The following is a 63,037-nucleotide window of genomic DNA, read 5'->3' on the forward strand; positions in this document are numbered from 1 at the left end:
GTTTTCTGTGAGTTGACTTCCTTGGTCAGGAGCAATGCGGCATGGAATGCCCTCATGGTGAATAAAGCATTCTGTGAGTCCAGAGATGGTAGTTCTGGCAGCAGCACTTCAGGCAAGGAAGTCAAATCCCTATCTAGAGTGAGTGTCCATTCCAGGAAAAACAGCACTGTCCCTTCCATGTTGAAAGTGGTCCAGTGCAGTCGATGTGCTCTGGAGTGGCTGGCTGCTGACCCCAGGGAATGGTGCCATGTTGGGAACTCAGGGTTGGTCTTTGCTGTTGGCAGTTGTGTATTCAACTGTGGCTTCAGGCAGATTGGCCTTGGTGTGTGTAAGTCTATTGTGCTGAATCCAGGAATAATCTTTACCTCTGCCGCCTTGGCTGCTGTGCTCATGGATCTATTGGGCAGATGCCAGGACTGAGTGAGGAAATGGGGCCCGATACCCAAAGAATGTGCTAGCACTTTTTGGATAAGATGATCTAACTGTGTGTCATAGTACTGAGTATTTCTTTCTTGTTTCCGTACGAATATTCTTCATAAATATTAAGCAGATAATTTTGAAGTTCCAGAATACAAAAGGGCATGCATGTATCAGAAGAATGAATGTCTCCCCTAGGCAAAATTAAGAACTTTGGATTTTCTCCTGTAGAAAGGGATAGCATGTGTTTGGCTCCATGCTGGATGTATTATATTGTATTAGGCAGGTAACTTATTGCATTTGGATATTAGCCTGAATGAAGGAGATGTGTATGTGTGCCAAAGCAGCAGAAGATGGACTCTGGTGACTTTGAGATGTGTGGAATTGGCTTGCTTGAACTATATTTCCCCCAATTCCCTCTAACTCATCGTGTTTAAGGCGGGTCTCAGAGGAGATTCCTGGGAGATGTAGAGGACAGAAGGGAAGCAGTTATTCTGTAGAATTAATATGTTGTTGCTGGTCTGCTGGCTTACCTCACTGGTGTGGAGCAGTGGCTGGGCCTGTAGTAGATCTACCTTCCCCATTATTCTCCTTTAGGCTCTTTGTATTCTGGGCTAGGCATTCATTAGAACTCTGACCTCACCACAGTGGATCTCATTTTTAGGCACATCCACAAGTAACTCATATAAAACTATAAATAAATAGGAGATCAGTAGAGTAGAGGGAAGGGAACAGAGGAAGATAGGAAGAGATGGAAAGGGGAAGTACTGGGAACTGACTTAAAGAAAATTATATTCTTTGCTTTTTAATTATGTCAAAACAAATCTGAATATTTTGTATAACTAAAAAGAGTCAATAAAAAAGGAGAATCCCAACCCCTAATTCCATAGGCAACCAGACCTGACTTTTTTTTTGCAGGGTACTGAGGATTGAACTCAGGGATACTCAGTGACTGAGCCGCATCCCCATCTCTATTTTGTATTTTATTTAGAGACAGGGTCTCACTGAGTTGCTTAGCATCTGGTCATTGCTGAGGCTGGCTTTGAGCTTGCAATCCTCCTGCCTCAAACTCCGAAGCCACTGAGATTATAGGCATGCACTACTGTGCCCAACTGACTTTTTTTTTTTTTTGGTCTTTCTTTGTGGGGTTACAGCTCATGCTTTTGGATTTAGTTTGCCTCTTGTCTGCCCTGCTTTATACTACCTTCCCTTTCTAAATGCTTGATCTTTGGACTTTAAGTCCAACATCAGCTGCTTAACCAGCTTCCACAATGTTGGTGGAAGCTTCCATGATGGCATAAGGCCAAATTCTGTAACACAATCCATAACACTTATACATACAAATAGAAATATCTTAGTGGTTCAACTTTCTTGTTAGAACCTGCCTGATAAAATAAGAAACAGAATCCAACATCCATACACGCACACACTCACCATACATATGCATACACACATATGCATGTACATATATTTAGTGAGAAGAGACATAAATTTTGGCCTTTAATAGAGTCTGGACATTTTGGAATTTCAGAGTGATCTTGATCATGAAGACAGAATTTTCATTTCTCTGGTTTTGAAAAAAGTGTATTTCAATAATTTCAGCTGCTGGATAATTACAAATAGAAAAGAAAATCTCTTTACAAATGTTTTCTCGGATCAAAGGTGCTTATTGTCACATATGCAGGATCCCATATTTCCAGCATCACACTTAGTCTCCACTCCTGTTCCCCAGGGACTGAGAAAGGGAACATGTGGCTGGGAAATCAGACATATCTGGCAGACTTCATCCTCGAAGGGCTCTTCGATGATTCCCCAGCTCACCTTTTCCTCTTTGGCTTGACCATGGTGGTCTTCCTTGTTGCAGTGAGTGGCAACACCCTCACCATCCTCCTCATCTGTGTGGATCATGGGCTTCACACACCCATGTACTTCCTGCTCAGTCAACTGTCCCTCATGGACCTGATGCATGTCTCCACAACCATCCCCAAGATGGCAACCAACTACCTATCTGGCAAGAAGTCCATCTCCTTTGTGGGCTGTGCCACCCAGCACTTTCTCTATTTGTCTCTGGGTGGTGCTGAGTGTCTTCTGCTAGCTCTCATGTCCTATGACCGGTATGTGGCCATCTGTCATCCTCTGCGTTACACTGTGCTCATGAGCAGGAAGGTGGGTCTGATGATGGCTGTCACATCATGGTTGGGGGCATCTCTGAACTCCCTAATCCACACAGTCATCTTGATGCACTTCCCCTTCTGTGGGACTCGGAAAATACACCACTTCTACTGTGAGTATCCAGCTGTGGTGAAGTTGGTATGTGGTGACGTCACCCTCTATGAGACCACAGTGTACATCTGCAGCATCGTGCTTCTCCTCCTCCCTATCATCCTGGTTTCTACATCCTATGGCTTCATCTTGCACAGTGTCATTGAGATGCGTTCAGCTGGGAGTAAGAGAAACGCCTTTGCCACTTGTAGCTCCCACCTCATTGTGGTCTCACTCTGGTTTGGGGCCTGCATCTTCTCATATATGAGGCCCAGGTCCCAGCGCACTCCACTGCAAGACAAAGTTGGTTCTGTGTTCTACAGCATCATTACCCCCACCCTGAATCCACTCATTTATACTCTCCGGAATAAGGATGTAGCTAAGGCTCTCAGGAGAGTGATGAGGAGAGAGGTCACCTAGCGATTGCAGTTGCCCCAAATATTGAATGGAATAGAATAAGCTCCTTATGTTGATCTGGACAAACCTTTCAAGAATCCAGATCTCTGATGCTCTTTGAATACTGCAAGAAAGAAACAACTTACATATAACTTCACTGTTTTAACTTGGTCTCAGACATCCAAGCATCATGGGGCACATTTCATACACCCTTAGAGAATTAGGGGAAAATATTTTAAATCCCTTTAAAGAAGACTGCAAAATCTACTGACACTCCAGAAATATTAAGATAAAGATATAAGGACCTTTCATATTATTATTTGCATCCACAAAACACATGTAAATGATGCCACCAGAGAGTATTTACGTAGTATAAAATCAGAAGATCTTGCTTAATATCACAATCATGGGAAGTGAAGTGAAGGGTATTTTGAAAGAAAGGGTGAATGATAAGGCACCTTCTTAGACCTGTAGAGTTTCCTTAATCAGTAAGTTTTCAGAAGGGAAGTAATAATACACATATAACAATACCTATACATACTTTTTGTAACGTGTATATTTCACACATATATATCAAGTGCATATTTACTGCTGTGATCTAAGTACTGAATTTGGTATTTGGAATTTACTTGTATAAAACTTAACATTCTTTAAGCATATACTTATGACTTATTTTGTTCACATTGTCCTGCAATGTCAAGTAGGGATATTAATTTTTATTATTTCAAAGGTTGAAAATACTGTTCCATTTTCTGAGAGTTTCTAGCCTAGTTGTTTGATATCAGAACTATGCAGATTAGAGTCTGGCACATGCTAACACTGTGATATATGGTAAATCAGTCTCTCTAGGTGCAGTAATCTCAGATGTTCACCTGGAATACTACTTCTTTTTGAGATTATTTGTTAATCGAGGATATTAGTTCTGAGCAGAAAGATGGATTCTGAATGATATAAGTAGGAAATAGCTGTATTGAAGGGATACTGGAATGATGAGAAAATCAGTGAGAACCCCAAAGAACCATCTTGGAGACTATGTCTTCAAATCCACCTACTACCAAATTATCCCACAATACAAGGCAAAGCAGAGGTCAGTTTAGAATTTCTCCAGTGTGGATGAGATCATTTGGGTTAATAGAAAGGCTAACATGGTAATCAAAACCATCTGATCTGAAGGAATCTCCTACCTACGACTGTGCTCTCTACTTGTGCACAAGATCTTAAGGGTCTTGCTCTTGATGTTCTTCTCTCCCCTGCATTACCTTTCCCACTCTACTTGATCAATCTTATTAGCTCATAATCAAACTTTTATAGTGTTCATCTTAAAAAGAAAATTCCCCTTCATTCTACGAAGTTTGTACTACTTTATAGGAAAATTCCTTGAAACAGTTTTCTTTACTTGATATTTCCACATTTCTTGCTTCCATTTTCTCCAGAGCTGATTTCAATTGGCTTTCATTATCATCACTGTATGGAAACTGTTACTATGAATGCTACAAGGGCCTTCCTCTTACTACACCAATGACGAGTGTTCAGTTCACTACACAGTTATTGATAGAGCCAATCATGCTTTCCTTTTTGAAAATAATTCTTTTTCACTATTTTTAATTGGCATATCACAGTTATAGATGAAAGTGAAACTCATTATATGTTCGTGCATGCACATCACTTAATTTGGTTAATTTCATTCTGTTCTTCCTCCCCTTTCTCATCCTTCTTCCTCCCCCAATTCCTCTCCCTCTACTCCACTGTTCTCCCCTCTGTTTTCATGAGCCCCCCTTTAAGAAATTCCTTATTTCTCCATAGCTTCCACATAAAAGAGAAAACATTCAACCCTTGACTTTCTGTGTCTAGCTTATTTCACTCAACATATTCTCCATCCATTTACCAGAAAATGACATAATTTCATTCTTCTTTATGGATGAGTAAAACTCCATGGTGTATATATATCACATTTTCTTAATCTAATTGTATATTGAGGAACTCCTGGGATGGTTCCATAACTTGGTTATTTTGAGTTGTACTGCTATAAACATTAGTATGTGTATAGCACTGCAGTATGCTGACTTAAGTTCTTTTGGATAAATACCATAGAATGGGATAGCTGGGCCATCCTGTGTGTTGTTTCCTAATCTTTTGAGGAACTTGCGTACTGATCCCTTCATTGGACATCACACTCAATTTAAGTCCAAATTTGTTGGCCCTTCATTTTTTTAATTTCCTTTGCTTGCATCTTCTCATCGTTTTAACTTCTTTAATGTTGGTTAGCTCCAAGTTTAGGCCTCAAACCCCTTCCCTATTTCCACTCATTTTTGGTTTCATTACTTTGAATATGTATTTCTGTTCTTATGTTTCCTCTGAAGTCCTGACTCAGGTACCAAATTCGCAACTCCACATTTCTAGTCATCTGTCTAATGAGCATATCAACCTGACAGGCACAAAAGCAAACTCACACCCCAACATACTTGTCCTTGTTGGTGTCTCCTCATCTCAGTAATGGCACCCAAATCACCCGTTGTTAGGTCAGAAACCATGGTGTCATTGGCACCTTTTTTCTCTCACACTTCACAGTGGTCTGTGTTTTCAAAATATAGTCCTGAAACAACTGTCATGGACAGAATGTTGGAGTTCCCCCTCCCAATTCATGTTGAAATCTTAATACTCAGTGAGATTATATTAGGAGGTGAGGCCTTTGGGAGTGATCTGGCCATGAGCATGGAGAACTTCTATGGGATTAGTACCCTTACAAGGGAAGCTCCAGAGAGCTCTCTTGCCTCTTCCTCTGTGAACCAGGAAGTGGGCTGTCATCTGACATGAATCTGCAGGTGCCTTGATCTGGACTTCATAGCATCTGAAGTGTGAAAAATGTTTTTGTTGTTTAAGCCGCTAATCTGTGATATTATAGCAGTCTTAAATGACTAAGACTGTGACTGAACATGACATTTTCAGTATCATGTCTTTACTATTCTACTACAATAGTCTCCTAACTGGCGCCCCTGTTCCTGCTTCTATCCTCCATATGGTAACTACAAAGGTCCTTTCAAACCATATCATTTCATTATACCACTTAGAATGCTTTCAGATATCTTTTTATCACACTTAGATAAAATCCTGTGCTTGAAGGGATTATAGAACCTGGCCTTCTAGTTCTTCCACCCTTTGCTTACTATGTGCCCGTCACATTAGCCTCCCTGTCTGTTTGGGCTTTCTTTCTTTTCTTCTCCCTCCCTCCCTCCCTTCCTTCCTTCCTTCCTTCCTTCCTTCCTTCCTTCCTTCCTTCCTTCCTTCCTTCCTTCCTTCCTTCCTTCCTTCCTTCCTTCTGTCTTTCTTCCTTTCTTCATCTTTCCTTCTATCTTCTGTGGTACTGGAAATCAAACCCAAGTGTGGGACTCTCCCATTGAATTATACCCTTATCCACTTTCTAAAAAATTTTTAAATTTTGAGGTAGGGTCTCACTAAGTTGCTGAGACTGGCCTCTACCCTGTGGTCCTCCTGCCCCAGTCTCTGGAGAGTCACTAGGATTAGAGGTATATGCCACCACACCGGGCTCACCTGTCATTTTTTTAATATGCCAGCTTACGCTTGATCTTTTTACTTATTATTCTCTGAGGCTTGGAAATACTGGATACTCTGTCATTACATTTTGATCTCTTCTAGAATTTAACCTTGAAAAATGTGATCCCCCAATAACCCCATCCATAGCAGCACTTTTCCTTCTCTCTGTCTCTCTCTCTGTCCCCCCCCCCCCTTCTTGGACTTTGTTTTTAAACATTTCTTGGCATGTTATTGCATAATATCATGTTATTTATATTACATTTTTTGTCTGCTTTACTAGAATGTAAACTTCACAAGGGTGAGGACTTTGCTTTGTTTACTGTTGACTCACCAGTACCAAGAGCCTAGCACAGAATCAGTATTCAGTAACTATTTGTCATATGTGAATTAATAAATTAAGGAAGTTAGGTTGTTTTACTATGCTATCTGGTATTAATTACATTTAATTTAGAAGGGGAAAATATAGAAGAATAATGCCTTGGTAAGACTGACACATCCCAGAGAGCCAGAGATTACTGCCCCCAAATACAGAGGCCTGACTTGTCAGAACTTTTCTGGAGGTTGGAGGACTGAAGAATGCCAAAGTCAAGGACAGATTTCTATATCTTGCTTCCCCTACTAGTTAAAAAAAAAGTCAGGGGGCAACTTGAAGAGAAAATACTTACGGTTTGAAAGTAGTTATTTCCACTCTGATAGCTACTTTCTTTATTTTCCCTCCTGGTGCTGGCGACCCAGCCCAGGACCATGTATTTGCATGTACTGTACTACTGAACTACACCCCCAGCTCTTGTTTATTTATTTATTTTTAAAATTTGTTCTAATTAGTTATATACCCCCAGCTCTTTACAGGTGTTTTCATTCTGAGAAATGGGAGATCATTTTTTGGCATTTTATATGAGATGGGCCACCCATCATTAATCTGGGTGTGTCACCTACCCTTCTAAAACCCCATCATCAGGCAGAGTTAATTTTCGCAGAAACTCTGAGTTGTTTCTGAAGGCACAGGGGCATTACATAAACATCCAGCTCACAGTCCCAGCTTGAGAGAGGCAGTGTTTCATCTGCTACCAATTCTCTTTCTCCAAAACAATTATGGTCCGCCAGGAACACTGTTAGGATTGTTTGAGAATTAACCAATCTAAGCCAAGTTTATAGTAATGCTTAATGCTTACATCTTCCAAAGGTAAATAATGTAGTATCTTTTTGCTTCCTAAGGGGTGCCCTCAGGCACAGTGGAGAAAGACTCTCATTCTGCTTCCAAAAGTTCTGAGAGGGTAACTCATTATCCATTTTGCTTGAAGGAGAAATGGCCTTAGGTAAAGATTTGCAACAATTCATTTACCCACATGGTTGGACACATAGGATAAGTTTGGGATACTTGTACTAAGAAACTTTCAGGAAGTATGGGAACTCTCACAAGGAACCAGTTTTGGACACATTATACATGACACTTCAGATCCACTGTCTCATCTGTTTCTTGAGCCTTTCTCAGTCCATCAAGCCGTGTTAGTGACAATAAGTTTTATGTGAATTTTCACAAGTTTACGTAAGTGACATCGTCCCAAGCCTCCAATCAAAGTTTCTTCTTGACCTTGGCTTCCCTGTTGGTGCAGATCCATGAGATGCCATGGTACTTCTTCATCCTGTGTGTGCAATATTTAGAGAATGAGGAAGTTAATTTCCCATAAGATGAAGCTTTGACTAATGTTTGATGGGTGTTAGCAGATGAAACCTTCCTCCCTCTTCTGCCTGGGAAAGGACATAATCCTTTTACTGCTCCTCCAAGGATAATCCTGATAGATTATGTATCTTCCTCTTTCTGTACATGTTTTTGTCCTGAATGTCACATCTTAATATATTACCATCTAAGCATTTTCTTCACTATACTACAGCTATTAATGCCCCTTAAAACTTACCATGGTTAGTTGAACCAGCTATATTTCAGAACACCTAGGGTCACTCTCTAATTCTGTATTCTGTTCTACCAGAGCATGGCAGGCCAGAAGTGAAATGTAATCAGTGGCCTCCAGAAGCATCTCTTAATGGATGACTGATAGGAGTTGGTGGTAAATTCCCCAGTTCCCTTTCAGAGTGTTAGCATCTTGAGGAACATGTTCTTCCTTAACTTCTAAATTCTCCAGTGGAATTAATCTTCACTTACCAACAGTGATAAGAAGCTTAGCAATACATATATGGAAACTGTCTTCACTTTCTCATTTTCTCACTCCCCTGCTGGTGTGTTTTTCTGGAATGACCTCCCAATTTTGCTTCCTGGTACTTGAATCCTTGTCTCAGAATCAGCTTCTGGGAAGAATACAAACTAAGATAGTGTTATTGGAAATATATTGTGGATGTGATTGTAGAATTGAATCCCTCATGACCTGGTGGCAAGAAGGTTCCATTACTAATGGCACAAGGGGTGATGATAACCCCAAGGTGCTGTAGCACAACAATTACTAAGACTTATTTGTGGTGAAATAGGGTGGGATATTAATGGAAGAGCATACACTGGTTTATGCAGTATTTCTTTCATTTGAGAACTATGAGGTCAATAGGAATTAAAGGGACTGTGAAATTAGTTGATTGTTGTTAATTGTCACCAATGTACTGAAGGAAGAAAATCACAGGACCAAGTCATCCAACTGTCAAATTAAGGCATGGTGCAAAAGCTAATAGTACTCCTTGGTAGTGTATAAAGAGATCCTAACCTGCAACTGGATTCCTATAATTGGTACCCAGACCCGATTTAGAAAGTAATCCTGGACTTACAACTCTGGCAATCTCTTAAAGACACAGCCCTAATATGAAGAAATGGAATGCTGAGACCTGGGAGGAGCACATGTAGGTGGAAATGCCTGAGAACCCTGAATGTCAAGATTACCTTAAATGCAAACAAGCATAAGGACAGAAATGATAAATAGCAGAGAGAAATAAAACAGAATAGTGAAGCATTAGAGAAAAGCAAATGAAGTCAAGAGTTGGTTGTTCAAAAAGATCAAGCAAATTGAAAAACCTTTAACTAGATAGACTAAGAAAAATTACTGAAATCAGAAATGAAAGTGAAGACATTACAACCAATTTTATAAAGAAGATTATAAAAGAGTTCTGTGAATAACTGTACCTCAACCAATTGGACATCCTAGATGAAATGTGAACAAATTTATAAAAACACACAACCTACTAAGGCCAAATCATTAAGAGAGGAACTATGAATAGACCTATAATTAGTAAGGAGGTTGAATCAGTAAACAAAAACCTCCCAATAAAGAAAAGCCCTGGATTGGATAGCTTTACAGTGAATATTACCAAACAATTAAGGAGAATTAACACTAATACTCCTAAAATTCTTCTAAAGTTTGAGGATGAAGGTATTAAGTATTCTTCCTAACTTAATTTTTGAGAACAGAATTATGAATGCAAAATATGAAAATCAATCAGTGTAATATATCAAATAACAGAAAAAGGAAAAAAATCCCCCATGATCATTTGAATTGATAAATTTCATAATATCCAACATTCTTTTATGGTAAAAATATTAAACAAGCTAGGAACAGAAGAAAACTACCTTAACATAATAAAGACCATATGTGGAAACCCACAACTAACATATTCAACAATAAAAGACTGAAAAATTTCTCCCATGATCAGAAATAAAAATCAGTAATGGTTAAAATGGTTAATTTTATGTGTATTTTTCACAATAAAAATTTAATATAAAAGCTATTTTAAGTTGAATGCAAGTAATAGCATTACTAATCACATATTCATTTGAATTTTTAAAAAGGTATGATCCACAAACCTACTGCAAACATAAATCTTAATGGAAAAATCCATTTGGAATATTCCTACTAAAGTCAAAAACAATACAAAGCTCACAATTACTACTACTTTGAAACATTGCACCAGAGAATTTTGCCAATGTAATAAGACCATAGACAAAGGTAAGGATAATGTGTAAGCAAAAAGAGACATTTTGTTATATTATTTTTCATACCTCTAAACTCCTCTTCCTCAAATACAAATGACTGGAACCAAGTCAGTTCAAGAAATGTACAAGAATCACTATAAATTCATGGGATGACTCATTTGTGAGGATTCTTTCTGAGTTCTTGTTCTTCTTTTAACCCCTACCTTACTATGAAATGTGAAGAAGTGAGTTTTCCTATAAACACACTTTTCTGTATTTTATTTATGGATGAAAGTCATGCCTAGACACCTGCCCCATCCTCCTGAATGATCCCATTTCATCCTACTGTTGCCATTTAATGGATGCATTGGTGGGCTCTCTCTTAAACCTTCTTTTTGTTTTCTGTATTCTATGGACATATGTCTCTATCTCTGACAGAAGAAGGGCGATGATGGAATGTCTGAGGTCTCAATGTCTTGCAGTTGATGGAGTTCAGGACATGCTACCCCAAAGCGTGGCACTTTGTCATTTGAGAAAACAGCAGAAGCAGGAAGGTCATTTGTTTAAATTTTGACTCGTGCAAATCTGGTTTTGGGTTACACATTAGTTCTTTTCTCTCCCAGGGAGGGCTGCTTCTTTCCTGTTTGTCTTGCTTTGTGTCCTGACAACTTGGCATGCATGCACTTTGTTGATTTTGTGGCCAGTCAGCTAAGTTCAGTTTGTCTCCCAAGAATATAGCAAAATAGAAATACAGGTTGCACCTCATGTACTACTGACTGCTGCCAGCTCTTGAAGGGGAGGGGAGGGGTATAATGTTTTTACTGAACCCAGGTCCAATCATTTGTCACATGAACATCAATACTTGGGAGACCAGAACCGGTGACATGGCTCCTCAACCACCTAGCTGCACAGTCAGCACACTAATCCCCCTGAGAAGTGGTGACCCAAGTGGTCAACACTGATTCCCACCACCCCATGGAGCCTGCCATGCCAGAGTGGGCTCAAGGCATAGGGAGCCAGGGCAGAGGCAAGCCAAGGCTCTCTGACCTGTCCAGCTGGCCTGGACCGGTGTGGATGCCCACTCCACACAACACCACAACCTGGAACCTTCAAGCATCCACTACCTCAGCTTCCTGAGGAAATGAAAATGGAAAATGGAAGTGGAATAGACCTGAACGGGATTACAGGGATAGCCAATGACTCTTCTAAACCCTGATTAGCATAAATTTTGACCAATAGCAAGTGCTATATGAACCCCTAGACTAGCACACTCAAGAAACAACCCCTCTCGAGTCCCCCTCACTCTGTGGGAGTTCGGCTTCTATTTACACTTGAACAATTCCTACTCTTACACTCACTCATCCTCATCTATGGATTTTAAATGTCCAAGTCCTTTAAATTCTTAAGACAAGAATGCAGAAAGAAGACATTGGTGGTGAACTGCTGGTCAACTGCAACTCTGGAGGGCATAGCACACCGTTAAGAGCTGCAACACGTTCCTTTCCTGCAGAGCCCTGTAGCTTACACAGACTCCATCCACCTGCAGAAGTGAAGAAACTCTGGTTTTACTGGCTGATAGGGAAAATGTCAGACCATCATCCTAATGACTATTTCAAGGAATTCAGGTATTTGTAAAGGTTATTTATGAGTGGAAAGGAGGGTAGTGAGGTAACAGACAGAAATGCTGCATGCTGCTCAGCATCTAACCATGCAGTAACCACCTTTGTGGTCCAGGGGGATGCTTTCCTTAAGTTCATACCTGTGATTACAAGCATCCTCTCCTGGGCCAGTTCTGTAATCTTTTAGATTACAAGTTTAGGTGCAAGTTAAACATTATTCTGCTTTTAATTAGAGACCAAAATTAGCAAGTCCTTTGCCCACCCTTTGATGTTATTGGAAGACCACCAGGTGTTCCACATTCTGACAAACTGAAGAAAGATTACTGATTAAGAGTAATGTTTTCCCCTCATTGTTCCCTATCTATGGAATGGTTAATCCGAGTAGTTAATATCCCAGCCACTTAAATAATTTTCTTAGAAGTTATGATACTGGGCAAAGAGAAAAATAGAACATTATCATGGGAAATTTTGCAAGATAAAGTTTATCTTGATTCGGGGGGTGTAAGACAAAATGGTATGGCCATTACTACTGTAACATTATTTATTTTGGCTATTTTTGGAAGTGGTTATGGATCATGGACTGTATCTGTTTTGTTGCTTCTTTTGGGATTAAGACACAAAGTTTTTATTGGTTTTGGTTCTATGTTACCATATAAGTATTTTTGGTTTAGAAGAAAAAGAGGGAAAATGTTTGACACTACAGGAAACAATATTATTCTTTGTCCTGACTGAATTTGGACAATAGATATTTGAAGGGATAACTTTCAAAACTGCCTAATGGGTACTGGATTTTGTTTTGGAGTTAGGGAATGGGTGAATGTGTTACATCTAGATCAAGGATTTTTTTTGTGGAACACTGTGAGTGTACTACATCCCACTGACTTATTCACTTTAAAATGGTTAATTTTATATTATGTGAATTGTATCTTTATTCATACTTTTTAAAACTCTCTGCCCAAGAATGATGATGAATGGTTAACCAGGATCATTCTCATAGCCTGAAATTCCCTCTATCCTTTCCTTTTGTCCAAACACTCTTCTGTCCATGGTAGTGCAAGAAAGACATCACTCCACTGGGATACACCTCACTACATCCAGGTAGCTGTAGGTTGCTTACCTCTGCCTCCTCTAAACTTCAAGTGCCTTTGAAGACATCTCCTTGCAGTGGATTTTCCACCAAAGGTATTTGGGCATGGCTTACTTTGTAACGGTCTCATTAACAACTGTGTCTTACAAATCTGTTCCTCCAGTTGCCTCATAGGACCATTCAGACTAATAGACAGGGCCCTGTGGCCCTGGGGGTAACAATGTATCCAATCAGAATAAGCCATCTTGTGCAGGAAATTGGGAGTGGTCTGATCTTGCTTTTCACAGAGCTCCTGGAAAAAGTCAAGGGGATTGGTGGACACTGTGGTGACGTATCTCCCTGAGGACTGTTTTCAAATGTGTGCAAAAGTGTAGTGATGCACAGAAGCTAATTCCAACTAAGGGGACTGGATAAAAAATTTTAAAAAAGAGAAATACTAAGAAAAAAAAGGGAGAGGGACTTGGATCAAAAAAGAGAACAGTTTGCCAGTAAATGGATGGAACTGGAGACTACCATGCTAGGTGAAATAAGCCAATCCCAAAACACCAAAGGCTAAATGTTGGATCCGGGAGTGAAAAATAGAAGTTCATTGGATTAGACAAAGGGGAATGAAGGGAAGGGAGAAGGAATGGGATTAAGAAAGACAATAGAATGAATGGGACATCACTTTTCTATGCTCATATATGCATACACAACCAGTGAAACTCTACACCATGTACAACCACAAGAATGGGATCCTAATTAGAATAAAGTGTACTCCATGTATGTATAATATGTCAAAATACACTCTACTGCCATGTGTATCTAAAAAGAACAAATAAAAAAAGAAGAAATATCAGTGACATATGTGAAGAGGATCAAGGAGGAGGAAGAAGGATCAGGAAAAGGGAAGAACAGTGGAATGACTCTGACCAAACTTTCCAGCGTGCTGGCATGGATGTGGCATGGTGGGTTCCGGCATCAGGTGTATCCACAGGACACCGATTTGCTTTTCAAAATTTTTAATCATATATGAGTAAATAGACTGAAGAGGATCACTGGAGTGGAGGGAAGGGAGCGGGAGTGTGGGAACTGAAGTGGAGTGGGTTGCGTTCCCTGCTTTTGTGATAATGCCAGGGTGTATCCTGGTATTGTATATAACTAAAAATAATAAATTTAAAACAAAACAAAACAAAAACTCAAAAAAGCAATGGGTGCTTATTTATTTTGGGGGAAGATGGTTCAGAACCTTCATCTGATAGTCAAAAACATCCTTGTCCCAAGTAAAGGTCAAAATCTCCAGGCGTGTCCTGAGGTGATCTGGAGTGTATATAGCAATGGGCCCCCTTCTTCCTCCTGCACTTCACTTACCTTGAGGTCAGGTCAGTTCAAGAAGCGTCACAAAACTATATATTTTTTTGTCAATAAATTTCCTTGTTAGTTGACTTTTTAATCACTGTGACAAAATATGCAAGTTAAACAACTAAAAGGAGGAAGGATTTACTTGGGCTCACAGTTTCAGAGATTTCAGTCCATGCTGGTTGGCTCCAAGGCTTTGAGTATATAGCAAGAAGAACATCAGGGTAGGGAGTGGGTGACAGAGGAAAGCTGCTTATCCCCTGTTGATCAGGGTGCAGAGAGACAAGGAAATGGACCAGACTTATAATATCCTCCTCAAAGGCATTCCACTGATGACTCAACTTTGTCCAACTGTGCTCCACTCCTAAATGTTGGGTACCTCCCAAAAGTGTCACATGCTGGTGATCAAGCCATCAACCTATGAACCTTTAGGGGGACATTTTAGAGCCAAACCTAATACAAACTCTTTCCCCTTTTGCTTTGAGATCTACATAGTGTTCCTGAAAGAAAAACAAAAACAACAGAAACCGAGTAATGACATCTTTCCCATTTACAGAAAATTAAGTTGTTTGAAAGTATTTTCTTTATTTTAATCTATGTTCCTACTTTAGGAAAGGGTATATGTGCAGGTAAAATGCTGAAATGATATAAGAGGGTAAGAGGATAATGCTTTAATTCCATTAAGAAGAATGTTTCCTTTAAGTGTTTTTAAAATTTTATTTGTTCTTTTTAGTTATACATGACAATAGGGTATAGTTTGACAATTTTTAAAATGTTTTTTAGTTGTCAATGATCTTTTATTTTATTTATTTATATGTGATGCTGAGTGTTGAACCCAGGGTCTCACACATGCCAGGCAAGCACTCTACCACTGAACCTCAACTCCATCCCTATTTTGACATATTTATACAACATGAAGTGTGTCTTTTTCTAATTAGGACCCCAGTCTTGAGTGTGTACATGATGTGGAGATTCACTGTGCCATATTCATCTATGTACGTAGGAAAGTCATGTTAGATTCATTCCACTGTCTTTCCTATTCCTATCCACCCTCATTTCCTTCCCTTCATTCCCTTCTGTCTAATCCACTGAACTTCTCTTGTTTTTCTCTCCCCACTGTTGTATGTTGTGTTATCAGATTAAGAAAGTCCCTGTTATTTGTAGTTTAACACATTTTTATATCATAAATGGGAGTTGAATATTTTCAAGTGATTTTTCTGAAACAATTGAGAAGATATAACTTTTACCCTTTGACTTGTTAATGTGACAACTGGCATTTCTATTTTTTCTGTTAACCACCCTGTGTTCCAGGGTTTAATCCAAGTTGCCATGGCATGTCATCTTTTGATCAGTGCTGGATTTGGTTTGCTACTATTTTGTACTGATGCTCATGAGGGAGGCATGTAATTTTCCCTTGTTGTCACATTTTTTTCATCTGATTTGGATCAAGATGATGTTCCCTTATAGAATGAATTGATAGGGTGCCCTCTTTTCAAGTCTCTGGGTTGATTGGAATTTTGGACTCTTTTAGCTTCACCTCTAGCAGTAATCTGTAGGTGGTTATCAAAGGTCCCTGCCTCTAGGGTTATGCCTTTGTATAATCCCTTCTCTTTTCTGATATTTTGGTGGACCCAGCACCTGTATTTCTCAAAAGCTACCTATGCCTGTGGATTGTAATGTGCATTCTGGGTTGACTTAGGAACTGCAAGCATACAGAAGTGGGACCCTCCCCACCACATGTCTGCTGAGGCAGTGAAAGACATTCCTTAGGGATATGACATTCTTATTGATTTCTGAGGGATGATTTGGGATTTCTCAGGTGGAAAATGGATTGGATCCTCTCCAGGCTGAAAAACAGCCGGTGTAGGCTGGCAAGGAGACTTGAATATGTCATGTTTTAGGAGCATGAAAAGTGGCAAAACATATTGGTTATTGGGAACATCGTGTGCATATGGTGAATGAACTGAGGCAAGACTGAGGAATCCAGGCAATGCCAGATGGAGAAGGGTCTTGGGTTGCTCCTTGGAGGCATTTGCATTTTATTCTGTAGGTGATAACAGTGGTTGGAGCAATTTAAGCAAAAGAGGAATGCCACAAGATCCACGTTTTATGGGACTTGGTTTGTGCCTTAGCAGAGGATTCTCTAGGTGAGGCCAGACTGAGGTCATGGAAAAGAAATTAGGAGCTCACTGCAATAATTAGGAGGGTAGATGATGCAGGCTTGCTGCTTTTTTGCAACATACCCTTCATTAATTTCCTGGTTGATTAATTTCCTTACCAGCAGTTATCTGAAATTTGCCAACATTCTCTAATTTCTTTTTGACTCTGTGATTTCATTGTCTTTTGTTTTCCTGATTTCCTGGAAACCCAAATGGTTCTGACAGCACCATATCAGAACTATTTGCATATCTTCCTTTTGGCTTGTTCCAGAGTTCAGTGAATACAAAGTTTAGGGATGGGTAGTTCTGTTTTTATGGTCACAACCCATTCTGTAGCACTTTGTCCCAGCATTGGGAGTATTCTGGGCGGTGTGGAAGGCAACATTTATCCCACTTGAGGCCAGTATGAGCCATCAGGTTATTCAGAAGCTCCTTGGAGTCCAAGTAATCATGGCACAAGCACAATTTGGAATCATAGCATCTGGTTCCCTTCTCTGGCCTTTTGATTTTAATTGCTTTGCAGGTCTCTTCCCCTGTGGGGTCTCTCAGTCTAGCTGGGACCCACCGAACAACTGAGGAGGGTGTGGTAACGGAGTCAAAGAAAGACCTCTGGAGACCAGTTTCAGAGAACTTGATCTACTTTATTGTTACATAGGCAGGCTTATATTGTCAAGCAGTCGCTGATTGTATGACAATCAGTGGGTTCACAACATGAGCAGGGATCATAACCAATGGGCTAAAAGGTCATTGGCAGAAAAACAAGAGGAAAGGAACATGCTGAGGATGAAGGGGGGGCTAGGTTACCATAGTGATGGCTACGTGTGGTCAGTGTGCCCACAACAATATCTGGTTCAGTGTGCTGAGCCCTGAGACCCTCTCATGTAGGCAATGAAAGCCTCTCTCCATTTCATGTTCCCAACATTCCCCAACCATCTGTTCTCATATCTGTGAGGTGGGAATTTAAATAATCCCAGCAGTACTTATGTTATGGAGTCACTCTGAGGCCTATTAAGAGAGATGTGGAAAAACTTTATGAACTGTGATGTGGTTATTTTACCAGGGAAGAGTGACTTTGGGATGGAGTACAAAGTGAGCAGCCATGAAGTTCTCTTCCCTTTCTTTTGCCATAAGATTGACAGAAGCACTTGTCCTCCAGAGAAAGAGGGGAAGATAAAGTATGCCCCACCATATCATATCCCGCATTGGAGGGATTCTCATCTTGTCCCTGTGTAGGGAGTAGAGCTCTGGTCACTCCCCATTCAGAAGTCCTAGGATAAGGTTCTAGGCCATGCACATATGCTGTGTGGCCATGAAGGCTGAGCCTGTGTTCAAATGTTAAGTAGGACCTTGAGCAGACCCAAGATGACCTAATTAGAATCCTGGCTCTGCTAATCATTAGTGGTATAATATTGGATGGGCCAGTGAATACTGCTTGGTCTTAGTGTACTCATCTCTAAAATAAGGTTTCTACTGATGCTTTTCAGTAAGTTATAGGATAGAGTGAATCTGGTTATAGGAGTAAACTTTTATTGGCTGTTGATGCTTGAGGTGAGTGTGCATGTGTGTACCTGTGTGTTTCTGTGTGCGCGTGTGCATGTGGTGTCCCTTTCTTGGCATTCTCAGTTTAGAAACCACTCTAGAAATTAGATGTCAGAGACTTTATGGCAGGTGTCTTTTTCTATGCCCATCCTATTCATATCTCCCTTAGGATCTTTTGGTTCCTCAATGGCTGGGCTGGAGGACCTGGGGACCCTAAGTGATACAGAGGAGCCCAGAGATGGAGAGGGGCAGGCATTCCTGAAGGGTCTTGTGATTGCAATAAGGAAGACCTTGGTCTTCTTAGGTAAATTATGTTCAATTTTCCTTACAACAAATAATTTGTCCAAGGCCTCACACTTCCCATTCTTCAAGTTCTGTTGATTCTGTTGTCTTCCTATTTTTCAAGGAGAGAATTGAAGGAAAGAGGGAATGGTCTACTGTGTCAAATACTTATGGGAGCTTCTGTATGGCATTCTTTCCCTTCATAATCTTTTCCCTAATTTAGTATTTGGTGTTTATTTGTCAGTGTCTTGTCCCCCATGAAAGGCTGAGCTTCATGAGGGCAAGGATTCTGACTCTTTTGTATTTAGTGATTGGCATGTGTTGTGAACACATCAGGTAGATAGCTGAACAAGCATATGAGCCATTGAGGCAAGGTGCCCACCTCCTTCAGTGCCAAGGAAGGAGGCTCTCATAGCTGCCACCCCCATTACCACCCCCAGTCATGAGGTCCAGAAGAGTCAGTACTCATCTCCTCTCCTGCCCTCCAATCTTTGATACCACCTGGTTCCTCAAACTGGCAAGATCTGTTTTGACCTAAGTAGAATGAAAAGTTGCAAGCTGAGATATACAACTTTATTTCACGGTCTTTACTTTTTGCAGAGTTGAGATTGTGAAATTTGTACCTAATACACAAATCATTCCAGAGCAGTGCTGCCTCCCCTCACCAAAGCAATGCAATGGCCAGTGGCAGTCAGGGCAGGCTCCCAGAGGAGTTACATGTGGCTAACATGAAAGCAGGACATATCAGACAGTGGTGTTCCTTGCATCACAGGGTCCCTGGACAACCTGTCCTGTTCTACTGATATTTGACCTTAATGCTTCTCTGACTGTTACCTGAGATTTAACTTTGGCTCATTTGTGAGGAGACCAAGGTAGAGGCTTAGGCACTGAATTTTGACAAGGATGCCATGCTTTTCATTTCTGTGTTTACTTTACTTGACTGTTCTCTAGTTATTTGTTTATTTGTGTCTATCTTGAACCAGAATAATATTTGGGTTTTTAATCATCTTTGTGCCCTAAACACTTAGAGCAGAGCTTTGAAAGTACCTGTTGTGTGTCAGTACAGGAATGAGTAGATGAGAGACCTGCAACTAGCTGTTGGGTGTTCTTCTGACACATGATGTTTTCCTTCACGTGTTCAGCACAAGTGCAGTAGGTGAGTCTTTTCATGTAAGAAGGTGTTAACTTCTGTGTTGTTTGGCATGAAGAACATGCTGTGCATTACTTCCTTTTGAAGAGCTATCATATTTGCATTGACTAGGACCCGCTGCTGGCTACTTTACGATGACTAGGCATTTATTTATTGGTATAGATTCCATCTGGTCAGACCAGATCCTCAGGTGACTTTCATATTAGGCCTAGTAATAAAGTCATCCTAGCCAAATAGGAATTTTTTGAGGTAGATGAAAGAGTATTAGTTTCCACAAGGATTTTTTTTCCCAGAAGAATAAACTTTACACAAATATGTGAAAGAAATATTTTTCTGTTTCCATTGAGTGGAGCATTCTGTACTTGTCCACCAAGTCAAACTAGTTAACAGTTCTTTCATTTCTTCATGTTTTTTATGTCCCTCCTGTCTCTGCTCCTTCAAGACTCCGGTATAGGTGTGTTAGGCTGTTCGAGGTTGTCCCAAAGCTCACTGATGTCCTCTTCCCATCTGATTTTGTACTTCCCATTGCTTTTAACCTGGGTAGCTCTGACCTCAATCTAAAGATTTTAGCATAAGTGTCACCGCAAAGAGATTTTCCTTTCGAATACAGCAACCACACCCAGAATTGGTTCAAGGAGACTCCATCGGGATAAACCTTTGTTTAACAGACATCTTAGTTGGAGTTTTCTAACTTGGACATGGAGAGGTAGATTTCAAATATTAGTTTCCAGATACCATGTGCACCTTTCATATAGAAATGCCTGAGAGAATGAGAACAACACAAGAGACCTGCATTCAAGTTCCTGGATCTAGATGATTCAGAGACAAGTATGCCAGTTCCTTCTTTGATTTCTGTTTATGAAATTTCCTGACATGTTATATTTATATAGTAATATTCATAGAGTACCACCAAGAGTCACTGTGGGAATTACCTTCCTTCCTTTCTTGAATTCTGTCCTGTGAAAAGATAGCCAGGAAAACCCTTAAAAAGATATACTAGGCAAGAGAGACTACATCTTTCTCAGTCTATCTTCTCAAAGTGGTAGCATGGAAAGGGGCTAGAAAGGCCCGGATTCTGTAGTGAATAAAACAAGTCAGCGACTTTAGGAATAGTTTCGCTTCATTGCAAATTGGCCTCCAGAGAGAATATTCCCATGTTTTCTTCAGAGCGAGCCTCCCCAGGTTATCAGGTTCCTCTACCCCTGCAAACAAACTTCAAGTACAGAGTCCTGGGATGCTCACCTCAGTGCACACAGCACAGATTAATTGGTATCTTGGGTAACAGTGCCCAGAAGAGATCCAGGGTGTGTCTTCTGGGTGGGAATCCTTGACACCATTAGGGATTCAGGTCTCTGTTCACCTCTGCTGACATCATAGGTGCTCGGGCCAGGCGATGTTTCATTTCTCATGGAGCGTGCTCCTCTTCCCTCATGGCTGGCTCACGTCAGGCCAAGTCGGGTCTCTCCTAACCCCTTTGATCACCTTGAGGAAACATCTGTGCAGTCTGGAAGGAGCTTAGTAGCTGCAAAACATATATGTATATTTATGTTGCTAAGTAGGGAATGAGGGTAAAGCTACAAAGAGGTGCCTTAGTGATCCCAAACCACAGAGACTCCAGAGCAGATTTTTGTTGGACTCTGGGAGTATTGAGGATTAAGCTGGTATTTTGTTTAGCATCTGACTCAGGTAACATGAATGGCCATTGCTATTGCCCAGGCTCTCAATCTGGTAATGAAAGGCAGTTCAAATATATGTTTAGGGCCAGAGGAAACTTGCAAGCTACCAAGGCCCAGCTAGGAGGGGCTAAATATGTTCAGTTACTTAATCTGTTGTGCTGTGGGCTGATGGGGTCAAATATGAGTGTGGATTTTGAGAGTGTCACAGAACCCCATGTCCTATGATTTCTGTGACACTCCATCACTAGAGTAACTAGTGCAAACCATGATGACTGTTCTTGACAAATATCCTCTCTGGCATTTTGCTAGGAGATGGCAACGTCCAGGGTCAGAGGAGGTGTCTAAGGAATGCTTCAGAAAATGCTTGTGTGGCTGGTCAGTAACCAGTGTGTGGCTGGGAGGACTATTTCTCCTTCTCTGTTTCACTTCTGTGCTTGTTCTGCCCAAAAATCTCTGCAGAGGAAATTTCAGGTAAGATAGTGTTGGACTTGAGGTGTTCATGAAACCTTGATTAGAAACCAGGGAATTGTGAGGTTATCCTTTCAATCAATGGTGACATTTGTTCAGCCCCGAAGGATGCTTCCCAAGAAGGCAGAGAAAAAAGTAATTTGAAGGCCACAAGTAAGAATGGGAAATCATTGGGAGTGTTGCCTAAGGGAGGAAGAGAGAATAGAGTGAGATGATGAAGAACTTACACTGTGGAGGTTTACGGAGATGGTTAGAAACTAAGTAGGAAAGAGAGAAAGGGGTGTTTGGGTAATTAGGTAGGAAGGATGTGTGCAGATCACCCCGACTGGGTTGGAGTAATCAGGGGGAGCAGGGTTGAAATTGTTCTCCTAGCTCCTAGAAGCTGAGCATGAAGTGACAGTGTGCTGTGGCTGCCATAAAAATACAACCCTAGCCTGCATTCATGGGCAGAGAGAAAATAAATGTGAGCTCCTTTTTACTGATCAAACTGGTGTTTGAAGAATGCATTCACTTCTGTGTTCTTTGCTTTTAAACCTAGGCAAATAATCTGGAATAGGTGTAGGACTGGGGAGGTTTCTGGAGGTAAAACACAAGGAGGGGTTGGGTGGATATCTGGAGGCTCAACTTAGACTATTATTGTTTTTTTAGTCCGTTTCACCATGGAAATCAGGCTCTCATCTTATTACCATTCATGTGAGAACTGGGTACAGAGAAGATTGGCAAGTTTGACTGATTAATGTTAAAAACCAGTTTGTCAGCTTTATTCATAATCTGTTGACTCACAGGTCCACCCATTACATAGGTATGGTTACTTTGTTTTGTGTCAACATAGCAGTCATGCTCATTTGTTTAAATTCTACTTATTATTCAAACGAAACTATAGAAGTGTCCTTCTACCTAATCTGTATCCTATGTATAACCAAAAATATGTATAACCAAGAAGAGGCTGTAAAACACACCACTCATTTCCCCATCAAAGGGTAAAGAAATCTTTTGTTTTCTATGGAATTCATTGTCTTTCTATCTGCATCCTATTTATCCTAGTTAAATATTGAGATGTGAAGTTAATTATTATTCATACTTGTTTTATTTGATGAATGAATGATGTAATGAGAGAAACATTTGTTTTATATGATGTTAATAGATAATGTTCATATCAACATTAGGAAGAAATGTCCAAACTATGGCAGTTTGTGTTCATGCGGGTGTCCACATGGTCATGTTGGTGGTGTTTATAACTACCCTCTTTCACTTCCCAATCCGCATTCCTTTGTCCACAACTGGTCATTGTTCCTGGTCTGGTGGAGTGACCCAAGTCTTCATTTCTGAAGGCTCTGAGCTCTGATCAAGGTGGTCTGATTTGAGCTTTAGTTTCCCATTGCCCTGCATCACAGGACCTGGGAGTATGAAGAGGCACCTTAGAAAATGACCCGATTCCACACATGCTCTTCCTCATCCCTACTGTGCAGTAGCAACTCCATTTCCCCTTGGTAGTCAGAATCAACCACTCCATCCCGTGGAGTAACCTTCTTCTTCACCTGTTGATCATCCTCAGTTATAATGAGGATGAGGATTCAGGATGATGGCGGACCTATGCTAAGAACCATGAATCCCAGGAACAGAGGCCAATTTCCACACTTGGTTTTCTGTGAGTTGACTTCCTTGGTCAGGAGCAATGCGGCATGGAATGCCCTCATGGTGAATAAAGCATTCTGTGAGTCCAGAGATGGTAGTTCTGGCAGCAGCACTTCAGGCAAGGAAGTCAAATTCCTATCTAGAGTGAGTGTCCATTCCAGGAAAAACAGCACTGTCCCTTCCATGTTGAAAGTGGTCCAGTGCAGTCAATGTGCTCTGGAGTGGCTGGCTGCTGACCCCAGGGAATGGTGCCATGTTGGGAACTCAGGGTTGGTCTTTGCTGTTGGCAGTTGTGTATTCAGCTGTGGCTTCAGGCAGATTGGCCTTGGTGAGTGTAAGTCCATTGTGCTGAATCCAGGAATAATCTTTACCTCTGCCGCCTTGGCTGCTGTGCTCATGGATCAATTGGGCAGATGCCAGGACTGAGTGAGGAAATGGGACCCGATACCCAAAGAATGTGTTAGCACTTTTTGGATAAGATGATCTATTCTGTGTGTCATAGTACTGAGTATTTCTTTCTTGTTTCCATACGAATATTCTTTATATATGTCAAGCAGATAATTTTGAAGTTCCAGAATACAAAAGGGCACGCATGTATCAGAAGAATGAATGTCTCCCCTAGGCAAAATTAAGAACTTTGGATTTTCTCCTGTAGAAAGGGATAGAAGATGTTTGGCTCCATGCTGGATGTATTATATTGTATTAGGCAGGTAACTTATTGCATTTGGATATTAGCCTGAATGAAGGAGATGTGTATGTGTGCCAAACCAGCAGAAGATGGACTCTGGTGACTTTGTGATGTGTGAAGTTGGCTAGTATGAATTTCATTTCCCAGAATTTTCCTTTTTTAGTATTTCTGGTTAAGACTCATGGGAAATTTAGAGGGCATAGGGGGAGTAGCTGTTTTGTAAAAAATTCCAATGTTTCTGGTCTAATTTCTTGATTTGTTTGTTTGTTTGTTTGTTTGAGCTCTGGGGATTGAGCCACTAAGCCCAATGCCTTTCTTCTAATTTTGAGACAGGATCTCAAATAAGAAGTTGCTTAGGGCCTTGCTAAGTTACCAAGCCTGGTCTTGAATTTGCAATCCTCCTGTGTCAGCCTCTGGAGTTGTTGAGCTTATAGATGTGTACCACTGTGCCTGCCTAATTGCTAGATTTTTTATCTAGTTTAAGTTTTTTTTTTAATCTGTCCTTCTTATATCCACCCTCTAATCCTTTCTGGTTGCCCCATGAACATTAATTTTACAACATTAGACACAAATGTGGCAGCTGTACATTTCCTGTTTTAGCAGCTTGCACAATTGTGTATGACCAAGATTCTGTAACATAATCCAAAACATTCATATATATATTATATATGTATAATTCTCAGATGCTAAACTTCTGTTCATAGACCCTGACACATCAGATATACAACAAACGCAAACCATATACCTACACACACATGCTCACACACATAACACATCCAAACTCATATATACAGACACATCCACACCATAGATATGTATACATTTACACACATACATATACATTCATACACATATGCTTCTTAGTGAGAATAGACAAATTTTTTTTTTAGTTTTCTTTATTTTTATTGTAAACAAATGGGATACATGTTGTTTCTGTTTGTACAGGGAGTAACAGCATACCATTTGCATAGTCATACATTTACATAGGGTAATGATGTCTGATTCATTGTTATTTTTTTCTTCCCCCACCACCCCTCCCACCCCTCTTTTCCCTCTATACAGTCCCTCCTTCCTCTATTCTTGCCCCCCTCCCACCCCTCATTATGTATCATCATCCACTTATCAGTGAGATCATTTGCCTTTTGGATTTTTGAGATTGGCTTATCTCACGTAACATGATATTCTCCAATTTCATCCATTTGCCGGCAAATGCCATAATTTTAACCTTCTATACAGCTGAGTAATATTCCATTGTATATATGTACCACAGTTTCTTTATCTATTTATCCATCCAAGGGCATCTAGGTTGGTTCCACAATCTGGCTATTGTGAATTGAGCAGCTATGAATATTGATGTGGCTGTATCTCTGTAGTATGCTGATTTTAAGTCCTTTGGGTATAGGCCAAGCAGTGCGATAGCTGGGTCAAATGGTGGTTCCATTCCAAGTTTTCTAAGGAATCTCCACACTGCTTTCCAGAGTTTTTTCATACTCCCACCAGCAATGTATGAGTGTGCCTTTTTTCCCACATCCTCTCCAACAACTGTTATTGCTTGTATTCTTGATAATCACCATTCTAATTGGGGTGAGATGGAATCTTAGTGTAGTTTTGATTTGCATTTCTCTTATTACTAAAGATGGTGAACATTTTTTCATATGTTTGTTGATTACTTGTAGATCTTCTTCTGTGAAGCATCTGTTCATATCCTTAGCCCATTTGTTGATTGGGTTATTTGTATTCTTGGTGTAGAGTTTTTTAGTTCTTTATAGATTCTGGAAATTAGTGCTCTATCTGAAGTATGAGTGGCAAAGATATTCTCCCACTCTGTAGGCTCTCTCTTTGCATTGTTGATAGTTTCCTTTGCTGAGAGAAAGCTATTTAGTTTGAATCTATCCCAGTTGTTGATTCTTGCTTTTATTTCTTGGGCTATGGGAGTCCTGTTAAGGAAGTCTGGTCCTAAGCCAACAAGGTGAAGATTTGGTTCTACTTTTTCTTCTGTAAGATGCAAGGTCTCTGATCTTATTTCAAGGTCCTTGATCCATTGTGAGTTGATTTTTGTGCAGGGTGAGAGATAGGGGTTTGGTTTCATTCTGTTGCATATGGATTTCCAGTTTTCCCAGCAAAATTAGTTGAAGAGACTATCTTTTCTCCATTGCATACTTTTGGCACCTTTGTCTAGTATGAGATAATTGTATTTATTTGGGTTTGTGTCCGTGTCCTGTATTCTCTACCATTGATCTACCTGTCTGTTTTGGTGCCAATACCATGCCGTTTTTGTTACTATTACTTTGTACTATAGTTGAAATTCTGGTATTGCGATACCCCCTGTTTCATTCTTCCTGTTAAGGATTGTTTTAGCTATTCTGGGCTTCTTATTCTTCCAGATGAATTTCATGATTGCTTGCTCTATTTCTATAAGGTACGTCATTGGGATTTTAATTGGAATTGCATTGAATCTGTATAGCACTTTTGGTAGTATGGCCATTTTGACAATATTAATTCTGCCTATCCAAGATCATGGGAGATCTTTCCATCTTCTAAGGCCTTCCTCAATTTCTTTCTTTAATGTTTTGTAGTTTTCATTGTTGAGATCTTTTACCTCCTTGGTTAGATTGATGCCCAAGTATTTTATTTTTTTTTGAGGCTATTGCAAATGGAGTTGTTTTCCTCATTTCCCTTTCAGCTGATTCGTTGCTTGCATATAAAAATGCTTTAGATTTATGCGTGTTGATTTTATAGCCTGCTATTTTGCTGAATTCATTGATGAGGTCTAGAAGTTTTTTGGAGGAGTTTTTTGGATCCTCTAAATGTAGAATCATGTCATCAGCAAATAGTGACAGCTTAAGTTCCTCTTTTCCTATTCATATCCCTTTAATTTCTTTAGTCTGCCTAATTGATCTGGCTAGAGTTTTGAGGACAATGTTGAATAGAAGTGATGAAAGAGGACATCCCTGTCTTGTTCCCGTTATTAAAGGAAATGGTTTCAGTTTTTCTCCATTAAGAATGATGTTGGCCATGGGCTTAGCGTAAATAGCCTTTATAATGTTCAGGTATGTTCCCACTATCCCTATTTTTTCTAGTGTTTTGAGCATGAAGGGGTGTTGTATTTTGTCGAACCCTTTTTCTGTGTCAATTGAGAAAACCATATGATTCTTGTCCTTAAGTCTACTGACATGATGGATTATGTTTATTGATTTACGGATGTTAAACCATCCTTGCATTCCAGGGATGAACCCCACTTGATCGTGATGCACAATTTTCTTAATATGCTTTTGGATACGGTTTGCCAATATTTTGTTAAGGATCTTTGCATCTATATTCATCAAGGATATTGGTCTACAATTTTCTTTCCTTGATGTGTCTTTTCCTGGTTTGGGAATGAGGGTGATATTAGCTTCATAGAATGAGTTCGGTAGGGTACCCTCCTTTTCTATTTCCTGGAATACTTTGAGAAGCATTGGAATGAGATCTTCTTTGAAGGTCTTGTAGAACTCGGCTGAGAATCCGTCTGGTCCTAGGCTTTTCTTGGCTAGTAGGTTTTTAATGGCTTCTTCTATTTCATTGCTTGATATTGATCTGCTTAAATTGTGTATGTTCTCCTGATTCAGTTTGGGAGGAGCATATGTCTCTAGAAATTTGGCAATGTCTTTGGTAGATTCTGTTTTGTTGGAATACAGATTTTCAAAGTAGCTTCTAATTATGTTATGTATCTCAGTGGTGTATGTTGTGATATTTCCTTTTTCCTCACGAATTTTAGTAATTTGAGTTTTCTCTCTCCTTCTCTTTGTTAGTGTGGCTAAGGGTTTGTCTATTTTGTTTACTTTCTCAAAGAACCAACTTTTTGTTTTGTCAATTTTTGAAATTGTTTCTTTTGTTTCAATTTCATTGATTTCAGCTCTGATTTTAATTATTTCCTGTCTTCTGCTCTTTTGCTGTTATTCTGTTCTTCTTTTTCTAGGGCTTTGAGCTGTAATGTTAGGTCATTTAGTTATTGACTTTTCATTCTTTTCTGGAATGCGCTCCGTGCAATGAATTTTCCTCTTAGTACCGCTTTCATAGTGTCCCAGAGATTTTGATATGTTGTATCACCATTCTCATTGACCTCTAAGAATTTTTTTATCTCCTCCTTGATGTTTTCTGTTATCCATGTTTCATTCAATCGCATATTATTTAGTCTCCAGGTGTTGGAGTAATTTCTGTTTTTTATTTTGTCATTGATTTCTACTCTCATTCCATTATGACCTGATAGAACACAAGGCAGTATCTCTATTTTTTTGCATTTCCTAAGGGTTGCTTTGTTGCATAACATATGGTCTATTTTCGAGAAGGTTCCATGTGCTGCTGAGAAGAAAGTGAATCCTCTCGTTGATGGATGGAATATTCTTTATATGTCTATTAAGTCTAGGTTATTGATTGTGTTATTGAGTTCTATGGTTTCCTTGGTTGGATTTTGTTTGGAAGTTCTATCTAGTGGTGACAGCGGTGTGTTAAAGTCACCCAGAATTATTGTGTTGTGGACTATGTGATTCCTGAAATTGAGAAGGATTTTTTGATGTACAGGGATGCACCATTGTTTGGGGAATAAATATTTACTATTGTTATGTCTTCCTGATTTATGGTTCCCTTAAGCAGTATGAAATTTCCTTCTTTATCCCTTCTGACTGACTTTGGCTTCAAGTCCACTTTATCTGATATAAGGATGGAAACCCCCGCTTTTTTATGGAGTCCATGTGCGTGGTTGGTTTTATCCCATCCTTTCACCTTTAGTCTGTGGATGTCTTTTTCTATGAGATGAGTCTCTTGCAGGCTGCATATTGTTGGGTCTTTCTTTTTAATCCATTCTGCCAGTCTGTGTCTTTTGATTGATGAGTTTAGGCCATTAACGATCAGGGTTATTATTGAGATATGATTTGTATTCCCAGTCATTTGGTGTATTTTTGGTTTTTAAGTTGGTTTTGTTTCTCCTTTGAGTGTTTTTCTCTAAGGTAGTTCCTTCCTTTGCTGACCTACATTGTTGTTTTGCATTTCCTCCTCATGGAATATTTTGTTGAGAACATTGTGTAGTGCAGGCTTTCTATTTGTAAATTCTTTTAACTTTTGTTCATCATGGAAGGATTTTATTTCATCTTCAAATCTGAAGGTAAGTTTTGCTGGGATCAGGATTCTTGGTTGGCAACCATGTTCTTTCAGAGCTTGAAATATGTTGTTCCAGGCCCTTCTAGTTTTTAGAGTCTGGGTTGAGAAGTCTGCTGCTATCCATACTAGTCTCCCCCTATATGTAATCTGATGCTTTTCTCTTGCGGTCTTCAAAATCCTATCTTTATTTTGAATGTTAGGCATTTTCATTATAATGTGCCTTGGTGTGGATCTGTTGTGATTTTGTGCATTTGGTGTTCTGTAAGCCTCTTGTATTTGATTTTCCATTTCATTCTTCAGGCTGGGGAAATTTTCTGATATTATTTCATTGAATAGGTTGTTCATTCCTTTGGTTTGTATCTCTGTGCCTTCCTCAATCCCAATAATTCTTAAATTTGGTCTTTTCATGATGTCCCATAGTTCTTGAAGATTCTGTTCATGATTTCTTACCATCTTCTCTGTTTGGGCAACTTTATTTTCAAGATTAAATATTTTGTCTTCATTGTTCATTGTCTGAGGTTCTGTCTTCCAAGTGGTCTAGTCTTTTGGTGATGCTTTCCATTGAGTTTTTTATTTGGTTTATTGTTTCCCTCATTTCATGGATTTCTGTTTTTTTTTTTTTTTTTTTTTTTTTTGAGAATCACTATCTCTTTGTTGAAATGATGTTTTGCTTCCTGCAGGTGCTCTTTCAGCTTATTGGTATTATCATTCATTGCCTGCATTTGCTCTCTTATCTCATCCTTTCCTTCGCGAATCATCTTAATCATGTATAATCTGAAGTCCTTTTCTGACATTTCTTCTAACATACTGTCATTGGATTCTATTAATATAGAATCTAGATTTGTTAGGATCATTTTCTTCCCTTGTTTTTTCATGTTGTTCATGTATCTTCCCCTCTAGCAGAGCAGATCTAGGGTATTGCAGATTTCCCCCTATAGGCTTATAGTGGCCCCATAGATTTCCAAAACCCTTTCTTTAAGGGGAGATCAATATTAGCAGTGCCCAAATCAGACACTATGCAATCCTAGACCAAATAGCCCCTATGAGGACAATAACAAAATTATCATAATAAACAGAATGAGTTCAAATATTATCTTCAATAAAACAAACAGATATGCAACAAGATCTGCAGTTTCTAATGGAGGACAAAGAGGATTCAGAGGGATGTAGAATGTGGCTGTTAATGGGATAAGAAGAGAATATACAGAAGTTCTAGATAATAGAAAAGGTGAGAGTGTAATCAAAAGAAATTGGATGTTAGCATGCAAAAAAGGGAGAAAGAGACTCTGAGGGAACAGGTAAACAAAAGGAAAAGAGAGCAAGAAAAGTAAAGAAATAAAAACTTAATTTTTTTCTGTAAGGAGAAAAAAGAAAATCTACAGTGTAACAGTCATATACTAATGAAACCTCCCAGTGTTCTGTAGCCTGATACCTGAGAGGTACCTGACAATGAGCTTCAAGTCTCCAGCAGGCGTCTCAGGATGGGATTTGCCCCACCTAAAGAAAGGAACTATGGCTTGCAGGATTATCCAAGATGGCCTCTCTGGCTTTGAAATGTGTTGGCAAGTGGGGAGCTGCAGCTCAGGGTGAGGACATGGTCAGCTGGAGGTCCTGTAGGTGGGATGCAGTTGGTCAGGCAGGGGTCCTGGAGGTCCGGGTGTGTTTTGTGTGGTTGTGGGATCCTGGAGGCCTGGTGCAATCAGTCGGTCTGGGGTCCTGGTGACAGGACGCAGTCAGTTGGTCTGGGGGTTCTGGCGGCAGGGAGTAGTCAATTGATGTGAGGGCCCCAGAGACAGAGAGTGATTGGTCGGACTGAGGGCTCCTGGAGACAGGGCTCAGTCAGTCTGGCCAGGGGTCCTTGGGGCCTGGCTGTTGTCTCAAAATGGCGGCAGCCATGTGTAATCAAACCTGCAGGTACTGTGACAGAGAACTTCCAGACAACAGCAGGCAGCTGGTGCTCCACTGGTGGTCGGCAATCAGTTTGCTGACTGTTGTGGGACGATTAGGAGGTGAACCTCATGGTTGGGTGATGGACAGGTGTAAGGCAGGTGATGCTGGCCAGAGGCATCAAATGGCAGATAATAGGCGCCTGACAGTGAGCAATCTGCACTCAAAAAAGGCGTCGATATGCTGGCAGACTGCAGGTCATCATAGCAGACTAATGGGGTAAACACCAGGGAATCGATAAGTAGCAAAAACTGCCTCACCAAGAAACAGATATCCTCTGCTTGAAACCGGAGTTACGGAGTGACAAGGAACGCAGCCTCCCTCTAGTTCGCCATCTTGGATCCCCCCATAAATTTTTACCTTTAATAGAGTCTAGATATTTTGGAATTTTAGAGTGATCATGATCATGAAGACACATTTCTCTGGTTTTGAGTAAAGTGTATTTCAATAATTTCAGCTGCTGGATAATTACAAATTGAAAAGAAAATCTCTTCACAAATGTTTTCTCAGATCAAAAGTGCTTATTGTCACATATGTAGGATCCCATATTTCCAGCATCACACTTAGTCTCCACTCCTGTTCCCCAGGGACTGAGAAAGGGAACATGTGGCTGGGAAATCAGACATATCTGGCAGACTTCATCCTCGAAGGGCTCTTCAATGACTCCCCCGCCCAAGCTCTTCAGTTTGACCATGGTGGTCTTCCTTGTTGCAGTGAGTGGCAACACCCTCACCATCCTCCTCATCTGTGTGGATCATGGGCTTCACACACCCATGTACTTCCTGCTCAGCCAACTGTCCCTCATGGACCTGATGCATGTCTCCACAACCATCCCCAAAATGGCAACCAACTACCTATCTGGCAAGAAGTCCATCTCCTCTGTGGGCTGTGCCACCCAGCACTTTCTCTGTTTGTCCCTGGGTGGTGCTGAGTGTCTTCTGCTAGCTCTCATGTCCTGTGACCGGTATGTGGCCATCTGTCATCCTCTGCGTTACACTGTGCTTATGAGCAGGAAGGTGGGTCTGATGATGGTTGTCACATCATGGTTGGGGGCATCTCTGAACTCCCTAATCCACACAGTCATCTTGATGCACTTCCCCTTCTGTGGGACTCGGAAAATACACCACTTCTACTGTGAGTATCCAGCTGTGGTGAAGTTGGTATGTGGTGACGTCACCCTCTATGAGACCACAGTGTACATCTGCAGCATCGTGCTTCTCCTCCTCCCCATCATCCTGGTTTCTACATTCTATGACTTCATCTTGCACAGTGTCATTGAGATGCGTTCAACTGGGAGTAAGAGAAATGCCTTTGCCACTTGTAGCTCCCACCTCATTGTGATCTCACTCTGGTTTGGTGCCTGCATCTTCTCATATATGAGGCCCAGGTCCCAGCGCACTCCACTGCAAGACAAAGTTGGTTCTGTGTTCTACAGCATCATTACCCCAACCCTGAATCCTCTCATTTATACTCTCCAGAATAAGAATGTAGCTAAGGCTCTGAGGACAGTTTTAAGGAGAGATAATATCACCTGATGACTACATCCATGGTTGTCCCAAATGTACAGTATTATTATGGGTAAATCCCTAAGAATTTTCAAGAATTCAGATCCCTGATGTTCTTTGACTATTGCAAGAATTAAGTGATTTACATATAACTTTTCTACTTTAGCTTAGTGTCAGGAATTCAAGCAGCATTGTGTATGTGTCTATAATATTTCAGAGTATTAGGGAAAAACCTTTACAAATTCCATTAAAAGAAGACACATGAAGTTCAGTGACACCCTAAAAAATTTTATGATAAAGATATAAGGACCTTTGTATTATTTTCGTTGACAAAACATATGTAAATTATGCCACCAGAGAGTATTTATGGAATCTGAAATTAGAATTTGTTGCTTAATATCAGAATCATGGGAAGTAAAGGGTGTTTTGAAAGAAAGGATGGATGATACAAAATTTATACACAGAGACCTTTAGAGTTATTTGAATCAGTGTTTAGGAAGTTATAATGGAAAGAATAAAAATGTTAGGGTATGGAGATGGGTGGAGAGACTCCCAAGAGAACAAGAGAGGCTGAGTCTTCAGGTCTGGTACTGAGGTGGTCACCTCCTTTCCATCACACAACAGATAATACTCTGCACAGACACTGAGAAAGCCCAGCCAAGGTCCAGCATCTCTAGTAAGTAAAGAGTAGCATCAACCCATAAATCCATCTTCAATTCCATTTATTATTCACAGAGCAAATCAAGATGTCTTTTGTTCTGAGATACATCTTCCTTGAAGAACAGAGCAGAAATCCTTAGGGAGATTCAGATTCTACTTTACAGGCTCATCTCTTGGCACAACCTTTAGAACAATGGGTTTTTCTGGTTGAAGTAATATTTTCCTGCTTAATTTCAGAGGGATCTGCAAACATTAAGCAAGCATATTTAGAAGTAGTAAATGAAGCATCAACAACAGAAGGAATTAGAAAAGGTACATTAAGGACAATAAATCTGTAGAAATATATGAAAACTACTTTTAGCCTCATGTGTCTGGGATTCCTTACATTTATTCTATAAGTTGTGTCAACATTGGATAGTGAAAGTATACATACATCTGTTCATTCAGCAAAATATTTCATGAGCATCTATTCTCTACCATGCCTGAGATAAAATCATGTTGGCTTGTGTTCTTTTTTATTTAAATTGGTAGCAACAGAGCTGGGGACAGGGCTCAGTGGTAGAGCACTTGCCTGGCAGATGTGAGGCCCTGGTTTCTCCAGCACCACAAAGAAAAAGTTTTAGGTAAAAGGGATGATTTTAAAAAATTTAAACAAGATTTTTGGCATTATGTCAAACTCTTTGTAAAGTTACATAAAGTGAACTTCATGGATGTTTGCTCAGGTTACTTCATTGGTGGGTTACACAGGTAACCCTGAATAGGTTTTATAATTTGAGCTATATGAACAGTCCTTCCCTTCTAAAAGAGTCCAGTTGGGCTGGGGTTGTGGCTCAGTGGTAGAGAATTTGCCTAGCATGTGTGAGGCACTGGGTTTGATTCTCAACACCACATATAAATAAATAAAATATAAAGGTCCACCCACAACTAAAAAAATATTTAAAAGAGTTCAATCATGACTCTTGATTGAACGCATGTAGTTTAAAGATGGAAAAGACCTTCAGGGAGCACAGGCTTCCCGCCCCTGCAAAAGTCTCCTCTTTCTCTTTGCTTCTAAGAGTAGTGAAAATGAGGAACTTCTGAGTCCTAAAGAGTTTTGAGTAGTCCTTGGGCCCCATCCTCATTGAGGCATTCCTTTAGAGTTGGGGGTACCTCCAACAGAGTAATCTCCTGTCCCAGGAGAGGGAAGGAAGAAAATTGTTATGGAGATTGAGAAGATCCATCCTGGGAAAGACTAGGAGCTTGCCGAAAGTACCTGCCCCATCCCAGTTGTACTAGAGACCTACTTTCTCTCAGATCTAAGTTCCCTATATGTATATACTTAAAGGGTTGCTCCATGGCTGCCCTGAATCCTCAAATAAAATGGTAACCACATCTATCCTCCTCCTTTCCCATATGGGAAGGAATTGCATATTAAATGAACAATCCCTAGAAATGAGCCACATAAGACCTTGCCTTTTATGACTCAGTGACAACTTTACATTCTTCACAGGACAGATTCCACATCGTTCAATAAATGTAACACATTACTATTCTTAAATTTCAAATACTGAAAATATTTTCTGCATAAGGAGAAACCCACACATGCACACATACACACAGAGAGAGAAAGAGAGAGAGAGAGAGAGAGAGAGAGAGAGAGAGAGAGAGAGAGAGAGAGAGAGAGAAATGTCATTTGTAAAATTTTAAAATTAAAAAGAGCCAAACATTGACAGCCAAGAACTCTAAATCAATGACAAATCGCTCCTTAAATATTTACTGAATGCTTGTCATGGGCGAGGTTCCCTACAAGGCACCACTGGGAGTTTATGAAAGGCAAAAATGAGTGATGTAGTTAAGTGGGATGTTGTAGTTAAGATACAGAAAAAATAGGCCTCCAAGTGGGATGCTTTAATGACAAAATATTAACTTAGATGATGATAACGGTTTGCAGTAACCAATAACAAAACAGAGGACTGAATGGGCCTTGCATTAGATGGGGTAGACTCCTCGGAGAAGTTTGGGAATTGAACCAGAACTTGAAGATGAGAATAGAATGAGGATAAGGGGAAATAAGATTCATAGAGTTATTCCTGAAATGTAAAAGAAGTCGTTTTTCTGCATCAGGACTCCTGGAAGGCGGAGTCAATCAGGATAACCCTAGACTCTATACATCCTTCATATCTTCAAGACACGATTGATGTCAATGATTCTCAAGTTTGTCTGAGAATGATAATCAATTGGGAACTTTTAAAGTCACACTCTAGGCAAGTGATTTTTAGAATTTTGGAGATGACCCAAGCCTCAGGTATTTTTAAAATTCTGTGGTGATTTCAATGTCCACCCAATAGTTGAGAACCACTGTCACAAAGCTTCTATAAGTTCTGTTGAGCACTCAAACATCACCACAACAGGATCTTCACAGCATCTTCATTTGACTTGAAACTGAGTTTAAACTTTGCTTAAGTTCAAAGACACTGCACATAATCATGTCAAGCTAATCTGCATTGACTCTACCTGATCTTTATACTTGGGTCTTCATAAAGCCACAGATATAGAGCTCCAAAACTGAAGGACTGTAAAATCTCACAAGTGTCTTAAAAGAGATTCTTTGGCCATAGAACATACTATTAAGATGAATGAGCATGTACTTTTCTTTACTTTTTCAGAAAGCGTACCAACCTGTGTTTCCTTGCAAGGGTGGAAGGAGAAGTTCTGCAGTACTCTGATGAGAGCAAGTTTCATGTTCATGAGAGCAAACCTCATGCCAATGCAGTTTCTGGGTCCATTTCCGAAGGGCATGTATACGTAAGGATTGATGCTGTCCTTATTCTTTTTACTGAACCTGATTCCACAATAGTAGAAGAAAAGAAATTAATGAGACATAAATCTATAAACATAAATCTATGTTGTATCTTAAACATTCATTAGCAGCAATATGCAGGATGCTTTTGTGGAATGGTCATTGAAATCCTGCTGTGTTTTTGCTATAATAATTGAAACCTACAACTTCTTTCATTCCCTTGACTCTAGAGGAGCTCTCAGTCTTGTTAAGATGTGATGAATGCTGTTTAAAAGAAAATTTTTCTTTAAATACTAAAATTTTCAGGATTGTGATGTGTTCACACTCTAAAAGAACTCACAAGACTAGAATTGAAGAAAAAGTATGTTCCGGCCTCAACTCACACTCCTGCTTCTCATATATTTATTGATGAAGAAGGAGAAAAATGCTTCCAACTAATGATCTATCTCTTCTCTTCTCTAGACTCCTCTTTTTCAACTCCTTCTCTCCCTTCCTCCATCATTCCTAATTCCTTTCTTCCTCTACCTCCTCCTCATCCTTTTCTTTCTCTCTGTCTCTGCCTTTCTCTGCCTCATCACTGACTTCTGAGTCTGTCTGTCCCATCAGGTTACAAATAATTCCTTGAATGTTAGACCCATGTGTTATTAAAATCAATTTCTAGTTATTCGATTGTTTTAAGGAGAAAGTGTTGATTTGGGGAAAGTGATAATGACATTGTGATTGTTTTAGAAAGGATTCTTATATATTTGAGAACATTCTGACATATTTACAGATGATTGTGATTCACAATAACATGGAAGTTGGGAGAGGGTGTGGTGGTGTGTGGAGGGGCTGCTGACATTGGTGGATGGTTGTTGGAGGCAGGTGATGGGCAGATGGAGAGGCTTTAGAAGTGTTTTCTAGACTACTGTCTGTAGGTTATTATTGTGTGTAGGTCAAATGTTCTCCATACCATACATTTTGGTAATATTTCTCAGCCTGGTCTAGTCCCTGATACGCCATAAGCACTTAGTATCCGTTCATGCCTTGGTGAATCAAAGAGAAGTACAGTCTCTGATTTTGAGTCTGTGAAGTATCAAAAAGTGGAGGTGCTGAACTTGGAGGAAACTAGCACTGGGGACACCGTGACCCCGCAAGACAAGATCACTGTCATCAGGAAGTGTGAAGTTAGGGCCAGAGTCTTGATCCCAGGCTACCTGAAAACTTTATTCTCTATTTTACTTATCAAAACAACAGGAAAAATTACAGTAACTTCCCAGAGTGCAAACTGTGACCTTAGATCCAAATTCTTAGAAGAGCAAGGCCAAAACACCTCTAAGGAGAGATGTCTCAGGTGTCTTGGGAGCAGATTATTTGACTTTGAAATAGTCACCAACTACAGAGAGTATGAGGAAACTGGCCCAGAACACAGTCAGAGGTGGGTCTGGGAGGATCTGAGCTCTCTCGGTCCTCAGTAAGGCTGCTTGAACGTCCCAGGGGAGGATTTTCAGACTTTAGCTTATATTTAACAACCACACCGGAGGAACCAGGAACCAACATTTAATCAAATTGAAAATGGAAGTGTTTCTTAAAGCTGGTAGTATATTCAAAGAGCTAAAGGGAACAGGACAAAAACCCTGAAAGGATTAAAAAATGTAAGCATCTAAGATAAGATAGTGGTTAAATAACAGAAAAGTTGATAGCTTACTGTTAAATAAAATAAGTAATAGCTCAAAATCAAATATAATGTGATAGCATTTTGGCTCTTAAAATCTACACATTCATACAAAAATGTCCATAAAGACATGTATCATATTAATAATACATAGGGCTTATCTTGAGGTTCTAGGACTAAATGGCTATAGTCATTTCTTTTTTTCTAATGTTTGTTTTGTAAAGTTTCAACAGTTACTGCTTTTGTAAAAGACTTCTTAAAAGACAAGAAAATTTCACCATCACACATGTCATCTGCACTGAGAGACTTCTATGTGTGAATCAGCCTGGTTAAGGGTGGATTCCCTTTCTCAGGGGCCCCATACCTTTCAGGGGAGAACTTTTCAGGTTCTGGCCAGTACTTGGGGTTTTGGTGAAGACTATATATTGGTACAGCCACCACTGTTCCTTTGGGGATGAACACCCCATTGATTTCAACATCATTTTTACAGACTCTCACAATTCTTTGAACAACCGGGTATAATCTGAGAGTTTCATTCACCACCATGTCCAGATACTCCATCTCAAATAGTACATCATATGTGACACGTGCCTGGCAAGAAAAAGATTTTTATAAATTAAACTAAGGTTTGGAAATAACTTTAAACTCTGTTGACGCAGTTCACTGAAGTTTTCAGAGCTCCCCAAATAACTCATACAGGAAAAACAACATAGCATTGTCAAAGCATTTAATGACCATTCTGTCCTTTGACCTGCTCAATGAAACACTGAGATGCAGAGACCTCACCTCTTCTCTCCCTTTCCAGGAACCATTCACTCACCTTATTGGGCAAAGCCGCATCAATCTCCTGCTGCAGCTTCTTTTGGACCTCAGGGTGAGTGGCCAGTGTATGAATAATGAAGGAAAGAGTACTGCTAGTGGTGTCATAGCCAGCAAAAATAAATATAACAGACTGGGCTACAAGCTCCAGATCAGATAGACCTACGAAGAGAGGAAAGACGACTTAGACTAAGCAGTTCAGTGCAGACATCACAGTTTAGATGAAGATAAATCTAAATAATGATCCCAAGTTGGAAGAGCAATTCATAATGCTCCTTATTATGCCATCCCCACCACCAATACAAGTGGGTCTTTTCAAGGGACAGTATTTATGTCAAACGTACATAGTGTTTTTCAAATGTACCTTTGATAATCACAAACTTTATTTATCTATAAATATGGGGTAGCACTCTCCCCCTAGGAAAAAAATTAAGTTACTCTACCTAAAATGTAGGTTGAAGAACCTTGGAAGATTTTGCAATACCAAGGCATCTTTTCAGGGAAAATTAAAGGCTATGATTGAGGGAACTTGAAGGAACTATACTGAGTCACAGAGAAACTTGCTACTCAAATTGCAGTCAGTGGACCAGCAGCACCAACAGCTTCAGGGAACTCATTAGAAACACAGAAGCTCAAACTTCACTCTAGAGTTACCAAATTGAAATCTGAACTTTCATGAGATGTGGTCATTTGTGTGCATAAACTAGCCTGATAATCATCAGGTAATAGAAGACCTGGGTCACCAGTCTTCAAAATGGATGATCTCAGGATATTCAGAAACTACAGAGAAAAACAACAACAACAAAACTAGAAGAATAGTGTTTAACCAGAGTCTAATGAGTGGCATTGAAGTCACACAAGGAAGAATGTGCTGATGTAGGGCATTAGGCATAAACCATAGGCAGATGGGGTTCAGTGAGTGGAATTAGCATTGCTTATCAATCATGAGCTGAATGTCATCTTCCCCAGTACATGTCCACTCTATTTGTCCCCGATCATCAAACAGTCCTCGTGATAGAAGTGGTTGTCTCTCTTGATTTTTCTCCTGAAAGAAGTTAGTCACATTTGAGCATTCATCTCATTGATTTAAGAAATGATTAGGACCTCTTGATACTTGGATACCTGAAAGAAACATGGTATACAATCCAACCATGTAATTCATAAAAAAAAAACCAATGCAAAATGAGTATGAGAAAGATCTACATGGAGTTCTGACTACCATGATTTCAGTGATGCTATTGTGGGAAAATTCAACCACTCTTTTCCCCCCTGTTGGCATAAACCCCATGATACTGAATTGAAATTTGATTATAAATTTAGGTTACAACTGTGCAGTCCCATCTGGTAGCCACTGACCATATATGACTATATAAATTTAATTATTAATGAATTAATTGTTAAATATAATATAAAAATAATTAACAATTTAAACTTCAGTTCTTCAGTAACGCTACCTACATGCCAAATGCTCAATAGCCACATGCGTCTAGTGGTTATTGTATGAACAATGCATATATTGAGTATTTCCTTCATCACAGAAAGTTGTAGTGGAAGCAGTGGGGAGGAATGCTCTTTACACCATGGATATGGATACACAGAGAAATCTTTATATTGCTCAGTTTGTATAAATATATTTTATTTTCTTAGTCTGTCCATAGAAAGGATGTCTAGAAGACACTGCAGTAGTAATGATCACATCAAGCATTCAGATTTTGGTTTCTAATTACCATCTCTCACTGAAAGGAGCCAGACCTTGTGGAGAAATGGGTGGTTCCAGGGCTGATCAGAGGAAATAGAAGAGAAACCTAGAATTTCCTGCACCAGAAAGCAAGAATGTTCTCCCAAACAATGCATGAAAAGAATATGAAATATTGTGCACGTTGCTATCATTAACAGGTAGCAAAACTGCTAGAATGTACAAACTCAAGAAAGAACCCTCATGTCAAGCTATGAACTTCAGGGTAAAGTGACTTATCTACGTAGGTTCTTTGATTATGGCAAATATACCATTTTGGTGAAGGATGTTTGTAATGGGGGCAACATATGAATGTAGAGAAAGAATGGATATGGGCAATCTGTATGCTTTCTCTCAATTTTGCTATGAAACTAAAACTGCTATAAATATAGACAATTTCAACAATAAAATTATAAGATGAGGAAGAGAAGGAGGAGGAGGAGGAGGAGGAGGAGGAGGAGGAAGAAGTGCTTAAAAGACTTAGGACAAGCCCAAAAGAATGTGACCATCAAAATAAAGAATGATAGCAAGAGAATGAATTCATAGCATATAACATCATACTGATAAATAAGAATGGAACTCTCCCTTACCATCTAATACCAATTTATAAATGTACACTAGATGATGGAATAATAAAGATGGCAGTTTGTAACCATCATAGTACAAATGCTTTCTGTCAGAAATCACCCATGGATGATAAAACTAGTAGGTGAAAGTATTTTGAGGAACAGGATGTTTACACAGTCTCAGAGGTTTCCCCCACAGATTTTTTTTTTTATAAATTACAAAGGGAAAAGTAAAACTTTACAGTAGATAAGCTAGTGAACACATTTTCACCCAGTATTTCCAGTGACCCTCATCACTATTGGGACAGTGTGCATCCTGATTGGATGTCCAGGTGCAAATATCCAGGCAGAGGTTCTGATTCAGTGGGTCTGGATGTGGCTGAGAATCAGCACTTGTTCTGATTGATGCACATAGTTCAAGATGACTAATTGACTTCAGTACTGAAGTGCTTGCTCCTAGTTTCTCTTCAAGTTTTAAAAATTTTTATTTTTAATTTGTTCTAATTAGTGATACATGACAGTAGAATGCATTCATGCATTTTGATAAATCATAGAAAATTTTGAACATTGTTACACCTGTATGTTTCTAGAAAGTACGCCTGGGCACCATTTGCAATATCCAAATGTGTATCTTTCTGCAATTTGGTGGAAATCCCTGGAAAACATGTATATTTTCAGTATAATCCCCTCCCTCCCTCTGAGCTTCCCTGTCAATAGACCATGAAACATTCTTTTTTTTTTTTTGAAACATTCTTGGTTACCTTTGTAGGGCTCCGTGTCTTTGGAATTCTGGGAGTTAATCATTAACTGAAGAAAATCCACACGGTGCTGGAAGCAGAAAGGGAAATGTAAATGATAAAGTCAGTCATAAAAGTCAGAAGTATATCAGGAATATAGCCATTCACCTCCCTTCTTAGAATATGGCTCCTTAAGTATAGAAGTCTGGCTAGGGTTGCATGACCCACAAGTGAACAAAATGTCCACCTATAAACCTTGGAGAGCAGGATATTTCTCTGGGAGAAATCCAGCTATGGTGTCCAATAGCTTTTGAACTTTGCTCTCCCTGATGCTGAGTTTGTCCGTCTTCTGGACACACAGTGGCCAGCTCCTTCTCCTGTTGCACGTGTTTTCCCAGGAAGAAGTCCTGGATTTCAATTCTTTTTGTTCTGCTGTAATTCTTATCCACATTGAATAAACCTGATTGTTTCAAAGATGATTACTTTTGTTTATGTATCATCAAATTCTCCACTTATCAAGAGCATGATTCAATCTTCAGTGACACTTGGAGTCCCTTGTCCTGCCTCCCTGACCTGCAGCCATCCTTATGTCCACCTCCAGGCAGCATTAAGACAAAGCTGGGTTAGCATATTGCCTTGGTGCTCACAGACGACCACTGACCGATCAGGGCCAGGAAAGGGCTCAAATTTAACATGGCCATACTTCACCAGGTGCCCACTAGGATCTTCCCCTGAAGAATGTGCCAACTAAGACCTAAGAGGCTTGGACTTGTAATTATTGTTCACCAATCTAAGATCTGGGGAAATTTTTTTAACAGTAAAATAATTTTTAAATAGTATTTTTATTTTGACAGTTTACTGAAAGGAAGGGAAATGATAAGGTTTTTATCCAAACAATACTTATTTCAAGACATCTTGTCATGTCTATTATTGTGTTAAACATTGTCAATATAGCTCATTCTCATTTTGTCTTTTAAAAATCTGACCTTCTTTCTTTCCAAAATATTAAAACTCTCCAGTGCAAATCTGAAAGTATTCCATCAACCTTAGAAAACAGAGAGGGGCAGTGGGAATACCACAGAGCATTTGCCTAGCATGTATGAGGCCTTCGGTTCAATCCCCAGCACCCCCACAAAACTATATGTATATTTATATATCTGCACAAATCAGATGTACACAGTCCAGTAAATGATCAGAAAATGAACACCCTTATGTCACCACCACCGGTATTTTACCTTCTGTTTATCATCTAGGCGTCTTTCTTTTATCCTCATTACTGCATTTGTAAAAAAATTCAGAACGTTGTTTTGAAACCTGATGATATTTAATGCCTCAAGCACTCGGGTAAGGAATGGAAAGAGTACTAAAGAGAATGTGGAAAACAAAAACAAAAACAAAAAGAAACTTGGTGAAAAGGCAACATCCTTTGAGCAATGATCATTTTCTAAAAAATATTCAGAGGAGTAAAATCATTCGTTTTCTCAACCAGCAACCATTCCTTCTGTGATCTGTACCTGGTGTGTGCTCCATGGTTGAGCAAGGGCACTTCACCCAGGGGCCATGGCCACCATAGCAAGGCACCAGTAGCCCCATCAATGCCGTTGGAGGAAGCAAAGGAACAGGATTAAATTCCCTGACCTCTTACCCTTTTGTGTATTGGAATAGGGTCCCTGGGTAAACCAGTCCATAGTCTGTGCTGTAATTAATTATGCATTTCAAGAAAAAGTAGTCAGGATAGGTACAATCCAGCATATCCAATCCTCAACTATCAAGGAACGAAACCAGAAATCAATAATGGACAGAAAATTTGGAAACTCAAGACATATGTGCAAATTAACCAAAAGACTTATAGATACAGTTGTCAAAAGGCAATTAGATGGGCTGGAGTTGTGGCTCAGTGGTAGAGCACTTGCCTGGCATGTGATGAGGCCCTGGTTCAATCCTCAGCACTGCATATAAATAAATTAATTAAATTTTAAAAAAGATCCATTGACAACTAAAATTATTTTTAAAAAAGGCAATTAGAAGTTGTTTTGACATGAATTACAGTGAAGAAATGTTGTACCACACTTATGAGAGGTAACAAAAGCAGCACTCGGAACCATATAGCTACAAATATATAGGTTTTATAAAAAGAAAGATCTCAAGCCAATGTCTAACTTAAATTGTAAAGTGGTGAAAAACAAGGGGAAATTAAAACAAAAGCAAGCATAAGGAAAAAATAGTAAAGACCCAAGTTAAAACAAATTAAATAGAGAAGAAGAAATAAAATAGATGAAAACAAAAGGTGGTTCTTTGAAAATATCATAAAAATTGCCAAACCATTAGCCGGATTGACCAAAGTGATCACAGTTTGGTATGATGATATTTCCTCTCAATATATACTAGAAGGGAACATCTAGATCAGGAGTTAGATCTACTTCTATTTATTTTGGGGACCTTCACACTCTTTACATTCTCACCAACAATATATAAGAGAAACTTTTTCTTCACATGCTGGCCAGCATTTGTTATATCTTTTTTTTTTTAAATTTTGATAATAGTCCTTCTAACTGGAGTGAGATGATGTCTTATAGTAGTTTTGATTTGCATTTCCCTGGTGGCTAGTGATATTTAGTAGTTTTTCAAGTATTTTTAAGTCATTTGTATTTCTTCTTTTCAGAAATACCTGTTTGGAGCATTTGCCTATTTTTAAACTGGATTACTTGGGGGTTTTTTGTTGATAAATTTTTTGAATTTTTTATATTATGGAAATATATATTATTTATATATGTACTAGTCTATAGATATATAAAATATATTTTATATTAGTCTATTTTTCATCTGAATGGTTGGAACATCTGTACATTCAGATTTATTGCTGTACTATTCTCAAGAACTGAGATGTGAATTTAATCTAGGTGTCCATCAATGCATGAATGGATAAAAAAATGTGATATATATGTGTGATATACATACATATATATATGCACACACACATATATGTGCACAACAGAACACTCATTCATAAAGAAGAATGAAATCCTGTCTTTTGTAGCAAATAAGGATGGAATTAGAGGACATTCACTTTATAAACTAAACTGGACACATCACAACGAATACCATATATTCCTTCTCATATGTGGATGCTAAAAAGGTTGACCTGAATGTATAATAGTGATTATTAAAGGTTGGAAGAGGTCATGGGGGAGGGTGGATAAAGAAAGGCTGTATTTCATTTGTATATGCTATATGTATGTGTTGAAACATCACACAGAACCCCATTCATATGCATAATTGATACATATTAAAAGAAATATTTAAAAAGAGATGAATGAAATCAATAGCATGTGAAATGAAAGGAGAAATTACTAACATTGGAAAAGGATTATAAAAGAATTCTAGCAATTTGATTGTTAGACTAATTATGTAAATCACATAACTTAGATGACACAGACAAAATCCTTAAAGACACAGACTACAGAAATTGATTGAGAAGTAAATACACAACTGAATAGACTTGTAACATGTAAAGATATTGAATTGGTAATAGAAAATTATTCACAAATAAAATCTCAGATATAGATTGTTTCAATGGGAGATTCTATGAAATAAGGAATACCAATTATTCACAAACACTTCCAAAATAAAGAGAAAGAGAACTTCTAAATATATTCTGAAAGACCAGCATTACCCTAATACTAACACCAAGCAAAGATAACACAGAAAAAATTGTGTAATACACCATATGAATAAAATAAAAAGTAAACACATAAGGATTTTTTCAATAGATACAGAAAAAGGATTTGACAAAAACCAAAACCAAAACCAAAAAAACAAAAAACAAAAAACAAAAAACCCCAAATACCTCAAAACCATCCTTTTGGGATAAAACACTCAACAAAGTAGAACTAGATGCTGAAAAAAAAGTAGAAATAGATGGAATTTCTCAAACCTGATATCTATGAAAACCTGTAGCTTAATAACTTAATAGTTTCATCCAAAATCAGAAACATGACAAGCATCACTCTCTTACCACTTCTCCTCAAGTATTTTAAATAATAATAAGTTTACCAGCATTTTAGGACACAAGATCAGTATACAAAAATAATGTATTTCTATACACTATAATAAGCAATCCAAAAGAGAAATTAAGAAATAAAGAAAATAATTCCATTTACGATATTGAAAAGAATAAAATACTTAGGAATCGATTTAACAAAAATGCAAAACAGGCACAATAATAACTACCAAATATGGTTGAAATAAATCAAAGAGGATCTACATAACTAGAAAAAACATCCCAGGTTCATGGATCAGAAAACTTAATATTGTCAAAATGACTATACTCTTGATTTGCAGAGTTGAATGCACTTTGTAACAGAATCTTAGCTGGTTTCTTTGTTAGAAATTGACAAATTGATTTAAAATTCATATAGAATTTAAAGGGACCCAGAATAGCCAAAACGATCTTGAGAAACAAGATTAAAGTTGTAGGACTCACATTTCTTGATCTCAAAACTTACCACAAAACAAAAATGAAATGTGGTCGTGGCAGATGGGTAAACATAATAGATGAATGGAATAGGATTTAGAGTCCAGAAATAAATTCCCATGGAATATTGAGAAAGATGCCACAGCTATTGAATGGGGCAGACACTCTTCAAAAAATGGAGCTGAAACAACTGGATAGACACATGCAAAAGAATAAAGTGCTGTCCTTACCTGACCCTGTATGTAGAATTTAATTCAAAATGGCTGAAAGGCCTAAATATAAGAGCTAAAACTATACAGTTCTTAGTAGAAAACCATAAAAAATGTGTAACTCCATATGGCCTCAGTGTATTCTTAGATTTGATACTTAAAGCACAAACAATAAAAGGAATATACATAAATTGTACATCATCCAAATGTAAGTTTATATCACATGTTGTTTTTAACATTTATATAAATGACATATTGCATGCATCTTCTGTAAATTGCTTTCTTTTGTCAACTTTACAGCTTTAAGATTAATACATTTTAATATTTTGAAATCCAATTCATTCATTTCAAAGGTTGGAGTTTGTAGTAGCTCCCATGATATGAATAAACTGTAAAAAACTAAAATTTTTGTGCTTCAAAGGACAATATCAAGAATGTAAAAAGGGGGCTGGGGAGATAGCTCAGTCAGTAGAGTGCTTGCTTTGCAAGCACAAGTCCCTGAGTTTGATCCCCAGCACCACAAAAAAAAAAAAAAAAAAAGTAAAAAGGCATCTGTAGACCGTATGTGCATGTATGATTACACAAATGGTATGACTCTACTTCATATACAACTAGAGAAACAAGTTGTACTCCATTTGTTTACAATGAATCATAATAAATAAATTATTTTTTTAAAAAAAAGAAGTAGAGAGAGGGCTAGAGTTGTGGCTCAGTGATAGAGTGCTTGCCTAGCATGTGCGAGGCACTGGGTTCAATCCTCATTAAAAAATAAATAAATAAATAGTTTTTTTTTAAAGGCATCTATGGAACAGGACAAACCTGTTGCAAATCATAATCTAATAAGAACTGTGTAAAGAATATTTTTTTCAATTAAATTATTTATTTAAAAATGTTTTTTCTTTTATTTTTAATTTGTTCTAGTTAGTGATATGTGACATTGGAATATATTTTGACACATAATACACAAATGGAACACAACTTCTCCTTCATCTGGTTGTACATGGTGCAGAATCACACCGATAGAATTCTTAAGCCTTAAGACAAGAAGACAAATGCTTCAGATATACATAGACAAAGGACATGGAGAACTCTTTCTTAAAAGTAGTGAATCTGACTTCACTTTTCTGTGTACATAGATGAATTCACCACAGTGAATCTCCACCTCACTTACATCCACAAGACTAGGATCCTAATTAGAATAAGATATACTCCATGTTTGTATAAATATGTCAAAATGTACCTACTGTCATGTGTAACAAATTAAAAGGTGGCTAACATTGCTCAGTATCAGTAACTAACAGGAAAATGCAAATCGAAATCACTCAAGATGCCATCTTACATCCACTACAATGTCCAAAATCAGAGATGGAAACATCAAGTGTTAGAAAAGATGTGAAGTAATTGGAACTCTCATACATTTTTGGTGAGAATGTAAAATGGTACAGCTATTATGGAAAACAGTTTGGCAATTCTTTGCTAAGTGAAACACAGAATTATTTTATAAGCCAGCAATTTCACTCCTAAGTGTACATCCAGAAGAAATTGAAAACTAGAGTTCACAAAGAAATTTCACACAAATGGTCATAACAGCACTACTCACAATAACCCAAAGGTGGAAATAACCCAAATGTCTATCAGTTGACAAATGGATAACCAAATTGTGGTATACCTATACCATGGAACATTATTTGGCCATAAAATATGAAGTAGTGATATATATTTCACTTGAAAACAAAATGCTAAATGATAGCATTTTGCATCACAAAAGACCACATATTATATGACTCCATTTTTATAATGTGTCCAGAATACACAAAGCTACAGAGACAGAAAAAGAGTAGTCTTTGTTTAGGGTAAAGGATTTTGGAAGCTAACAATTAAAAGATAATGAGTTTTCTGAGTTTTGACAATGGCAATGACTGCATGTATCTTTTAACATGCTAAAAATTATGGAATTTTACATTTTAAGGGGGTGAATTACATAGTATTGTAAATGATACCTTAATAAGGTTGTCATTTTAAAAGAGAAAAAGAAACAGTATTCCACATACTAGTTATAAGAAAAAGTGGACTGAGGATGTCTGAATTTCCAATTGTCTTGACTTTTTCCACAAAGGGATCTTGTGGATTGTTGAGGGAATCAATATTCACTCCAAAGGATGTGCTAGTGATCACGTCCATGCTGTAGGCCCCAAAGACTCTGAGTAAAGAAAGACATGGAAAATTTAAATCTGCACTGCTTTCACCTCCTGCTACACATGCAGAAAGAAGTGGGACAGCAGAGATCCACATGCTGTCAGAACTATCTGTTGATCGAATGACTAGTGCATGCTCCCATCACATGCCATGGAGGTAGCTGCCTTGGTACTAGGGAGTCAGGTGAGTTAGACTCACCTCTGAGCTCAAGGAATTCAGTCAGAGAGAGAGAGACTCATCATTAGACAAATTACAGCAGTAAGTGGAGTGTGGATAACAGATATTTAAATACGGAGCTTCAGCAGGATGGAATAACTGACCCTTGCTAGGGGCTTGAAGAAAGGCGATCTTGATTTAGGTCCTGCCTAAGCATAGTCTGTGCCCAGAGCTGATTCCTCTCCAGCACATTACTTATCAGCAACACCCTGTTCTGAGAGGCAGGAACATTGTCCCTCCTTCTCCACACCCACTGCTACAGCTCCTGGGAGATGTGCTCTCCTGAACTCCAGGACCAGAGGTTGCCCCATGGGCAGAGTCCTGCAAAAGGGAACAAGTAAGACTATCCCCAGTTAAAAACATATAAAATCTCCTCCAAATGTGCTTGGATGATTCCACAGTGTGGTGAACATATTTCCTTAGTTTCCCAGGACAGTCTCAGTGACTGCTGCATAAGTCAAAATGTCCCACCTTATACAACCATGTACCTGTATCCTTTCAGGACCTTATCTCTGTTGAGACTGGAGGAAGGAGTGGTGGGAATATTTAATATTTTGTATTTTGCTGATATTCTCAGTGCAACCATGAAGAGATTTAAGTTGCTCCATAGCCTGCATGGTACCTTTCTATCCCTGTTGAATACATACCAAACACTTCCCCCCATCCAACATTCCCTATGCTCTTTGCTCAACTTTGAGTGGTCATGTCCTTCATTGTAAAACATGAATTTTGACTTACATAATATCTGCATTGACAATCAAGCAGATAAACTAATTCTGGCTCCTATACACAGCTGTCCCAGTTGCCCTACCTTTTCCTGGGAGCCTCTCCAGGGTGGCCCATTGCATGTGTGACACCACACACTTACCTTTGTCTGGTTGGGGGTGGGGTAACTCAACAGTGGTAATTTCAGTTACTGCCGGAAGGTCTTAAAACAGAGTTCAGAACCCCAGAGCTGCCATGCTACTTACTCCTTTATGGTGACAGTCTTGCTTTTCTTCACTTCCTGGCTCAGGTACTTCACCAACGAATCTCCATATTGGTTAATGATGGAGAACATCTAAGCAAAAAACACATGCCACCCATAGTTAATGAGGAGAATCAAGTCCCTGAGGCCATGAAGAAGTATGAGATAGTTATAACGAATCAGGTGATATCTCTTCTGGGACATAAAGATAAAAGATCATTTTTAAGATTTTAATTAGTTGTTTTTTATTTATACATAACAATAGGATTCATTTTGACATAATTATAAAAGCATGGAAAAGTCATTTGTTCTAATTCAGTCCCCAGTACGTCCCCTTTCTCTTTCTTCTTCCTTCCCTCTACTCTTTTGATCGTTCTGCTATTCACTTTTAGTTGTTTTTTTTTTAAATTAGTAATTTCAAATTCAGTGGAATATCCTTTGGAAAGTGATGATGTTTTCACTTTCTCCTTAGCCTCAAATCCTTATTTAAATTTCTAATTAAAGTCCTCTTCATTTCTTACCTCCTTGAGTTTCCCACTGGAGAATGCTGGTGACAGCAAAGTTCGAAGTCTCCTCCAATCTTCATCCCTTGCTGCAAAGAGAGCTTTTTCCATTAGTCCCAGTGGACCAAATACCTGAAGTTCATAGAAAAAGACATTTTGTATGAGGTAAGTTTTAGAGGTCTCCACATTGTAGAAAACTTGTTAAACAGGCATCACTTTTTAAACAGTTATTTATTGACTGTCAACTAGGTGGCTGGCCCTGTGCTTGATGCTCAGTAAACATCCCAAATTCCTCATCTCCTGTGAGGGTAGAGGAAGTGCCCAGCCATCAGATGCAATTTCAGTATTTATGTTACAGCTGCTGTTTAAATGCAAAGGTAGGGAAGCTATTCTTCCAGAGGACAGAGAGCATTATGACCTACTGCATCCTACACAGGCAGCCCAGATTAGAAAATTATTGATGACAGTCATCCAGATGGCCTTGGAAAACTATATTGCCCTAGACCAATTATGCTTTTACATATATGTACAGCATGAATTTCTTACAAATGGGGTGCCAGGATATGGTTATTTAAAACAATAATAGTTAATAACTTAAAAGATTAGGAACTTAGTTGCAATTCTGAAAAAATAATGCAATTATATGGAAGTCCGTTTCTTTCAATCATCCCCCACCACGCACGCATAGAGGGACAGAAAGAAAAGGAAAGATAATTGTGTTTCCCAGCTTGAGACTGGCCTGTCAAACCAATCTGCTTGAAACTGTCTTCCAACTCTCAACACTATATTTTGTTGATAAATGGATATATTCAATGCTCATTTATGATGAAAACTCAAAAACACTAGGAAGAGAAGAAAACTTCTACTTGATAAAGAGCCTCTACATACTAAAAAAAAAAAAAAACCTCAGCTAACGTAACACTGTGAAATAAGGAATATTTCCCCCTAAGATCAGTAACAATTTAAAGTTGTCTACTTTTATTACCTTTATTCAATATTACCATACTATAAGTCCTCACTAGAGCAATAGGACACGATTTTTTAAAGGCATGTAAATTGGAGAGGAAGAAACCAGAAGTGACCCTATTTTCAGGTGACTAAATTATCAATGTGGAAAATCTCAAAGAATATATTTAAAAAACTTCTAAAACTAATAAATGAGTTCACCAAGGTTGTAAGATAGAGGATTAGCATGCAAAATCAGCTACATATCTATATAACAACAAGGGAAATGTGAAAATCAGTTAAAAACACAATACTATTCACAGTCACTTCAAAGAAAATGAAACGCATTATGAATAGATACAAAAATGTGTACAGAATTGCTATGCCGAAAACTACAAAATGTTGATCAAAGAGATAAAAGAAACTATCAAGCAATGGAGAGGTGTACTATATCCATGGATTGAAAGATTCAACCTAGTAAAGCTACAAGTTTCCTCCAAATTAATCTATAGGTCTGATTCGATTCTTATCAAAATCTTGCCAAGTGTTTTTGCAGACAAACTTATTCCAAATTTGTATGAAAAAGTAAAGAACTAAAATACATAAAGTAGGAGTGAGACAGACAAACTGACTTTCAGTCTTAGGAAGTTAACAAACATAACAGAAAACTAGGAGTTAAAAAGTGGACTAGTCTCAATGCTAATTGAACATACCAGGAGACAGGAGGTTGTGAAGTGAGCTCAGCATTCTGAGGCTATGTGGTCAGCAGAAACACGAATAAGCCAGAGAGTGGCAAGACAGGGTCACTAGAATAAAACCCACTGAGACAGGGCACTAGTCTGTCCTGTTCTCAGAACAATAGTAGGGACTCCCCCAGACGATGTGGCACAACTCCTGGAAGTGAGGGGCAAATGCATGCAGAGAAGAGTTAAGATGGTAACTTGTCCTGACCTCTGTTTTATTAACATGGTCACCCCCCACCCAAGGTAGGGACTCAAGATGGTAATGAGAGTCACCATTGGAGAGAAGAGCACAGGCACAACTCGAGTCCCCCTCTGTGTGTGATGACATCAAGAGACTGGGACTCTGCCCCTGTTGATGTCATAAAAGTTGTGCACTTTCTGTTCTTTGTTGGAGCCAGACTGACACTCTAGATCAGTACCATGTCGCTCTTTGTGCATGAGCAGACTGCTCCCCTAACCTGCATATTCACACACCCTCTATCCTGTTCTGTGTCTGCTGTCACTGGGTCAGAAATGTCTCTGGTTTCAGGAGGAACCACTCTATGTTACCTTAAGACTTACTGTGTAGCTACAGAGACACAGCCTGGTGTTGGTGGGGGACAGACACAATGATCAATAAAACAGAGAGTGAGAAATAGACCCATCCTAACAGGCTGAGCTGATGCTTGACTGTGGTGCAAACATGATTCATCAGAGGGAAGATAGTCTTTCTAAAGATGATGCTGGAACAACTGGACAGCCACAGGTCAACAAACAAGACAACAAAACAAAAACAAAACCTTGCCTCATGTTCTAACAACAAAACACAACATAGCTCATAGAGTTAAATGTAAAGTGTATAATGCTCAAAAAAGTAATGCATTCTCTTAAAGTCCTGAATGGGATTAACAAATGTCTGCATTGAGGAGTTTGGTTCAACAATATTAAGGTAACTTTAAGTTCTCACGTAGAACTAGATCATGATTGATTCATAAAATGAAGACAAAATAGATTTTAAACTTGCTATTGAATATTTAGATTACACATTTAAAAAAGGAAGTTGTATTATAATCCTGCTCTGACTCTCTTCTGGAGAGACAATATTATTCTGCTAATTATCTTTGATGACTTTCATTTTCCTAAGAATGATGCAAAAGAATGTCAATAATGCTATTCATAAAAATGTTATTCAATAAGAGTTGTCCATCCATTGAATGGAAAAGTTTTCAAAAAAAATGTAAAGCATAAAGGTCCATAACTTTTAGGAGAGAAACAAGAACAACATAGAAGTCAGAGGCAAAGAATTTTGAGATATTATGCCAAAAGCACAATCCATAGAAGGAAATATTGTTGTATTAGCCTCCTCCAAATAAGACAATATTTGCTCTTATAAAGAACTTGTTAAGAGTAAAAGACAAGACTCTAAAAGACTAGCAAGACGGAGCCTTGGGGAACACTTTATCTTGACTGAGCTGGTGGTTACATGAATCTATCCACAGTAGCAAATTTGCACAGAGGTACATATTTACACACATGTGCAAGGGCACATAAAACTGGTGCAATCTAAATAAGTTCTGTGGATTGTATCAATGTCAATTTCTGGTTACTGTAGTAACAGGAATATACTATATTCATAGATAAGCAAAACATGACGACTGGAAAAACAGGGGAAAAGGCATATGAAACGTCCCTGTACATTTTTTGGAGCAACTTTCTGTGAAGCTATAATCACTTCAAGATACAAATTTAATCAATAAATATTTGTATTTTAAAAAATGAATGCTTACCGGACGGTTTGTGAAAACAGAATAATTTTCTTTCACCAGCACTATTTTGATCATCTCTGGATCCGTAATAACCAACACAGGTTGTTGACCATTATACAACCTATGTTGGGAAAGAAGAGCTGATTGAACCTACCAGGCCAGATTCTGTGGTTAGAGTGACACCCAGGAATCCAGACTGATGTTCCATAATCTATATGCCTAACTGTACAATGCACAGTGACACTAGATACAAGTTAGGTGATGATACCAGCAAGATTCTGGCCATAGAAGCCACTCTGGTCTTCAGAAAATGAAGGTCATGTAGCTGAAGCAGGGAATAGATATTGAAAGATGAAAATGTTTTTCATAAGGAGAGCCTGGTCAGATAAGTCTAAATGGTGTGTATATATTTTCTATTCCATTCTTAATAATTTTTGTATTTAAAAATATTTCATAATCAGTATAGTTTTCATTTGCATTTCTCTAACTGCTAGATATGTTGAACACTTTTTCATATGTTCATTGACTATTTGTATTTCTTCTTTTGAGAAGGGTCTGTTCAGTTCCTTTGCCCATTTATTGATTGGGTTCTTTGTTTTTGTTTTGTTTTGGTGTTAAACTTTTTGAGTTCTCTGTATATCCTGTAAATTAATGTCCTATCTGAGGTGCTGGTGGCAAAGATGTTCTCCCCTTCTGTAGGTTCTCTCTTCAGGTTCTGGATTGTTTCTTTTGCTGTGAAAGGGTATTAGAGTAGTGAAAAACTGAAGGCAAGTAAATTATTAAGTCTTTACAATTGCTTAAGATGCAAGAGACAGACAGGGTTGTATCAGTGAAGATTCAGCCCTGTGAGCTCCTTCCACTTGACCACATGGCCTGTATGGGCCATGCCATTAGGCAGGATGCTGTGGCCAGCTCTGCAGTTTTTGAGGACTTGATGAGAGAAGGTGAAGAGGTAGGATGAGGCAAAGCCTTCTCCCACTTGCTTACAGAACAAGAGTAATACCTCTTGAGCTGCTTTCACCAAATATCATTAAGGAAACAACTGATAAAATTAGCTGAATTCACCCTACCAGATCATGAAGTACATAAGCCCATGGGGAACACAGTGGTTTAAATGTGCTGGACATCCATTCTTCAAAGTCAGTGGAATGAGGTCGGCAAAGAGATCACTGTATACACCTCTATTGAAAACTTCTAACTGACAATTAAAAAGAAATGAAACCCCCTGAAGATGTTACACTTGCAGAGAAAGTTAAAATAAAAGAAAGCAGAAGACAAATAATTTCCCATTCTCTTTATCTCTATCTCTCATCTTTTCTTTCAAATGCACATAATAAGGCCCAAATTTATATAAAGGTGTTTTGACTTTTAATCAAAGTGACTAAAAGGAGATAAAGCCATGCATGGTGCACATATTAGAAGGGCCTGAAGTAATGCCTCCTGTGCATTATTAAAGGCCCCTAAGGAAGGAAAAGTGGAAAAGGGGGCAGTGGCCAGGCACTGGACAGGTGAGTCCAGGAGCTTCAGGGTCTTCAGAGCCTGAGAAAAGTCAGGAGTATGATATTCTTGGCCATGAACCCTGACACCTGGTGACATAAGGGATCCTTGGCAGGAGGAGTAGCCTTCAAAAGCTTTATGATAATTAGTTCCCAATAATAGCTCTGGACTGGCATTGCCCTCCTGCAGTGGGGTGTCTCATCCCAACAAGTCTACCCAAGGGAACTTTCCAGAATACTCACCCCCATATTTTCCCATACTTTTTATGACATTGGGTGTCATATTTCCACATACCCTGGGAAGAGGAAAAAAAAGAATTTATATTGTTATTTTGAATATATTGAACCCTGCTTCTAATTGGGGGACCAATGATTCTAATCCCTTGATATCAGACTAATGGTTCATCTCTGGAAGTTAGAGGGAAGCTGTTATTCTAAGACATCCAAAGGCAAAGGAGAGAAAATAGAGAAGATATTTGAAAAGGGAATTTATAGTCAATCTTGCATTTTCTTTTTTTCCACATACTGCATGATTCCATTTATTCAACCAATCTTACATTTTCTTGAAGCATTGTACATATGGAAGGAATTATCCTCTTTTCTTTTCTTTTTTTTTTTTTCTGAGACAAGGTCTTGCCATGTTCCCTATGTTGCCCAGGCTGGCCTTGAATTTGGTGCATGCCACTGTTTGGCTAGTTATCCTTGTGTATGAATATGAAGCAACTCTGGCTTTCTGCAGCATTTTTGTGTGCTCATGTACTATTTCTGATATCCTGCCAACCTTTGGTTATTCCCTCCACGTGAATGTGAGAAAATCAAAGCTGAGGAAAACTGAGTGAGTTTCCCAGGGATGTTCACAAGGAGACTTAACTCTTTTTTTTTTCCTGAATATTTTTCATTTATCTCGTGAGTCTCTAGAATACTAGTGAAATTAGGAAGTTAAAGGCACCAGTGAACTCTTTAAGTTTACCACGCTTATGCAATTGCTTTAGTTGGCATTTTCACTGCTGTGACCAAAAGACTTGACAAGAACAACGTAGAGAAGGTAAAATGTATCTGGCTCACAGTTTTGGAGGCTCAGTTCATAGATGGCTGACTCTGTTGCTGTGGTCTGAGGTGAGGCAGAACAACAAGGTAGAAGAGTGTGATGGAAGAAAGCAGCCCAGGACATGGCACCAGGAAGCAGACAGAGAGCTTCACTCACCAGGGACAAGATGTAAACCCCGAAGGCAGTGACCCACCTCCTCCATCCATACCCTACCTGCCCACAGTTATACCAAGTTAATCACCACCAGGGGTTTAATGCACCAAATAGCTTATGGCTCTGATAATTCCATCATTTAATTTCTGAACTTTCTGGCATTGTCTCACACACGAGCTTTTGGGGGAAACCAAAACTATAACAGTGATTCTCAGACATGTTGTTGAGTGAGAAAGAATGAATGAGGAATGACAAAATGGGATCACCTTCCAGCTCAGTGTGGAAAAGATGCGGAGATGCCACCCATACACATGGGAGTCAACCCATTAAATACTTGCTCTCAGTTTTTGCTTCTAACACTTAAAAACATCTTCCTGTTGCTAAGTTTCAGGGGTCATGTTTTCACAATGCCAAGGGAGGCCCCAATAATGTGGATCTTAGGGCCAGTCTAGTAAACAGTTGATCCAGGAAGTGTGAAGAAGAAATGATTGCTTTTCCAAAGGGAACAGCAGTATGGAATTCTCAGGCGGTCATTAGGTCTCAGAATTGTAGAATTAGAATCTGATAAACAAGCCTCAGGTCTCTGGGAGAGGAAATCTGAGCAGAGAACAGCCTTTCTTCTGGATTTCTGGATTAGAGATCATGAATTTCTATCTAGGAGTCAAACCCTGAGTCAAACACCTAACTGGGTTAACCACAAAGGCTTGGCCAAAATTCACATTTCTTGTGGAACATGTTATATTCCATTCAGTTTACTTAACTTTTAATAATTTTTAAATCATCCAATTTCTGCTCATTTTATATAAGTGATTCTGCCTTTGTTGAAAAACAAAACTCACCTTGTGGTTAATTATGTGAAGTCCATAAATAATAACTGTCTGTCTCATTCGTATTTATTCCCTGCTAAGCACCATAGGGTGCTACCTTTGGAGGATAAGAAAAAATGCAGAATGCTCTTGTTTTATCTCTCAAATCCTCCAAAGATATCATGGGTAGTAAAACTTGGGTGGTTCCATGGAAATAACCACAGGGAATTTAGACATTAAGAAATTAAGTATGTGCATATTATCAAATCACGAACACTTGGGGTGCTTAATAAACTGTAGTTTCAAAGACATCCATGAGGATTTAAAAAAAATGATACTCAAGAGGTCTTGCTATGAATAGGAATGTTTGAATGTGCTTAACATGTCCTCTTTCACAGACTTTTTGCTCAAATACTAAGTATAATATAATCTTCCTGGAAATGTGCACCAGGAAAATTAAATATCCCATTATGATGTGTATGAAGTCTGAATAACATCATGAACCTTAAATGCATATATGCCAGAGATCTGAACTGTTCTACTGAGGCTCTTGAAGAGTTGACAACAGAGCCCCAGGGAAAACCTGGCTACATTCCAGGTCAGGGAGGGCCTGCACATTATTTCTGAAAAAAAAACAAAACAAAACTGGGAACTTCCTTTAAAGAAGGATATTTTTACTGATGGAATTAAATTGGCATTTGTACCCAGGAGAACAAGAGAGAACTCAATCACACTCACCTGGCGGTAGCTCAGAAAATTTCCAAAGAAAGGCAGAGGTGTTGGCCCAGGAATTCCCAGCTTCTTAAACAGCCCATGTGAATAGGTTCCATATCTATAAAGTGAAAGAGAAAGCCAGATCATCATGATTGTCCTTCTATAGCTAAATTCCTGGTCAGTCTCTGACTTAGAATCTGAACCAGGCAGTGAGGGAGGTTAACTTGTAGGTGATATGGAACAACAAAAACTCCTACAGCACATTCTCTCCTTTCCAACTCCACTTAGAGACCCCTCCCCTGCCCCAAAGGCATAAGGATTAGCTAAAAGAAGTTGAGTCTTCATGGACCCAATTCTTGGGTTCATACTTGATAAACATTCCCATTCTTGAGTGCTTCTGAGAAGTTCAGGCTGGTTTTCTGCCAGGGCATTTCATTTGGTATGTTGTCCCTTCCTTAATGTAGAATTTCCCAGTCTAAAAAAGGGACCGATGTTTTGACATTACTTTGATGATGAGATTTTGGGTAACTCAAGTCAATTCAATCACAGAGGGCCCACTGAGAGCCTATGATGACGTTTTTTCTTGTAATTTGGTCATAAAGCTTTTAAGCTTTTCCTTCTCTCTATGCATGTCCCTGGTTCAGCATCCAGCCCTTCTTCAAATCTGACTTCACCTGGATACTTGGAAGCAGTCATAGTATTATTTCTATTGAATGACAAATGTGACATTTTGAAAAAATGAGACTCCCCTTGGCCGCACACAAATATGAGCCCTATTGAGTGACCCCCCAAGTCTGTTGTAAGACAATCTGGTTGACTTGAGCCATAGTGAAGGCTGATTTCCCTTACGTCCTCCGAGGGCTACTGTGAGGAATGAATGATCAAGGGATCATCTCCAGGCCATTTCTCTTCTCACTGAGTCGTCCTCCAACTGGTGATGCTCAGACAGCAGCACAGAGCCAGGTGTACTCATGTTCACCAAGGTGCTCAATCACAGAGCGTTTTGTTTATTGCCTCCATGCATCAACTCTCTCTGTACAAAAACCCACGAAGGCTGGTGCTCCCTTGGGCAGCCTGGCCAGGAACTCAGATGTGTCATGGTCGCAGTCCCATGCCTGGGGGTTCTGGATCCTACAACCCCACCCCACCAGCATTACTAAAAGATGAGAGACTAGGGAAAGAAGAAAAGGTGAATGAAAGATTCTTGGCAGCTGCTTTAGCCACAGAACAGCTAGTTCTGCAAAGGTGACCCCATAATGGCACGAGGAGAAAAGTGTGGCATGTCTAAATGGCTCAACATGCCCTGCAGTTCCTTTCAGCTACATGGAGGGGGGCCTTCCAAAGTTCAGGTACTGTCCTGTTGATGGAGAAGAAAATAAGCAACATAAACTAAGAATCCATCATGTGTCCCAGACAGTTGCAGTAAGAACTTGCTACTGCTTCTTTAGAGGAGCAATGTTCAAGGCAGTGTAGGTTTCATATATTCTGTATAAATCCTGTCATTAAATACAATAAAATTAAATTATGTCAATGCATGAGAAAACGCCATCAGAGAGAGAGGATTGGGTTGCCACAACACTCTGAATTAGTACCTTTTCTTTTACAGAATCAAAGCCAGATCTATATTTGCCTTTTCCATGCTATTGTGATTCCCTACTCTTAAAAGTGAAATTGAGGCAGAAGTCAAACGTGACCTGTGTGGAATCTCTCCTCCCCATACATCAAAGTAATCTCTCTCCTTCTGCTTCACGATGCCAGGATCCCATTATTATTAAAAGCAATTTCTCTACTAGGTGATATTGATTCATACTTTCATGCTGGAGTGTAGAGGGGAAAAAAGTAAAGCCAAATTGGCTTTGGGGTGTTTTTTTGGCTGTTAGCAGATTTTATATTGGGGGGGCGCGGTGTGGATAAATCTCTTTACTGATGCTAATCTCCCAGAGACAGGAAGGAAAATACAGAAGAAAGGAGTAAAACTTCTTAAAATTTCTGTCAGGTATCCTCTGCTCTAGACACTGATCATTTAGAAGTAAACAGTTCTGTGTATTGCAGTTTTAGGAGGGAGGGAAGTGCCAAGAGAGGTTCACAGAAAAGAGGGAATTGTGCAATCAGCCTCCCAGGGAAATTTCACTGTGAGGTGAAATTGGTGCATTGCTTAAATGGTGCTGGGGGCAGGAGGGGGCAGGAATCACCACAGGTACAGGGGATAGTCCTCCTGCATGTCTTTTGCAGCAGACAGAAAACCCAGAAGATAGAGACAAAAGCCAAGCATCCTGGTTGTTCCCAGAATTCCCAAAGCGTGAAAGTGGTGAGGTTCCCACTGCACATGTTAATAACTTATTTGTTAGCTATATCTGTTGAATCCTGGTTCTTTACTCTAGGTGCAAACTCAGAGCCAATCAGATCATCCCCAGGAACGTACCTTGCCACCAATCTCCCAACCCACAGGAATGTGGATTTGGGACAGGGAGGGGCTCAAGCAATCTGCCTAAGATCAATAGGAACCTCTTAAGTGTTTATAGCAATTTCAATTCCATTGTCTCTTTTTATCTTCCAAACAAATAAGGGAAGTAGGAACCTGATTAGGCTCCCACCTCCACGATTACAGAGGAGAGGAGGCTGGACAGCTACTCACAGATAAAAGAGCACCAGGCTGAGAGCCAGGAGGACCCAGGTCTCTATGGAAGACTTTGGGATCAGGTCCATTGCCACTTTCCTTCAGCAGTTCTCTCTTTAGAATTTTTCTTTCAGCTATGTGGGCTGCCCTTTGAAGAACTGTGCCTGCAGAGTGTTCCTTCTGTGTCAAGCTATGATTCAGTGAGGTCATTTTATGTGCTGGAGAAGGAGGTGGGGCCAGGCCTGCAGCCAGTAGAAGGGCTACCATACATCTGTGGGAATTGGAGAGGTCGATCACCCTCTTTGCAGCTGGCAAAGAATCAAGCTCTGTCCTACTCTGACCTTTGAAAACAGGAACTTAAAGAAGCTGCCTTTGGTAAATGCAGTGACTCTGAGGCCCGCAGCTGTCCAATGGGTAACCAAAGGCAAGATAAAGCTTGGCATTCTGCCTTCATTCGGTATCCTTTAGTAACTTAATCTGTGACTGCTCAACTCTGCACTTAGACGTGTTAATCATTTAAGGTATGCTCATCTAAAAACTAGCAATATGAAATTCATTAGCCCCCAAATTTACCTAATCTATCTGATCCCCCTTGAAGAGTGAGGCAAAATTTTAGGGACATTTGATGGTCAGCTTTTAGAGTATCTTGTTTCAGAGCCCTGGAGGGGTGCCTGGAAGTTTTCAGTTATTATTCAATTCCTTCCAGTAATGGCAGAGCCTTGTAGACAGATCACCATGAGGAAACTGTTCCCTCAACAGGTCTGATGATTTCATGGAAACTACTTTACCCCTTCTAGGATTCCAGGTCTGGTAGATGAACATCCTGAGCAATAAGTAAAATGTACCCCCTTTCAGTGATAAAGACATCTCAGGAGCTCTCTCACAGTACTAGAACTGAGATAATGATCCATTGGACCACAGTTTGCCCAAGACTCTTCTATTTAAACCTTCAGGTTATGTCAGCACTCTGAAGACATGCCTAAAAACATGTCTTCCCGGTGTCGCTACACTGATTAAAGTTCTTTTCTTGCTTTTTGCAATTACCCTTTGGGTTCATTCTTTGGGGTGAGTGACCAGACCTGGACTTTTGTAACTGGTCTGGGACTCCTGTAATACTTTTAGTTCATATATTGTGGGAAATCAATAAATCACTGTACAATAAATAATTCCAAATGTTTTATGAAATTAGTGGAAACTCAGGCAAAGCCTCTGGCATTAAATCTCCTTACGTGTCCCTGGCAACAAAGAAAGGTGCTGTCATTACAAAACACGAGACAGTCAAAGCTTTTGCATGCTTAAAGATCCCAAACAACTAAGAAATTTTTAAAAAACTGACATTTATACCATTCACACCTAAGGACTGAATTTTTTTTTTCTTTTTTTTTTATTGTAAACAAATAGGATACCTATTGTTTCTCTGTTTGTACGTGGAGTAAAGGCATACCATTTGTATAATCATAAATTTACATACGGTAATGTTGTTTGATTCATTGTTATTTTTTCCCTTCCCCCACCCCCCACCCCTCTTTTCCCTCTATACAGTCCTTCCTTCCTCCATTCTTGCCACCCTCCCTAACCCTAACCCTAACCCTAACCCTAACACTAACCCCTCCCACCCCACCCCCCAGTATGTGTCATCATCCGCTTATTAGCGAGATCATTCGTCCTTTGGGTTTTTGAGATTGACTTATCTCACTTAGCATGATATTCTCCAATTTCACCCATTTTCCTGCAAATGCCATAATTTTATCATTCTTTATGGCTGAGTAATATTGTATATATATACCACAGTTTCTTTATCCATTTATCAATTGAAGGACATCTAGGTTGGTTCCACAGTCTGGCTATTGTGTATTGAGCAGCTATGAACATTGATGTGGCTGTATCTCTGTAGTATGCTGATTGTAAGTGCTTTGGGTATAGGCCAAGGAGTGGGATAGCTGGGTAAAATGGTGCTTCCATTCCAAACTTTCTGAGGAATCTCCACACTGCTTTCCAGAGTGGCTGCACTAATTTGCAGCCCCACCAGCAATGTATGAGTGTACCTTTTTCCCCACATCCTCGCCAACACCCATTGTTGCTTGTGTTCTTGATAATCACCATTCTAATTGGGGTGAGATGGAATCTTAGTGTAGTTTTGATTTGCATTTCTCTTATTACTAGAGATGTTGAACATTTTTCATTTATCTGTTGATTGCTTGTAGATCTTCTTCTGTGAAATGTCTGTTCATTTCCTTAGCCCATTTGTTGATTGGATTATTTGTATTCTTCGTGTAGAGTTTTTTGAGTTCTTTATAGATTCTGGAAATTAGCGCTCTATCTGAAGTATGAGTGGCAAAGATATTCTCCCACTCTGTAGGCTCTCTCTTCACATTACTGATAGTTTCCTTTGCTGAGAGAAAGCTTTTTAGTTTGAATCTATCCCAGTTGTTGATTCTTGCTTTTATTTCTTGTGCTATGGGAGTCCTCTTAAGGAAGTCTGATCCTAAGCC

The 63,037-nt window shown here is 39.1% G+C and overlaps 3 protein-coding genes across 3 annotated transcripts; 2 read left to right on the forward strand and 1 right to left on the reverse strand.

Moving 5' to 3' along the window:
• The first annotated feature begins 2,166 nt into the window (after positions 1-2,166).
• Positions 2,167-3,099, forward strand: LOC124970652 (olfactory receptor 2AE1-like). The gene has a single exon (XM_047534153.1). It carries the CDS (start codon positions 2,167-2,169, stop codon positions 3,097-3,099), a length of 933 nt encoding a protein of 310 aa, XP_047390109.1.
• A 28,763-nt stretch (positions 3,100-31,862) lies between these two features.
• On the forward strand, positions 31,863-32,793 carry LOC124969875 (olfactory receptor 2AE1-like). The gene is given in 2 exon segments (XM_047532868.1): positions 31,863-31,933; positions 31,935-32,793. Coding segments are annotated over 2 exon segments (930 nt in total).
• On the reverse strand, positions 32,325-60,719 carry LOC124969867 (cytochrome P450 3A9-like). Its single transcript, XM_047532853.1, has 13 exons — positions 60,564-60,719; positions 57,953-58,046; positions 55,451-55,503; positions 53,733-53,832; positions 50,297-50,410; positions 49,780-49,868; positions 48,448-48,596; positions 42,949-43,076; positions 41,738-41,804; positions 38,677-38,837; positions 38,221-38,447; positions 36,082-36,244; positions 32,325-33,666 (listed from the first exon to the last, which is right to left on the reverse strand). The coding sequence occupies exons 1-13, from the start codon at positions 60,632-60,634 to the stop codon at positions 33,577-33,579; spliced, it is 1,506 nt and encodes a 501-aa protein (XP_047388809.1). The 5' UTR covers positions 60,635-60,719; the 3' UTR covers positions 32,325-33,576.
• Positions 60,720-63,037: the final 2,318 nt, after the last annotated feature.

This window comes from Sciurus carolinensis, chromosome 18, assembly GCF_902686445.1.
Source record: "Sciurus carolinensis chromosome 18, mSciCar1.2, whole genome shotgun sequence".
NCBI classification, from domain to species: domain Eukaryota; kingdom Metazoa; phylum Chordata; class Mammalia; order Rodentia; family Sciuridae; genus Sciurus; species Sciurus carolinensis.

Bases quoted from the DNA above. Each gene is read 5' to 3' on its own strand.
- LOC124969867 (XM_047532853.1), bottom strand. From the start codon at position 60,634: ATGGACCTGATCCCAAAGTCTTCCATAGAGACCTGGGTCCTCCTGGCT. The intron at 38,448-38,676 runs GTGAGTGAATGG...TTTTCTTGCCAG, and splicing joins ATGCGGCTTTGCCCAATAAG to GCACGTGTCACATATGATGT. The intron at 33,667-36,081 runs GTTGGTACGCTT...TAATGTTTGCAG, and splicing joins ACCCTTGCAAGGAAACACAG to ATCCCTCTGAAATTAAGCAG.
- LOC124970652 (XM_047534153.1), top strand. From the start codon at position 2,167: ATGTGGCTGGGAAATCAGACATATCTGGCAGACTTCATCCTCGAAGGG.